At 42.2% G+C, this 60,948-nt stretch overlaps 8 protein-coding genes and 1 non-coding gene across 9 annotated transcripts in view; 4 read left to right on the top strand and 5 right to left on the bottom strand.

Annotated features, from left to right (window-relative positions):
• Window positions 1-298: 298 nt before the first annotated feature.
• Window positions 299-6,581, bottom strand: LOC118122625 (serine protease FAM111A). Its single transcript, XM_035179464.2, is given in 5 exon segments — window positions 299-1,706; window positions 1,708-3,117; window positions 3,560-3,622; window positions 3,761-3,836; window positions 6,506-6,581. Coding segments are annotated over 4 exon segments (1,941 nt in total). The 5' UTR covers window positions 3,800-3,836; window positions 6,506-6,581; the 3' UTR covers window positions 299-1,277.
• Window positions 6,582-8,530: 1,949 nt separating this feature from the next.
• On the top strand, window positions 8,531-14,884 carry asl (argininosuccinate lyase). The gene is made up of 16 exons (XM_035179170.2): window positions 8,531-8,690; window positions 8,795-8,989; window positions 10,480-10,563; window positions 11,352-11,408; window positions 11,530-11,627; window positions 11,718-11,795; window positions 11,921-11,998; window positions 12,079-12,131; window positions 12,406-12,468; window positions 12,572-12,686; window positions 13,305-13,389; window positions 13,582-13,641; window positions 13,731-13,814; window positions 14,100-14,180; window positions 14,276-14,382; window positions 14,497-14,884. The coding sequence occupies exons 1-16, from the start codon at window positions 8,676-8,678 to the stop codon at window positions 14,639-14,641; spliced, it is 1,398 nt and encodes a 465-aa protein (XP_035035061.2). The 5' UTR covers window positions 8,531-8,675; the 3' UTR covers window positions 14,642-14,884.
• An 81-nt stretch (window positions 14,885-14,965) lies between these two features.
• On the bottom strand, window positions 14,966-21,652 carry LOC118122454 (carbonic anhydrase 4). Its single transcript, XM_035179171.2, has 8 exons — window positions 21,519-21,652; window positions 19,091-19,138; window positions 18,719-18,883; window positions 18,124-18,269; window positions 17,476-17,568; window positions 17,313-17,379; window positions 17,035-17,198; window positions 14,966-16,597 (listed from the first exon to the last, which is right to left on the bottom strand). Exons 1-8 carry the CDS (start codon window positions 21,637-21,639, stop codon window positions 16,415-16,417), a joined length of 987 nt encoding a protein of 328 aa, XP_035035062.1. The 5' UTR covers window positions 21,640-21,652; the 3' UTR covers window positions 14,966-16,414.
• Window positions 21,653-23,259: 1,607 nt separating this feature from the next.
• Window positions 23,260-32,738, bottom strand: aldh3a2b (aldehyde dehydrogenase 3 family, member A2b). Its single transcript, XM_035179424.2, has 11 exons — window positions 32,583-32,738; window positions 31,300-31,462; window positions 30,268-30,499; window positions 27,631-27,716; window positions 26,953-27,161; window positions 26,749-26,866; window positions 25,926-26,067; window positions 25,650-25,816; window positions 25,408-25,507; window positions 24,853-25,091; window positions 23,260-24,171 (listed from the first exon to the last, which is right to left on the bottom strand). Exons 2-11 carry the CDS (start codon window positions 31,459-31,461, stop codon window positions 24,157-24,159), a joined length of 1,470 nt encoding a protein of 489 aa, XP_035035315.2. The 5' UTR covers window position 31,462; window positions 32,583-32,738; the 3' UTR covers window positions 23,260-24,156.
• Window positions 32,739-37,703: 4,965 nt separating this feature from the next.
• Window positions 37,704-39,168, top strand: LOC118122495 (homeobox protein prophet of Pit-1). Its single transcript, XM_035179214.2, has 3 exons — window positions 37,704-37,794; window positions 38,046-38,224; window positions 38,350-39,168. The coding sequence occupies exons 1-3, from the start codon at window positions 37,704-37,706 to the stop codon at window positions 39,166-39,168; spliced, it is 1,089 nt and encodes a 362-aa protein (XP_035035105.2).
• A 189-nt stretch (window positions 39,169-39,357) lies between these two features.
• trnat-agu lies at window positions 39,358-39,431 on the top strand. Its single transcript has one exon. It is a non-coding gene; the product is annotated as a tRNA-Thr (tRNA).
• Window positions 39,432-40,072: 641 nt separating this feature from the next.
• vtnb (vitronectin b) lies at window positions 40,073-44,397 on the bottom strand. Its single transcript, XM_035177826.2, has 8 exons — window positions 44,198-44,397; window positions 43,367-43,483; window positions 43,056-43,283; window positions 42,551-42,690; window positions 41,998-42,154; window positions 41,435-41,593; window positions 40,660-40,980; window positions 40,073-40,531 (listed from the first exon to the last, which is right to left on the bottom strand). Exons 1-8 carry the CDS (start codon window positions 44,259-44,261, stop codon window positions 40,395-40,397), a joined length of 1,323 nt encoding a protein of 440 aa, XP_035033717.1. The 5' UTR covers window positions 44,262-44,397; the 3' UTR covers window positions 40,073-40,394.
• A 4,589-nt stretch (window positions 44,398-48,986) lies between these two features.
• Window positions 48,987-58,313, top strand: slc13a2 (solute carrier family 13 member 2). The gene is made up of 12 exons (XM_035179329.2): window positions 48,987-49,130; window positions 50,861-50,989; window positions 51,655-51,791; window positions 52,208-52,464; window positions 52,545-52,722; window positions 52,822-52,944; window positions 53,774-53,983; window positions 54,777-54,877; window positions 55,325-55,440; window positions 55,627-55,788; window positions 55,872-56,009; window positions 56,378-58,313. The coding sequence occupies exons 1-12, from the start codon at window positions 49,029-49,031 to the stop codon at window positions 56,507-56,509; spliced, it is 1,785 nt and encodes a 594-aa protein (XP_035035220.1). The 5' UTR covers window positions 48,987-49,028; the 3' UTR covers window positions 56,510-58,313.
• Window positions 58,314-58,374: 61 nt separating this feature from the next.
• unc119b (unc-119 homolog b (C. elegans)) overlaps window positions 58,375-60,948 on the bottom strand; it is an 11,922-nt gene continuing 9,348 nt past the window's right edge. The window contains exon 5 of the mRNA XM_035179330.2: window positions 58,375-60,705. Within this exon, the coding sequence (XP_035035221.1) occupies window positions 60,593-60,705 (113 nt within the window). The 3' untranslated portion in view covers window positions 58,375-60,592. The remainder of the gene's footprint in view (window positions 60,706-60,948) is intronic.

Raw genomic sequence — 60,948 nt, 5'->3', positions numbered from 1 at the left:
TGTTTAATTCATAAAGTGTGTGTAAATATTCTCTTCTAGGCTTTATGATCTGATCGTGTTCACTGATAAATGCCATATTTGGTGTGTTAAGTATCTTTGTACACCTCAATAAAGTATTTTCTTCTTCTTTCAGTGGAATTTTCTTCGGCGTATTTTTTCGAAAATGTGGTTTATTCTAGGACGTGGACTTGTGAGAAAACCTCGTTGTGGATTCAGATCATAACAACTAAAGAACGAAGCTTCAAATTGTTGAATCTTTAACCTATTACACACAACAGGAACTGAAGAAACAATTCACTTAGGTATTTTAGGTTTTATTCAGCAAAGATTAAAAGAATACATAGAAAAATCACAACAAATACTACACAGTGCAGGGGAGGCAGAAACCCCAATGGGCTAGTTTTAAAGCCTCAACCCGAAATATTGTTAGAATATCACAAAATTAGAAAATACAAAAATAACCATGGAGAAAAATAATAACTATGATAGTCAGCAAAGAAATAATTACATTTATATCCCAGTTAAAAACAAACAAAAAACACACTAATATCAATACAAAAGATGTGTGCAGTGATGTGGACAAGTGTAGTTTCACCAACAGACATCAGTTGAGACAGAAAAGGTCAGATTGTGTTATTTAACTCAGATTTTGATCTTTGACCTTTCATTCATACATTTATATAGCTGATTAAAGAAAATACCTTTATTTCAAATGACAACCAAAACTCATACAAGAAAGAAAATAATTGAAGCCCCACCCGTCCATCATTGTCATTTTCTTACAGAGTAACTAAGTAAAGGAATCCCCCAGTTTGGACCAGGTAAGATCTTTCCAATTATCCGGTCAATGGACTTTTCCAAAACAGAAACATTTGAAATAGAACGACAAAATACAGCAAATGCACACAAAATGCTTTACATTTAAAAACAAATGGTTAAATCGAAAATCTAAAAGACACAAGGTTAAAAAACATGACAATGGATATTTGTAGCTCATACTATGATAGTTGAGTTTAAAAAAAAACACGTTTGTTTTTCACATGAACAAAATACAACCTCAACAAAAACAAGTATTTGCAATCAGGCTAAAAATCACCGCTCCCTTTATCCAAAAAGTGATTATTGTTACTTTATTATTATAAACCAGCATCAGTTTGATCCCTCTACAACTCCCGGCCTTTCCTTACGAGAGTCCTGATCTATGAAAACAGATTCGCTCACTTTTCACTGACTGTCTTTTGTCAGCAGTTAGCACTGTACTTGTCTGTGTACATTTATTAAGTTTCCATTGGGACAGGTTCCTCTTTTGGACAGAAGAATTCAAACAACTGCTTTAAAGTCTCGTCAGCCACTGGTCTGCGTACAACAGCTTTGAATGCTTTAAGGTTTCTGCTCTCAACCAGTTTCTTCACATTTCTCATCGTCTTTTTGAGGTTTGTTCGATCAGAAGCGAGGAATGCCTTCAACACCTCAAACCTTTCTCTTTCCACCAACTGGATAATGATGCGTTCAATGATGTCAGACAAAGAATAGCCAAACTCGATCACATTCTTTCTTGTATCTGTTTTTATGTCTCCGTACTTATACCCTCCTGTATGCATTGCCAAAACGTTGCAGTCCTTATCAAAGACAGGAGAGCCAGACGCCCCTTCATAAAAAGAAGTTTTGTAAGTTCGAACATTTTCGCTATAGAATAGATACTGCCATTTTTTCAAAGTAACGCTCAGTAATCAATATAGTGTTGTCTTTATTTTTGATGCGGCTCTTCTCCACAACCTGTTTTCGGTTTTCAGGTGCAATACACAAGCATGGATCTATTTTTTTCACTCCACCATCAGGGTGCCCGATGATGCAAACACCATGGCTTTGGTTAACGTATCCACATTTATTTAACAGGTCATTAGGCAAGTTCACACCGGCCTTGAGCTTTAACAAAGCCCAGTCATACATCTCCTCGATGTATTCAAAGCCAGCGACCTCCTCTACTTCTACTTCTGCAACCGAATCCTGTTCTCTCTCCGTCTGATTTAGACTCTCATAAGAGAAATGAACAATGACCTTATTATTAAGCTGCTTTTCACTCTCATTATAAACGCCTTTGACCACATGGGCATTTGTGAGGACAAACCTGTCAAATAGGAGAAAGCCACTCCCCATTGATCCATCGTTTATTCTAACCTGACAAACCGAATCACTGAAACCCATCAGTTTCTTCATTGTTTTCACTTCTGTGCACGTCTGAGCATTTTTTCCATACTCGACACGCAAGATTTTCTTCAAAGGAAGGGTCTTATCCCCAACCCGAAAGGGAACCGTTTTCTTCCCATTCATGAAATTTTCAAACTGTGAAGAGAGGTGAATCCTCATTTTTTCTGAGGTAGGCAGTGGGGTTTGTTCTGCTGCCGTGTTACCACTTGTGTCGGTATTGTCATTCACTGACTGCTCTGAAGGATCCTGGTTTTCTTCAGCGTCAGGTCTCTGAGACTCAGCTGACTGTACGTAATCATCTTCAAGACTGCTAGGCTGACTATCTGGTAGATTTTTGACCTGTTTGATTGTGTAAGTTTTGTCACCTAGGTCATCCACCAGATTGGACATGTTCACGTCGACTTCATCAGTAGAGAGCACGCACCTCTTTTTGAATACCATATCCAGAAATCGAGCATCTCTTGTTAGAGCTTGCTTTACTGTTTCCCCTTTGTACGCAAAAATTGTAATTTCGTCAACATCCTTTTTTAGGTTTGGGTTCTTCATGATGCGCTTTACACCCTCCCCCCCCTTCATCCGTACATGAAACAACACAACTTCATCAGATGAGCCCTTTCTTCTGACATGAGCAGAGCCAGCAGCTGTTTCCCCTGGCGTCTTTACAGCTTTGATAAACTTGACAGTTAAACACTCATCTTTAATTAAGCTGCATGGAAAGTGTGAACAAATAGGTTTCCCATTCCTGAGAAGAACAAGCTCTTTGCCTTTGTTCTTTTTTGCTATTACCTGAAACTGTGGGTTCCTTTTCAGTGAGTCCTCAACAGTTCCGGCTCTGTTGCAGGACACTAATGTGGTTTTCTGTTCCACTGATTTCCACTTGAAAGAATGGGTTGGATGTGGCTCTTTTTTCTATAGGAATGAAAAATAATCCATATTTAAGTGAATTCGCAGGAGAATATTTTCATCCGATTTAAGCAAGACCACTGTGTCTCAATTCAGGGGCTGCATCCTTCAGAGGCTGCATTTGAGGACCAGTTTCATCACAGGGGCGCGACGAGACTGTCTCATTTCAAAGTCTCCTTCAAATGCGGCCGACAAATGTTTCCTTCCATCCCTGAGGAATGACGGCTCCCACGGGTGGATCCTTCCTATCCCAGGACTCATTGTGCGTCAGTGACGATACTGTTTTTTCAAAGAGGCAATGGATGCACCCCCCTGACTTGAGACACAGCTATTGACTAATCATCCCAAAACATGGCTGAAGTGAGATGAAAGTGAGCACCAACACAGACTAAATCAAACGTTAAATGTTGCAGAAGAAGAAAACACGTGTGTATTTTACAAGACAAACCTTTTCAACAAGAGTTGGGTGACCAGATTGACTCCTTTCCTCTTTCAGGTCTTCTGATTTATTCTTGAGATAAGAGAGAGAGATATTATTAATGATATTATATGATGTAAATCAGTAATCAAAATATTCTTGTACAGGATATATACTTTTGAAACAACTTGAATTTGGTGTACTTTTCACTACACAGGACACAATCAGTACCTCAATACTTCTGTCCATTGGTTCCGACTTAGGTTCCATTTTTATCACGTGGTTTCCAGCTGAATTAGTATCTTATCTACAGGAAAGGAAAACAAGAATGATTGATTTCAAATGACTTAGAATATTTCAAATCATCTTCTCACTCTGCCACAAAGCAAAACTGGAATCAAATCTAAATAAATACTTACCATTGTAAATGAATAAAAAGATATTATAAAATATAATTTAATAAAAGTTAACACATATCTACACAGGAATTGTAGATGGTAATGAAATAGATAACTGTGATTCACATCTTGTTGGCAAAACTCATGTTCAAATTTTTTACACTAGCGCCACAAAACCAAACAGCCACATGCAGATTCCAGTAAGAAGCAGTGAACGACCCTAATTAAAGATTATTTTAAATGACGCAGGAGTCATTCAATTAAAAAATGTTAAAAAACAAGTTCAACAGCCTGGTTTGCTTCAGCAGATGAACAAACTGTGCACTCCCAGAAACTTTGGCTTGTCCTCTGAAGGCTGCACCGAAAACGAAACTTGTTTTTCCACCCGGGGATTGGGTGTGATCGATCTGTCCTTGTTATCAATCAATATTGGATAATTCGAATAAAGATCAATTTTAATCAGAGAATAGTTTTTTCAAACACAGCCCTGTGTCCAGCCACCAATTCAGAAATCAGGAAATTCTGTTGAGGCGAATTAAATAAACGTGATTTGCAGATTCAAATGGCACAGAATAAAGATGACCAGTTGGCTGGACATTGCCCACCCCGGCCCACTTCTAGATCCAGGTCAGATTGTTATGATTATTCTTATTATAGCAAGGCTTGGTTGAATTTCCTATTGTGACGTATTCTGGAAAAACTCTCAACTCTAAGTCCACTGTGTGAAAATGTTCCCACTCCAAATTTCTTAATCCCCCCGATCTAAGCAGTCTAGATCCAGGCCTGATCTGTACTTTCACAGTATTTTTAAATCTGAATAATTCATCGAAACAGCTACTTACAGTCTCTCCTGGTTCTTTGTGTTGAATCACCGAGGTGTGTACGTGTCAAACGACATCCGCGGTTAGATACTGATTTTAAATTGCTGAATCTTTCCTATTACACAAAACAGGAAATGAAGAAACAATACACTGAGAAGTTTTATTCCAGCAAGGACTAAAAATACACAGAAAATGACAAATAATAATACATAGTGTAGGGGAGGCAGAAAATCCTAAACAAAGTTAACTATTGAACGCAACTGGTCATCTCACTAGCTGGGAAGGTTCCAAAGCAAAATTAACTATTGAACGTAGCCGGGGTCATCTCACTCAGCTGGGAAGGTTCCAAGCAAAATGCAGAATTGGAACGTGTGAGTCCGGTCATCTCACTCCAGCTGGAAGGTTCTGCTAAAATGCAGAATTGAACGTAGCCCGGTCATTTCACTCCAGTTGGGAAGGTTCCTAAGCAAAATGTGAATTGGAACGCAGTCTGGCCGCCACCAGCTGGGAAGGTTCCTAAGCAAATGGAGTATTGGAACGCATCCCGGTCAGTGTCACTCAGCTGGGAAGGTTCGGGTTAAAAATGGAGTATTGAACGCAGTCTGGCCAATGCCACCAGCTGGGAAGGTTCCTACAATTTGGAGTATTGGAATGCAGCCCTGTCATGTCACTCCAGCTGGGAAGGTTCCTAAGCAAATGGAGCATTGAACGCAGCCGGCCATTTCCACCAGCTGGGAAGGGTTCTGCCGTAATGTGAGTATTGAACGCAGCCCGGTCATGTCACTCAGCTGGGAAGGTTCCACAAAATGGAGTATTGGAATGCAGCCCGGGTCATGTCACTCAGCTGGGAAGGTTCCTAAGCAAAATGAAGTATTGGAACGCAGCCCGGGTCATGTCACTCAGCTGGGAAGGTTCCTGAGCAAAATGCAGAATTGGAACGCAGCCCGGGTCATGTTCCATTTTTATCACGTGGTTTCCAGCTGAATTAGTATCTTATCTACAGGAAAGGAAAACAAGAATGATTGATTTCAAATAACTTAGAATATTTCAAATCATCTCCTCACTCTGCCACAAAGCAAAACTGGAATCAAATCTAAATAAATGCTTACCATTGTAAATGAATAAAAGGAAATTATAAAATATAATTTAATAAAAGTTAACACATATCTACACAGGAATTGTAGATGGTAATGAAATAGATAACTGTGATTCACATCTTGTTGGCAAAACTCATGTTCAAATTTTTTTTTACACTAGCGCCACCAAACACCAAACAGCCACACATGCAGGCGATGAGTTCCAGTAAGGAAGCAGTGAACGGACGACGCTTCAATTAAAAAGATTATTTTAAATGATGCAGAAGTCATTCATTTAAAAATGTTCAAAAATAAGCTCAACAGCCTGGTTTGCTTCAGCAGATGAACAAACTGTGCACTCCCAGAAACTTTGGCTTGTCCTCTGAAGGCTGCACCGAAAACGAAACTTGTTTTTCCACCCGGGGATTGGGTGTGATCGATCTGTCCTTGTTATCAATCGATATTGGATAATTCGAATAAAGATCAATTTTAATCAGAGAATAGTTATTGTGACGTATTCTGGAAAAACTCTGAACCCTAAGTCCACTGTGTGAAAAGTTTCCCACTCCAAATTTCTTAACCCCTCCCCCTCCCCCTGATCTAAGCAGTCTAGATCCGGGCCTGATCTGTACTTTCATAGTATTTTTAAATATGAATAATTCATCGAAAACCGCTACGTACAGTCTCTCCTGGTTCTTTGTGCTGAATCGCCAAGGTGGGTCCGTGTCAAACGACATCCGGTGGTCCAGTTTAACTGGTGATCATGGCAACTGGTGATATGTTTACATTATTCCAGATGCGGATGGTCGGTTGCAGAGCCGGTCGCAGATTCGGGCGGTGATCCACTCAGGGCCCTGGCAATGTTGGAGCCCCAGGCGAGATTTCAGTTCAAACTGCCATGGCACCATAGAGGTTATCTGGACATTAATGGGTCTCTACAGGGACCTTTGTAGTGCCATGGCAGTTCATACGTGCTTCACACCAACCAGGATATCAACGAGCACACGAAAACGCGCACTAATAGTCAGCACGCGAACTATTTGTGGCTTTTGCTTGGTCTGTGCGCAAGGATATAGCAGTTTTTCATGATGTCGTACGTGTGGTAAGCAAACGGGCGCAGCGATGTCCAAATGAAGTGTGAACGGTAATTCCGAGTTTACGGTTAAATTGTGACGGTCACAAGTTAACCTGGGCGTGTTCCCTGAAACAATAACACAAGGTGAGATGTTCACAGGCTTCACAGTCAGCGGAACATAGAGGAGACGCTCTACACCAGCACGTGCAGTGGAGTTGTGGGCGGTGCCATCGCCACCACGTTAGACGTGTTTATGTTTGACCACAGCGGTTCGATTCCCGAGGTGGGATTTCTTTCACATTTATATTTAGCCCCACAACTAAGTGGTTATGTCTGAAGATGATACTGACACATAAAGGCACTTTATTTTTAATGATGATGTTTCCTGAAGCGTCCGTAATTACCCGTATCACCACACCACACTGTTCGTGAAAATACAACAAAATATAGTTTTATTATTATTATTTATCACTATTATAATTTGCCAGAGTTGTCATAGTTACACAGGGAACTTTATTTACTCCTTCGACTTCCGCAGCTCCAACAAAGCACGTAGTCATCTGACAGAATCGTGAAGGGTTATTGTTTGATGTTTATTTCAACGAGACCTTCAGTAAATCACCGCACTTCACACACAGGCGCTTTGTGAACATGACGAATCTGCGACCGGCTCTGCAACCGACCATCAACATCTGGAATAATGTAAACATATCACCAGTTGCCATGATCACCAGTAAAACTGGAACACCGGGAATGAGACTTTCAACAGATCCTCCTCTCATTATTTGCCTTGTCGTGGATTCAGATCATAGTAACTAAAGAACAAAGCTCTCAAAATATGTCCACCTGTTGTTCAATCAGTGTCACTGCAGAAAAGCACAAACTAGGAACCGGCTCGTGGTGGATGAGACAGTGTTAGATACTGATTTTAAATTGTTGAATCTTTTCCTATTACACAAAACAGGAAATGAAGAAACAATACACTGAGAAGTTTTATTCAGCAAGGACTAAAAAAAATACACAGAAAAATGACAAATAATAATACATAGTGCAGGGGAGGCAGAAAACTCTAAGCAAAGTTAACTATTGGAACGCAGCCCGGGTCATCTCACTCAGCTGGGAAGGTTCCTAAGCTAAATTAACTATTGGAACGTAGCCGGGTCATGTCACTCAGCTGGGAAGGTTCCTAAGCAAAATGGAGTATTGGAACGCAGCCCGGGTCATTTCACTCAGCTGGGAATGTTCCTAAGCAAAATTAAGTATTGGAACGCAGCCCGGGTCATGTCACTCAGCTGGGAAGGTTCCTAAGCCAAATGGAGTATTGGGACGCAGCCTGGGTCATGTGACTCAGCTGGGAAGGTTCCTAAGCCAAATGGAGTATTGGAACGCAGCCCGGGTCATGTGACTCAGCTGGGAAGGTTCCTAAGCCAAATGGAGTATTGAACGCAGCCCGGTCATGTCACTCAGCTGGGAAGGTTCCTAAGCCAAATGGAGTATTGGAACGCAGCCCGGTCAGGTGACTCAGCTGGGAAGGTTCCTAAGCCAAATGGAGTATTGGAACGCAGCCCGGGTCAGGTGACTCAGCTGGGAAGGTTCCTAAGCCAAATGGAGTATTGGGACGCAGCCCGGGTCATGTGACTCAGCTGGGAAGGTTCCTAAGCCAAATGGAGTATTGGGACGCAGCCTCCGCTTCAGCGCGTCAGTCGGTGACGTCACGGCCGCGCGTGTTTACATCGGGCTCATGTTAAACAGCTCAACTCTCCACCGTCAGTGAACATGGCCGCCACAGAGGTAACGTCTGCCCGCCGCTACACGGGCGAAGCTAACAGTCAGTTAGCAGATAAACGTAAAGCGCTCAATGTTGAACGGGTCGTGTCGTGTCTCTGTGTCCGCAGGGAAGCAAGCTGTGGGGGGGTCGCTTCGTGGGAGACACCGACCCGGTCATGGAGAAGTTCAACGCGTCCATCGCTTACGACCAGAGGATGTGGGACGCTGATGTCCGAGGGAGCAAGGCGTACGCGAGGGCTCTGGAGAAGGCACAGCTGGTCACCGCCGACGAGGTGAAGCAGATCCTGCCCGGGCTGGAGCAGGTAAACTCCCCGGAGAAAACACACACACACCCCGCAGCAGGGCAGTCCGTCCCCGCTGGATGGATGGGGAGTGTGTCCCTGGCTGCCCCTCCAGTGTGGACTCATGTAGATGGACGACAGCTGAAAATGTGCTGCTGCTGAACAATATCATCATGTGATGGTTGGCAGCTGTGGAGGCTGACCATGGGGCCTGGACCATGGGGCCTGGACCATGGGGCCATGGGACCATGGGACCATGGGGCCTGGACCATGGGGCCATGGGGCCTGGACCATGGGGCCTGGACCATGGGACCATGGGGCCTGGACCATGGGGCCGGGGCCATGGGGCCTGGACCATGGACCATGGGGCCATGGGGCCTGGACCATGGGACCATGGGACCATGGGGTCTGGGACCATGGGGCCTGGGACCATGGGGTCTGGGACCAGGTTTACATATTTCACTCTATCCCTGATGTTGTGAATAGAGATGTGTCGATACCGTTCTCCATCCATCCATTACATACAGTTTGTCCTCATGAGGGTCGACATAACGACACACAGGGACAAACGACATAACATCATACAGGGACAAAGGACACACAGGGACAAACGACATAACAGCCTACAGGGACAAAGGACACACAGGGACAAACGACATAACAGCCTACAGGGACAAAGGACACACAGGGACAAACGACATAACAGCCTACAGGGACAAAGGACACACAGGGACAAACAACATAACGACACACAGGGACAAACGACACAAGGACAAACGACATAACGACACAGGGACAAACGAAACACAGGGACAAACAACACACAGGGACAAACAACATAACAACCTGCAGGGACAAAGGACACACAGGGACAAAGACTACTCACACTCACTCTAGACATTTTCAGACATGAACAATACAGCAGGAGATTTTCCACTCATTCACAACAACACAGAAATCTCTGGCGTGTTCAGGTGAGGTGGTCCAGCATGCAGAGGCAGGACCCAACCACCAGACGCTCTCCTGACATTTGAGTCTGTGTGTACGACACAGCTTGTTCATCCGGACGTATTTGTTTTCTTTTTGTTGTTTCATTTGTGCGTCTGTCGCGTGTTATGATCGTCGTCAACACACCCAGGATATCCTGCTGTTTTCTCACATAATCATAACAGTAGTTGCATTGTTTCCTGTGGGATTTCAAAAAAATATATAAACGTAAAAGCATTGTTTATTCCGTAAAATAAAAGGGTTTCTTAATGAAAGTTTTAATACATAAACGCCAATACAGATATGTCTGTGACGATAAAGTTAAAGGATTATTGTTGTAACAAGATGTTTTTTATTTTATAATCAAACAAATGTGGGTTATTTCTAAGTCTTTCTAACTAATAAGCATATTTAAATAATAGAGACCTGTATTTATATGTAAGAACATGTCCATATGATACAAATACTTGATACAAATTGATTTTTATATATAGAAGTACGTAAAAATGTTTTGTTCTTTTCAGATTTCTGAAGAGTGGTCTAAAGGTGTTTTTGTTATTAAACCTGGAGATGAAGACATTCATACGGCCAACGAGCGCAGACTCAAGGTGAGCGTCTCTGTAACGCTGCACGAGGGATTTCTAAGAACCGGGCCTCCCGTTTTAAAAGGACGCACACAATACACTGTTTTGCTGTGTTTGTTAGTCAGCTACATTAAATGATTATAATTTACGGCAACTGAGGTTGAAGAAGATCAGTTTTTTTTGTTATTGTAATATCGAAGTCAGACAATCAGGAACACATACAATCATATTGGTGATGCACCAGAGTAAGCAATAAGCTTTCAGAGTAAAACAATAACAAGTAAGAAGGACAGCCACAACTACAAAGTAAATAATGAAAATAGAATTGGATTCTGGCTGAGGAATTATATGTAAAAGTAAAATATCATAATCTTGGTTTTCAAACATGCCAGATTAAATTAAATCTACTGACATGTATTGTCTGTATTGCACCAGTACGGTATTTTATTTTGAGACAACAACATACATCAGACTACAGTGCATTTAGCCACTAGAGCACCCAGTTAGTGCACTGCTGCAAATGCAGTTTATTCCTGTTAGAATCACATAAGAACTACAATGCTCCACTTACATAAACAGTAAAAACTATAAAGCTATATTTTCAAACAAGGTACAAGATTCATTAATTGAATGTTTTAAATATGTGTGGGGTTTGGTAGAAACCTGTACCGGCCTTTATGAAAACCTCACCCGGATATAACAGGGGAAGTTGTAAACTTTAGGTCTTTTCATGGGAATTTACCTTGAAAACTTGAAAAACCTGATGGTTGTGATAAGAGATGTCATAGTTCTCTGATTGGTTGTTTTCTCAGGAGCTGATTGGTGCTCCGGCAGGGAAGCTGCACACTGGCAGGAGCAGAAATGACCAGGTTTGTCTTCACAGGGTTAGAATTCAACTGACTGAAAGATCATTCTGGGTTTCAGCCTGTGAGTTGTTTCAAAGGAAGGAGTAGCCCGTGAGGCCGTGCTCTGTGTGTTTTGGTTGATCAGGTGGTGACTGACATGAGGCTGTGGCTGCGAGACGCCATCTCAACCCTCACGGAAAACGCCCTCCAGATGATCTCTACCATGGTGGAGCGGGCTGCAGCGTAAGCTTAAAACACACTGTCACGTGCAACCACTCACTCCTGCTGGTACCTGTGCCCTCTTGAAGTTTGTCACCTCTTTCTGCCCCTTAGAGAAATCGACGTCCTGTTTCCCGGTTACACCCACATGCAAAGAGCTCAGCCAATCAGGTGGAGTCACTGGATTCTGAGGTGACCTTTACATAGAGAAACTTGCTGTGCAGTGCACGTCTCCTGCTTTTATACCAAATATATCATATTTGTTGTTCAACGCCGGCCTCCTTCTTCTGTCTCCCCACATTTGAACCGCTCCTCAGTCACGCTGTTGCTCTGAGCAGAGATGTCGACCGGCTTCAGGAGATCAAGAGAAGAGTTAATATTTTACCTCTTGGAAGGTACACAGTGAGCACACACTCATCTGACACTGACTTCCACACGCAGACATGATGGGTTAATAAGAATGCTTCTTTACTAGCGGTGCCATCGCTGGAACGCCATTTGACATCGACAGGGAGCTACTGCGGAAAGGTTAGGCCACTTTGCCAAAAACAATAACCACAGAGTTTAAGGCTTAAAAACTCTATAACTTATATTTTATACATCAAATGACAATGTGAAACTTCAAGTATCTTTATGGGAAGTATTGGATAATTATCAAACAGAAGAGACATGGCTCTTTAAAAGGTGATTACATGTCAATACTTGTTTGTTTCCTTTGCCTCTAAGTGGCCAAAAAACAAATCAATTGTTGCAGGTTAAAAAAAACCAAACCAACACGTGTTCTTCTTCTCTGAACCTGCAGAGTTGGAGTTTGAGGACATCAGTCTAAACAGTATGGACGCCACGGGCCAAAGAGACTTTGTTGGTACGTAAACCACAAGCCAGCCAGCCGAGTTTGACATGTTGAGATGACGTTACCTCTTCCTGAGTTGTCTAATGTTCGTGTTTCCATGTGTGTGTTTCTTTAGCGGAGTTCTTGTTCTGGGCTTCGTTATGTGTGACCCACCTCAGTAAGATGGCGGAGGACCTGCTGCTGTACAGCACAAAGGAGTTCTCCTTCATCACACTGTCTGACGCCTACAGGTCAGTTGGCTTTTTATTGCGCGATCCTTAAAGTACAGAAAGATATTACCTCCACCAACAGGGTTTATATTTTCATCGCTGTTTGTCTGTCTAGTGGAAGGATTACGCAAAAAACTACTAAACCGATTTTATTGAAACTTGGTCGGTGCATGGGGTCAAGGAAGAACCCATTTAATTTTGGATCAAATAAGAATTTTATATTGCGAGATAGAACGCTAACCTTGGCAGAGTTCGCCCACAAGTTATTCTGTGGTTTTGTTCAAAGCTCCTCATGTACTTTTAATTCACTGATGTCATATTTTTTTAAGTGATCAGGGCGTGTGTTTGTTTCAGGATTTGATATCTGATGGACTCAAGAATATTAATCAAACACATGAAACTAGTCTGATCTTGACATGAAAGTCAATTTATTGTAATATATTTTTTACATAGAAGTTTCTTCTATTGATTATTGCTGCTGTATGGATACTATACTTGATGATACAATTGTACATATATTCAGCAACTACCCTAAGTCTTATGTTCTGTCCAAACCTCATGTTATGTAATTTAAGTGAAAGATTGACTGTATTTGTCTTTTATGTGTGTGTGCACGTGTGTGTGTGCGTGCGTGTGTAGCACAGGCAGCAGTCTGATGCCCCAGAAGAAGAACGCCGACAGTCTGGAGCTGATCAGGAGCAAAGCAGGTCGTGTCTTTGGCCGAGTAAGACTAAAGATAGAAGGTTCTGAAGAGACCTTGTTACGAGGTCACGTTTTCATTAGCGTATGTTAGTTAGCAGGATTTCGCATAAACTCTCAACCAATTTCCATAATTACGTACTTAACTGCTTTCTCGTTAAATTTGTTTAACGTTTTGCATTTGTTGAACCAGGTTTCGTCTTTGTCTGTGTTTCAGTGTGCAGGGTTCATGATGACGCTGAAGGGCCTGCCCAGCACCTACAACAAAGACCTGCAGGTGGGAAAGTGTGTTTTTGTTCGTCTTTCACTTCATGGGAAAAAACTTTGTTTCTGGACATTGTCTTTGTGTTTGTTGTCCCTCTTCAGGAGGATAAGGAGGCCATGTTTGACTGCTATGATACTGTGCATGCTGTGCTGCAGGTGACGACTGGAGTCATGTCAACTCTCCAGGTCTGAGATTCACTGTTAATCATTTTGAAAACAACACTACACCAGGCATTGGCTTCTCAGTTTTACTGGCTCTTATACTCTGGAGTCTGCGTATCCGTAGCAGGGTTAATGTTTAAATGTAAACGTAGTACAATGGACTTGGATTAACACTCGGACTGTAACAGTGTTTTTAGTTTTTTTTAAGCCACGGTTCAAACCCTACGTTTTCTACAAAGATAATGCTGAAGATTTCTGAGACAAACTGACGATGATTTAGTTTCCACTGACGTTTCTTTCGTGTTTCAGATCAACCAGAGTGTGATGGAAGCGGCCCTCAGTCCTGACATGTTGGCTACAGATCTGGCCTACTACCTTGTGAGGAAGGGGGTGAGTACTTGAGAGATCTGTTGTGATGTTGTGTGATGATTTGTTTGTGTGTTACGGTGGAACTCTGTGTTACTCTGTGTTACTCTGTGTTGCAGATGCCATTCAGAGAGGCCCATGGTGTCTCTGGTAAAGCTGTGTTTATGGCTGAGTCCAAAAATATCGCACTGAACCAACTCACTGTGGAAGACCTGAGTACTCTTAGGTGATTGTCTCTCTTTTGTTACTCATACACACGTGCAACCTATAAGCATATAGATTTTTTCCCAGTGTTCTCCCTCTTCTTTTTCCTGATGTGTGTATCTGCTCTGTCATGTAGCCCGCTGTTTGGAAGCGATGTATCCTCTGTGTGGGACTACAGGAGCAGTGTGGAGCAGTACAGCGCCCCCGGAGGCACAGCCAAGAGTAGCGTCGCTGCACAGGTGGAACACCTGAGGAACTGGCTCAAGAAACCGAAACAGTGACCTCGGCCAAGTAACACCTTGAATATTTGAATCGGGTTTACTGATAATACGAAGATGAAATATCAGACTGAGGTCAGGAAGAATTAGAAACCACGTTGCCTTTCAAACACTCACCCTTCTTCTTTTCAAACAACCATATTGACAGAGGATTCAGTTGATCAAGCACAGACAACAAATGTTACAAAAGACCTGACTCGTGTAAACGTATTTGACAAATAAGGAATAAATGTTACTTGTGTTTTACAGCTTGATCCATCATTGGGTATCCATCAGATATTTTCCTGTGTAGATCCACAGAGAGACACACACACACACACACACATGCACATGATGGTGTCATTTAATGGTTCAGAAAGGATCTGTTTTTTTTTTACAGCAGAGAAATGGATATAAAATTATTCATTAAAGTTAAATAGTTTAACATTATGGGTCTGAACAAGGTACAACTACAAGGAGTGTTTTCACATGTAATCCGTTATTGGTTTTCCCCCGGTAACACCCAGTCACTGTTTTTTTTAAAATATATTCTCTAGGTTGTTCTGGCCATTTACAGTTTTTATAGTAAATCTGGTGACACATTTCTCTGCCGCACTCAAAGAAATGAAATCATAAGCAGGAGCAGAGAATACATTTTTTGTCTGGCAAAGCATCACAGATATTTATGCACGTTTAGAACGTATTCAGTTTTCTGACAAATAAACATAAAACAATGTACTCTGACTGGCTCGAGAGGAGATCAACATATCAAGTAGCTACAAGACCTGCAAACCGAGAAGCTGTATTTGCAGCACATATATATATATGTGCTGCAAAGCGAGAAGCTGTATTGTTATATTATCTAATTTAATTACTGACATTGTTGAGATATTTCGCTCAAAATCACCATGTGAACCTCGGGGTGGTGAGTGCCCGGAGGGAAAGTCGTGGAGTCCGGGCAGTAGGTTCATTGTCTAGGATGCACGACAGACAAAATTAACATTCTTTAAAAACATCTATAATGTAACTGCACATTAAGTGTTAGTTAATTTACCGCTACTAAATCAAACCATATTTATTCTTACTAGATAGTGAAAATTACGCCCCCCCCCTTTCATACACAGTCAGCAAATTTTTTGCTGGGAAAATAACAGCAAACAAAACATTAACTCTGCCTGATAATTTCTGTCGCTGCCTCAAACATGGACTGTAAATAAAGATGGACGACATGACGGCTCCACAAAAGTGAGGCCAAGGCGTCTTGTTTGGGCGCCTGAATGTTAGAAGATGGTAAATGGAACTTAGTAATTTGAGGGTTAAAGATAAAGGTGCAGGGTGTCGCACCTTGTACAGACTTCAAAGCTATTTATGTTGTTATCACATGTATGTTCAAGTGTTGATGTTTCTGATAAGTTACATTAACAGGGTTAAACATCATGATTGGCAGCTGAGACTGACTCATGATTGGTCGAGCGCAAAAATCCGCTGGACCTTGATACAGCGGCTCCGCCCCCTGATTACTGATCGATCTGGCTTCAAACGACAACATCAGTACAAGATGGTGGCGTACGTAACATGGATATTTTGGCTTCATTTCTGGATTTGAGAAAGTGGGGACATGTCGTCAATCTTTATTTACAATTTAGTAGCATGTAGATATTCAGTAGCATTCATTTAGTTTGATGAATAAACATGGACACTGACAGTTTGCTGTTACACTAACACACAGCTAAAAAGTTCCCTTTACACACATACTAACTTCTGCCGCTTAGATCATCAGGTGTTTAATGTGCTGAGTCAGAGTATCTGACCCGCTGTCATGAGCACAACTGAGAAGACACAGAACCACACGCTTGTCGGAGCGGCGGCGGCGGCCTTGGAGCGGTACACGACTCTGCCGTCCAGAGGCTGTGTGGGTCTGAAGATGTCAGTCATGGGCTGTCCGGTCCAGAACTGACACTGCTGAACTACTGCATCCAGCTGGAGAGAAGAATAGAAACAAGTTCAAAGCTGACACCTTCTGCTCATATTGAGGTGAGGTATTGTGATGTCATGTGACATCAGACGTTTTAGCCAGACTACTGACGAGGCGTTTCAGCAGCTTTAGTGTTTTTTTACTTTACTTCACCAGAGACTTTAGACTTTTTAACTTTGCAGAACGTTTGCATACAATCAGAACCTATAAAACAGATAAAACATAATTAATCTAATTTAATCTAATAAACCATTAGATCTAACAAGGCCAGATCCAACACTTACTTCTCCTGAGATAGAAAGATTTGTCTTATTTAGTGTATGTTGCCTGGTTTGAGTATCTATACTTCATATAGTCACTTTGTGAACACACACACACACACACACACACACACACACACACAGAGTTAACACTCTAACTGTACTAAGTGACTCTTGCTCACCTGACGGCTGCTGATGGACAGGGCCCTGTGAAACACCGACCAGGCAACTGCCTGTTCGCACCCTGGAGTTGTCATGGAGCCCACATAGCGATAGTAACTGTGCAGGTCCTTCGCAGGCGGGATAATGTCACTGAGGCGAAAGTTTGGAATCACTGTGCTGCTGCCTTAACACAGAGCGGACGTGTCAGATTAAGTCAAGTCAGGAATTTGGTCAAATTGTGCGATAGAGTGAAAAATTGATCAAGTTTCACACATTAAAGTGACTTTCCAGCTCATACCGTTGTGTTGCACTCGGCCCAGAGCAGCTATCACCGTGTTCAAACTAGGATGATCGTCTGTTGTTTCCTGTGAGGAGACCGTCAGCACTGTGACACAACCCTGAACCGTCTGAAAGTTAAAACATGTAGAAAGCAGAGTTTGACCCCATCCCAAGCCCATTACCTCAAACAGGAAGGCGAGCAGAGCGATACCCGCCATGTCGTGTTCTGCCTCTGCCAGAGAACCGTACGGCTCCTTGATGTGGACTATATGCAGCTGAACAGAGAGAGGAGGACAAGCCTGTAGTGTGCTGGTCTGTAGTACAGTCTGTAGTACAGTCTGTAGTTTTCATATTGTGTCAGATTAATTAATAATGAGCAGTTGTAGTATGAATACATTCAAAAGCTGTATTCCACCATCCATCCAGACTAATGTAACAATAGTGGTGAGTAGCTCCTACAGTAAAAGATATTGACTTTTCACTTTAATTATTTATAGCAAATCTATTTCATACTTTATCAATGCAGAGTTCTATATAATTCTCATGTTACACTTCAGGCTGCACACGCTGAAAATGAATTTGAATAACTTTATCAGATAAATGACACAAATGTAAAAAAAAAAAAAAGAATCCACTTTACTTAAAGGAAACTTTCCCATTGAAACACAGCTTAACCACCAGTCTGAGAAATGTCCTGATGATAAACATGTTTAATTCAATTCAACTCAAACAATAATACATGCCACTGTTAATGGCCTGCACTCGAGTACATCTCCTCTCACAGTTCCTGGTCCGTGTCACTGTCTGATGCTGTCTCGTGAGGGCTGTACCTCCATGGGGAATCTCTCTCCGTCGATGGTGTGCTCTGATCCAGGTCTGCCATTCCCCCCCCAGTGGAAGTGAAACTGGGCCGCTCTGTAGTGACCGGGAAGAGCGCCTCCGGTCAGCCGCACCGACTGTGGCAGGTGAAAGTGAGCTGCAGGGAGGAGACAAGTCTCTTCACGCAGAGGTCAAAGTTGAACAGGCACCTTTTCACAAACTCAGTTCCCCTCCCACGTGGCCAAATCCCACGTAATGGAATGATGGCACTTGGGTGATCCGCTGTTGTTTGCCAGATCTGGGCCACAAACAGGCCATAGCGATATATGTGAATTTGTTTTGTGCTATTCAGGCCACTGTAGGCTCACATCCAGATTACACCTTGCCTAGAGCACCATGTGTCTGCCAAAAAAGGACCCGCATTTGTTTTGGAATTTAGAATGTACTATTTTTATTTTATTTTATTTTTACGGTGGGCAACTTTAGGCTCCATCTTTTTGGGCCACAAGACCGGCCAGACGTGCCGGAGCATTGCCAGAAGTGTCCCACATCCGAATGCGGTCTGTTTTGTCTATTAAGGAGGATAAAGCAAACTTTTTTTATTACCTGAGTGCCCTTTGTTTTCCACTGTAATGTTGATTACGTCGGTGTGGCCAATGAAGTGGAAGGGTGGCAAGGCGCTGTTGACGTGCACCTTACTGGTCACGATGTTGATTGGTGACTGACGTAACCCTCCACAGCTGGGAAACTGAGCTGCCCAGTGGATGGGGTCTGAACAATACAAACAGAAGAGGCCACAAAATCAAATCTGGGACCGGACCACCTGAGTGTTACCTTAGCAGACTGGCTCATGGGTGGTTTTCCAGTGGAACCAGTCTGAGTTGAGCAGGAACGCACCCCCACTCTACATTCAGGGTTAAACTTAAAACGTTGCTCTTTGATGAAGCTCAGGTGAGCAGCACAATATCCAGGTCTTACCTCTGCATGTGTCATCACAGGAGTACTGGCTCTGGTAGCACCACTGAGCTGCAGAGAAAACACAGACAGACAGTGTATTCTTGAGGAGGCTCTCTGCACTTAATGAATGAGTATTAATCGTTTCTCACATTCACGCTCTATTGGCCACAATGGGTTTGTTTTCCCCAGTCAGCGATTTCAGCTGATCTGCTTATGTGTTTGTGCTGTGCAGTTGGACTTTGAGAAGGCCGAGCGGGCAAAGCACACACACACACACACACACACACACACACACACACACACACACACTCACACTCTCACACTCTCTCACACTCACACTCACATAATCCAAGATAATTATTATTTCTCGCATTACTAATCCTGCCCTTCAGTTGTCTTTTCATGCTCGATTATATAAACATGATCTGAAAGCAGCTTTATTAAGAAACCATGACCAAAAAATGTTTTACATTCAAAGTCAGTGGCAGCTTTATGTACACCTAAACCAGATGTTATACAAATACTGAAATATATAATAGTGGGACTAAGCATTTTCCACCATTGACTGTACATGACATAAGTGAAGCCAAATTATCTTGATCGCCCTCTGGTGGCTGGCTGCAGTTCAAGTCATTGTTGCAGATGGGACATGGACCTAACTAAACAGTTTGTTCAATAAATTTGTCTCAAAGATGGGTTTTGTTCAGTCCCCTCAACATGCTGTGTTCTTTTCCTCCACATCCATGAATTATTATCTGAGAAAACAGGATTATTCCGGGATCCTCTCCTTGATCTGGATCTGATTCTGCACCAGAATGTAATTTGTTCTTCCCTGACCCATATCACATCCTTCCACTACGTTTAGGTGTTGTTGTGTAATCTTGCTCACAAACTAACAAATCAGGGTGTAAAGAAAGAAGCCACACTGATTATTTGGGTCATTTCAGGCAATGATGCTGCAGTTCTGGCCTGAACAAAATGGATGCGAGCCTTAAGTGGCCCACGAGTAAAATAGCAAATGTCGCCCAAATATCCCAAAACAAATGTGGCCCTTTTGGGCAAACATGCGGTGCTCTCGGCAGGGTGTAATCTGGATGTGAACCTAAAGTGGCCCATGTTGTAACTGGTGAAAATGTCCCAAATAGCTCAAAACCAATGAATAAATGGAAATGTTTCACTTAATGGACGGACTTGGATCAAGTAAAAGCCATTATCCTTTATTGGTTCATATTAATAAGTCCACGCCTGTCACTATAAGCTGAAGAAACCCACAACAAGTCTCTTTGTTGTGTTGTGATTACTCTGATTGTTTTCAGTGGGAAGTGAATGTCTGGCTCAGAAATAAACAAAAAAAAAACACTTCACTGGCTTCACACTACTGAACACGTCCATGCAACAGGTGCTGGGGAAGTCTCTTGTGAGTCTTGGGCTGTGGTTGTGTATTGTATTCACTGATGTGAATGGAGCTCCGCTGTGTGACTCCACTGTGGGAATGAACAGTGCGACAGAGAACCATTTAGCTAATATAGGAACGCAGATTAACCCCACAATGCCGTGCTTTGAGAGGGGACATCAGTTCTCACCAGCTGAGAACAATGCACATCAGGTGGAGGTTGGCTCTACTCCACCTGGCTCCCGCACCTGTGCCAAACCCAGTTGTGCGGAAAAAGGCACGAATACACAAACGTTACTCTTTTATTTTAAATCATCCCCTCTTCTTTTCTTTATATTTCCTCGTTGATTTTCCAATGAGCCAAAATCTGAAAGAATTTCACCCCTTGAATGATTCCGTATATATTTCTCCTCAGAAGCTGTAAAAGCTCTGTGGATGAATTTAACTCTATTTTAGCAAACGTTAGATAGATATTGCTGCATAACTGCAATTAGTGAGTCAAGGTGTTACTATGTCCACTTGAAATTAGCAGCGGCGATCAATACATTTACAGATTAATCGATCAACAGAAAACCAGTTGATCTATTTTAATAAAACATTTCAACCTCTCAATTGGGAGAATTTGCTGATTTTTGTTGTTTTACCATCACAGTAAAAATTGATGTTATGTTTTCACATATTTTCGACAGTTTATTTTTGTTGACAAACCACTTGATAGATTTACTGAGAAATTCACCAGCAGAAAAATAAATGTCAGTTCAAACATGTTCTTGTTGAATAATCCCACAATTGTCCAGAAGCAAACATGAGAAAATGTGCATATCTTTGTGCTGCAGATATATATTTCTCTTCTTTTCTACTCTGTTAATTATCTTGTTCAAGTCTCTTCTGCATTTTCACGTTATGTTCTCCAGCTGAACGGCGTTTCAAGCTTAACAAGTCACACTCACAAAGACCTAACTGAACGAAATGCTGCAACAATCTCTTGATTATTGATCATTTTAAGTTTAAAACCTGAAATAAGTAGCAGGGTGTGTGTGTGTGTGTGTATCCTACCTGTGGACTGAGAGAGGAGAGAAAGCAGAGCCAGGAGGTAGAAAGTAAAACCCATGATCATGAGCAGCACAATGACCAGAGACTGAATTTCAACTGCCTTCACATTCTGACTCTTCAGCATTTGAAGGTGGGAGGGAAACTTCTATGAAGAGTTGTGTGTGTGTGTGTGTGTGTGTGTGTGTGTGTGTGTGTGTGTGTGTGTGTGTGTGTGTGTGTGTGTGTGTGTGTGTGTGTGTGTGTGTGTGTGTGTGTGTGTGTGTGTGTGTGTGTGTGTGTGCGTGTGTGTGTGCTTGTGACGTCTGCGTCTTTGTGAGACCAATTTGAGCAGATGCGGAGCGAGAACTTCACCTTTTTGTTTAAGGGCAAAGACTCAGTTTTGTGGTTTGGGGTAAAATCCGGTTTATATTAGATTAAGTTTAAGGATCTGGGTCAGGCAGGGTTAGAAGTACAAGGTTGAGTGTGTGTGGTCCAGGTATTACGTTGTGGGGACATAATACTGTTTTGCCAGTCACATTATGGGGACTTGTCTTCCTTATGGGACTTAATTGTTGTCCCCATAAGGAAGACAAGTCCCCATAATGTGAACCATTTTATGGTTAGGTAAAGGGTGAGGCTTAGTTTAAAGTTAGGTTAAGGTTAGGTTAAGTTTAGGGTTAAACAAGTAGTAACAATGTCTAAGGTTAGAGTGTCCTTGAAATCTCTGTGTGTGTGTGTGTGTGTGTGTGTGTGTGTGTGTGTGTGTGTGTGTGTGTGTGTGTGTGTGTGTGTGTGTGTGTGTGTGTGTGTGTGTGTGTGTGTGTGTGTGTGTGTGTGTGTGTGTGTGTGTGTGTGTGTGTCAGCCTTGAAGAAACAAAAAGTGATGGAGCAAACATCCTCACCTGGCGACACCTGGTGGCCACACCAGGAACCGTGATCTTATTTCCAGATCACGCCCGTCAAACTAAAAACTGTGATTATCCCATAAACGTTGTTCAAACCTGGTTTTGAATGTGTTGAAAGGTGCCACAGTTTAATGGTTTAACGGGATCGTCACTGGTTTGACACATCCCAGTGTGTTTACAGCTACATATGTAAAAACACTGATATATATCGCCTCAAGTGGTGTCACAAAATCAAAACTGGCATCACGCACAAAAATCTTCTTTCAAATCTGTTGTTTCCTGTTAGTATGAAACACAAAAGTTTATTAATATTGTGCATATAAACTAACATTATGATGCATCATGAAGATTAGTACATTATGTAGATATGTAGGTTAAGGTTAGGTGAAAATAGAATTATGTTTAGATTAGGTTTAGGTTAGTTTAAATCTACATAATATATAATCTACATTATAGATATTATTATGAAGATTAGAACATTATGTAAATGTTCAATATAATTATTTATTATTTAGATGCCAATCTTTTCCTGCAGGTTAGGTTAACTGGATTCTCTAAATGGTTTGTCTCTGTATGTGATGGACTAACGACCAATGCCAGCAGGGATTGGCTCCTGCTGTCCAAACCCAAGCGTGACCCTCAGAGCCTGAGCAGGATAGATCAATAAATAGACCGATCATTTATTTGTGACATGTATGAACACAGCATCTTAATCACCAGTCGTCGCATGCAACACGTCCACCACTGTGGTCTTGTTCCATGAAACAATTGGTTCAGCCGTATTCTTACCATGTAGATTAATGAGTGGAAGCCATGACACAGAAAATTAGGAAACACACCTGAATAACTTCACAAGCTGATGCCATTAGAAATATATTTATTTCAATATTTATCCAATATAATTGTAAATTCATTTAACTGTTAATTAAAAACCCTCCACGATTAATGGTGTGATTAAAAAAACATTTAGCAACTTATTGTTGTCAACCATTCAAACAAGTTGTTAGAGGCATTTGGTGTTTTAAAAAAAAAAAAGAAGAAATTAAAATGTCCTTCATAAGATTCAGTCTGGTTTGGACACAACTCAAAAGCCGGTGGTGGAACAGACGCACACGGAGACAACACGTACAAACCAAACCTACACCCGGCAGAAATGATCAAGTGCCTTAAGGCTCAATGTCAAGTTGACGGCTGATCCGACATTGAAATGAAACAACAAAATGAACAACTTAATGTAAAATCCTTCACTAGAATACACGTTCATTAACATAAACAAAATCTCAGGTTAGTTTAATTTGAGAAACGATGAGCATTGATGGTGCCGTTAGTAAAAGCTACAGCTCCTGTTCATAGCACAGGGATGTGGGAAAAACCCTAAAATCAGACTGAGATTTACTTTAGCTTAAGGCAGTGTCGCTTGAGCATGTCTTTTGATGTATAATATCAAAAAGAATATTTACTTAACATAAGTATCCAAACCTGATCTGACAGGTTTAAATATAACACAGTGATTCTGAGCAGAGATTTAAGAGCCTTAGGTGGTTAAACAACAATCACCTTCATGAAATTAAAAGCTTCTCTCCACAGTGATTTACATGACACGTCTGGTCCTGAAATGTGAAATACATATTAGGGCAACACCCAAAATATTCTCAAATTTGTTGCAGATCTGATTTGATTCATGCAGAAACTCCTCTCTGGTCCACGGGGGTCAACGGAAACAACAGATTTGTCATCACGACACCGACAGGATGTCTTCAAAGAAGATAACTCTGGAAAAAAAAAAACACACATTCTCCAGTTAGAGGCTCATGAATGTATCTGTGTGCACTGCCGCCGCCGCCAAGTTTCAATGAAAACACACAAATACGACATTAAAGGTAAATGTCTTGCATTCAAAGTTTTACTACGACCACGCATTGACAATATCAAAAGTAAAAGTACTAGTTATTTAAAATGGCGATGAGGTTTGTTGGCTTTTAAAGATATATGAAAATCTGTAATGTATAAAATCTGTTTCTTTACAATGACATTTAATTAGCACAAGCTGTATATACCCAAATCCGGCAACGCTAACTTCTTTACATCATGACCTGAGTGATACCATGTGACGACAGATGATTGGTTAAAATGAAAAGCAGTAGGTTCGGTCTCTAGTGCTGCAAAAGTTAATGTTTTACTCCACTATATACATCTTTTTCAGGCTTTATTGTGACTATATGATCAAAATGTATTTTTCATTGTATATAAGGTTTAGGTCATGTCTAAAGTCAAATAGGATGCAGAGATAAATGGGAAAATGTGGTTTTAAAACTACGGCGTTTACATTTTCAGACTTATTTGTGACTTCTTCATGAATTCTCTCTGTTGTTTGTGGAAATATCTTGAAAAATGTGACCATATTTGGGTGAAATTATTAGCGCGAAGCATCTCTCTTGACCTTCATAACCCACCTTGAACACGACAGCAGCCATCACAGCCAGAGTGGCCAAGAGCGCCATCTGCCCCATCCAGCCCAGGTCTAGATTCTTCAGAAGGAAGAAGCGCACCCAGCCGAGCTTCTCCTGCGTGTGAGGTGGATAGCGCATGCTGTTCATCCCCTCCATCTTCAGCTGTTTGATGAGACAACCACGCAGGTGGCTCAGCTGGTCGAAGCTGAATTTGCCGTGATAGCAGCCCATACCACTGTTCCCTGTACATGACAAACAGGAGAGTTTAACTAGTGTTAGTTTCCGGGGTGATGGCAGTAAATTGGTGCATATGACAAATCTTGATCATATTGTTGCATTGGAACAAAAAGACAGACACGGAAAAATCTTTTGACATGAGATGGTAAAGTGTAAGTGGCCAAAAAGTACAAGTCAGACTGAAACGCCCGTCCAGACTAAAGCGTTACCGTGACATTTTCAAACTGAAACGGGACCAGCAGTGTGTCGAGACTTCTCTGTTTCAGTGGCTCTAAAACTCTAAAGCCATTTCTGTGAGGATTTGTCCTCTTGTGAACTCACCCACTCCTCCAAAAGGCAGAGAGTTGACAGAATAGTGTACGAGGCAGTCGTTGGCCAGCAGTCCTCCACTGGACGTCTCATCCACCATTCTCTTTATCACCTTGTAGAGTAGAGCAAAAAAAACATTACCTTCAATCATGAGTCTAGAACGACAGACTGCACACGTAGGGGTCTCAGGTCTCCATCCGCTAACTACTTTCGCTGAGTGTCAGAATACGTCCTTTGTCTATCAGGTTAAATACCTTGTCATCTGCTGTGAAGACGTAGAGGGCCAGGGGTTTCTCTCTCTTATTGATAAACTTGATGGCTTCATCCAGGCCGCTGACGGGCAAGATGGGAAGCAGAGGTCCAAATATCTCCTCCTGCATTACCTTCGCCTCTGGCTTCACGTCACGCAAAACTGTGGGGGCTAAACACAACACAGAAACACTCTTCATTATTTATTCATCTTCTAGATGCTTTTGAGTCACATATGTCAGGCAGATGCGTCCAGATTGATTTTGTGTCTTGTGTTTTACCTATGTAGCAGTCTGACTCGTCGTTGTCTCCTCCTGCAGCAACGGTGCTGTCGTCCAACATGGCCATTATCCTCTTGAAGTGTCGCTGGTTGATGATGCGTCCATAGTCGGGGCAGGTCTTTGGGTTTTCTGTGTAGAAATCCTACCAGAGAAAACAATGTAAAAATTAAATAAATATTCTTGTGAACGTGGGAGCAAAGAAAACTCTATAAACGAAATGAACAACCCTTAATTGTTTTGCTTCGCTTCCTACATCCGTGCCAAATAATCTCTGTTCACACAAGCACTTTATCTCCGTAACAGCAATAATCCCTGTCTATACAAACACACCTGAAAACGTGTATCACATGACCATTCACTACACTGTGCGTGTGTAAACAAACAGGAGACAGATACTACAAAGGAGGAACATGAGGGATGAGGGATTTCTTGGACCGACAACAAGGCGGAACTCCTGCTGGTAGTTGGCTTGTGATAAGAATCAGTCAGGAAGCTAATAGGAGTGTAAACGTCTCTGTTTCTACTACAACGCAACCCAGAAGCTTGCAAACTAAAAGTGGACCAGCCGTGTTTGAGTCCCTTAAAAACTCTGGAATAGTGTCGATGGCTGTGATAAACGTAGCAAAAGAATGTAGGAGTGACGTTGTTGCTTTCGGTTTTAAAACTCTATTGTTTCTTTACAGTAAAATGCTATTTTCGATTATTACAGATTCCTGCTTGTTTGGTGGTGTGGGCAGCATCGCCTGGTTTTGAAGTTTAGATTGAAATAAATAGATCATTACTTTTCCCTCAGTGCTAAGAGTTGTGTTTTCAGCTTCAGTACCTTGATGGACTTCTTGACCTCTTCGATGACCCGGTCCTGGATGCTCGGCTCACAAAGGATGTAGTCCGGGGCGATGCAGGTCTGACCACAGTTAGTGTACTTTCCCCAGGTGACACGCCTGGAGTCAAAACACGTGTCAGGGCTGACCGTTTACGAGAGACTGGATTCATTTATATGTTATTCAAATATAAAACTTGTTCTGACCGGCAGGCGATGCTTATGTCACAATCCTTGTCGATGTAGCAGGGGCTCTTTCCACCGAGCTCCAGAGTGACAGGGGTCAGATGTTTGGCGGCGGCCTCCATGATCAGTTTGCCCACCATAGAGTTCCCGGTGTAGAAAATGTGATCGAAGCGCTGGCGCAGCAGCTCCTGGGTTTCTGGCACTCCTCCCGATACGACCGGGTACAGCTCCTGACACACGGGCAGAAAGACACAGTCAGGTGTCACGAAGCTGCAAGTGCTAGAAGAAGCACGTTGAATGTCTTCGTGGCGTGTGGGCAGTTTTTACAAAGTCTTAAGTTGTGCATTTTATAGTAAACTAGTTTCATTAGGGCTCTAACCCCAGTGTGGTTACAGATTTACTTTTTTGCAACTGAGGAGCTGTCTTCTATTTCTGCTTTTTAGATGTGTTTATTTGAACAATATATAAGCTAAATAAATGTTGTCTTTGTACAGTATGCATCACTGCCAATATACCATGTAAATACTGAGTCAGCAGAGTATATACTCAGAGAGAGATATTTCTGATAAGTACTCCTGATTATCATGATCATCAACCTTTTTACCCGATCTGATCTTCTTAAGAAACAACAACAGTGCCTTGCTTCACTAGAATGACTGTGGGTGCTTGTTACCCTGACGTTACGGGATCCGTCCTTACTTTGTCGATGTAAAGTGGCAGCAGGTCCTCCATGACCTTTGCGGTGTGAACACAGACCTCAGAGGGCTTAATTACGGCTGCATTTCCTGCACAGGAAAATGACAAACACAACAGATGAGACAAGCAGCTCACACAAAATTAGCTTTTTGCGCAACAATTTGTCTTTGACCATGTGAGTCTGCACAAATTCAATATGAAATATGTTTATGGGCAAGCAAAGTAGTCAAGGAAACCACCTTGACCCAACTCTTGGGATGTTGCAAGGAAACCCCTGCAGCCGACCTCCACAGGGCACTGCCTCAAATATCACCCAGGGTACTGTCAATTCACCGAAGTACACAACGTGCAGGGTGTTGGCCCAGTATAATTGTGAAACTGGCTTGACGATTAACCACTTGATGCTTGAATAAACTTCTAGAGGTGTTTGCTTATGAGTGGGCTGATAAATCAAACATTAGATATAGATTAACCACAGTGTTCACAAATGCTGAAGGAAACCATTGCCTGATATCATGTTGAGAGTTAAAGAGAGGTCTTAGAAGTTAGTCACAAACACAGTCAAACACTTGTGTTGCTTAAGTCTCCTCCTTAAGTTCAGTTCTTCCTGTGTTTGATGTTATTCGGGTAAAACATTACGCCCGTCCCGGTGACTGTTCAACAATGAGTCAGTACTTGCTTAGGTTTTGCCTATTTTTTGTGATGTTTGTCTTCCTTTCTGTTTTAGGTTAGCTGGCTCGACACATTCTTGGAAGCAAGTTAATTAAACTTGAAGACATTTTGATTAATGGAATAATAGTCACCGTTGATGATGACTAATCAATAATTAATACACATGTGAGTTCTGAATACTAGACTACAAATATTGAAATCTACTTTTCCTCTTTTCCCGACTTTCTCCGAAGGGGATGTATGTGAAAACGCAAAAGTCCGAGTGAGAGGCTCCAGACGTTCTGCAGAGTTTCTCAAGGCAGCACCCTAGTGAAACCTTAAAAGCATCAAATGTAAATTTCATATAAATTTAAACATGTTAGATTATGGAAAGCTTATTTTTTTGTGTGGTGGTATATGTAACTCCTGCTTATTACACAGACTACAGTACTTTTGGGCTTTCTGCTTTGTTGGCATCTGTTAGTGGTTGGTTTTGCGTAAAATCCTTTAATTGAAAATAGAACCGCAATTCATTACAGATCAGATGAGGTTTCCATATGTTTCATTATTTCTATTTTACTGCTATTCTAGACTCTCTGATAAAAAATGGTTTACTGTTGAAGACAAAAAAGTAACTGGACTCTTAGTCCTGTTGGTGCTTGGTTAACAAACTTTACAAAAATTCACTCTGGTGGAACACAATCAGTTAAATTCTGCTCATTGTGCAACCTGGAGAAACTCACCTTTAGTAAACAATACTGGACCTGACAGTGTATTTGCATGTTTAAGAATATCTAAATTAAACAACTTCAAAATGTGCAGAATCTAACTAATAAGTCTGGTGATAGCGGCATGATCTTTAACCTGCGTTTGTCAACAAATCAAGGGAAATGACTTATCATCTACTGAGCAGATATTATCCTTCGTGTTAGATCTGATTATGCAGTGGAGCAAAGAGCAAAGTCTGTGCTTTGCAAACACGCGCTGGATATGTTAGAGTTCATTCTCATTCTCTCAAATTTAACCCAAATCAAGAACAAATGAACCATCTACCTGCAGCAGCTCTCTTTATCACTATTATGTAGAACGGTCACTACGGACAAGCAACACACAAGACATTGGAGCCAATAAAGAATGAGACTAAAGACTGTTAGGATACTGCAGTGTCATGCTAAACTGTAGCAAGCAAACACTCAGCGCTCAGGTTTGCATCACAAAGTGCTCGGGGCTGAGCCAAGTCACTTGATTCAGAGGTCGGCCTCTGAGACAATCAGGAATTATTCACGGGCTCACTCATTATCTGGGAGCGGGGCGATTCACTCAGAGATTAACGTCGCCCTTTGAGATGTTCACACATGCAATCACACCGTAACCTGCACTCATGACGACACACACCCACAAAATACATAACTCACACCTCTATCATGCGTAGAGTGGAGAAGAGTTCACAGAGTGACCTTTGACCCACTCTAATCAGAGGCAAAAGGGAAAAGAAAGACGGTTGCGAAATGCCAGGATTAAAAAAAAGGAACTTGAGTGGTTGTGATCACAAGATGAGGAAAATGAACAGGACTGACAAATTAGTGTTATAACAAATAATTGAGGTTATGTTTTCATCCCTGTCTGTTGGTTTGTTTGAGTGTTAGCAGGATTATGAAAAAACTAGACACAAAACTTGTTGGAAGGATTTGACAAAGAAAAGAACCAATTAAATCAGCTCCAGAGGGATTGGTCTAGTAGCTTGACCTCTTGTGCTATTCGGGGTAATTAGGAAAATGTTGGCGTTTGCAAATCTTGCATCAGAGTTTCAAAATGAAACTGCGACACTGTGCATCATGGCTGCACAAACAAGTCCCCTCACAAAGTCCATCACAGGGGGAAACGACGATATCAGATAGAAATGTGAACGCTGCCCTTGATACATCACACACCCGCTGCCCTTTCACCCACCCCACAAACACACACACACACACACACACGCAACAGTACCAGCAGCAATGGCTCCAATGAGCGGTTGGATGGTGACAGCCCAGGGGTAGTTCCAGGCCCCAATGATCAGCACCACCCCCAGCGGCTCCGGCTTGATGTAGACTGTGTCGGAGATGGTCAACAGGTTCTTCTCCACTTTTCGAGGGGCTGCCCACTCCTTCAGCTTCCCGATGACCAGGTTGATCTCCCCTTCCAGACCCACGGTCTCATACAGCTGCGTCCCCACCTCACTCTGATGGGATGAAAGCAGCAACATGTCGTTTGTGGACTCGGAGAAAGTCTTTGAATTTGAAACCGCATCTGGATATCTTCCCAAATGTCTGAGCTTAACTCTTACCTCATGATCAAAGTTTCTGTTAAATCCCTTGCGGATATTTTAACCTTTAACTGCACGTTTAGCTTGTTTTGCACTCTTCCTCTGATACCTTCTTTGTTCGCATTCATAGATTCTTCTTTTTTTTATAGCTCTTATTTTAACATATCTTAAAGTCAAACATTGGAGGACTCACGCCTTCATTTGAGTTGGTGAACTGTGTAAACAACAGAAACACCAGTGGAAATAAATGTGGGACTACACTAGGGGGCTCAGTTATTTCCACATGTAACTGTTTAACAGATACATTCGGTTCCTTCTCTTTTGGTTTCTCCTGAATCTAGAATGCCTGGAGGAGAAATGTTCACATGTCACAGCATGGTTCTGTTGTTGCAAAGTAGAGGAATTCTCCCGGCAGAGAGAGAGAGACCCTGTTACCCCCTTTTCAATGTGCACTAGCTACAGCATGCCTGGTCATTCCTTGCGGCTGCTGTGTCAGTATAGCATCTTGCTGGTCAATTAGGCTCCAAGGCCAAACCCCTCCCAACCCCCACTACAGCATGTGGCATCAAAACATTTTGACCGAACAGCCCTGAAGCTATTTCAAACCAAAAACATCTAAAAGTCTAAAACAACAGACTCAAAACCTACTTATTAGGTTTATTCCAAAGCTTTCCCAGAGATACAAAATAGTTGATTATACTGTAATCCCGGCTCACCTTATTGAGATCTTTCTTGACGGCATCTAAAATCTCCTGCTGTCTCTCTGTGAATAACCGCCGTAGGTTCTTCAGCTGGCGGATGCGATGCTCTAAACATTTGGACCTGCCTGTTTCGAAGGCCTTCCTGGCACAAGCCACCGCCTGCTGCTCCCTGGACATCCTGCCAACAAAATAAAAAAGACAAGATAGTTTTATTTCAGCCGTTCTAACAGGCGCTATAAAGGGGGGGGGGGGTCTCATTAATAATAGACATCATTGACATAGAGTCCATTAAACATCCATTAACTGCGTATGAGTACTTTAAGTGTAGCACTATCAGACCAGGTACTTTATCTTTATTTATACTGAGTGAGCGCTGATATACTGCAGGTAGCCGTGCTTGCTAGCTATTTATCTAATAGATTAAACAACTACCAGCGACCACACCTGTTTACCACGACTCTTTGCAGTCCGGCCCCGAGGCTCTGGACCAACCAGCCTGAGGAGATCAGGTCAGCTGACTCACTGAAGTATTTTAAGTCTCTTCTTGAAACATACTTTCATCAGAGATGCCTTTCCTGAGTCTTAACTTTCTTTTATAACTTTCGTTTAATTTATTTTACCTGCTTTCTTCTAAACCTGATGTTTCGTGACCTGTCTGCTTTTAACTTGCAGCCTTTGTAACATATATTTTTGAAAAGTGCTCTATAAATAAAGACTGTTATTATTATTATTACCCCTGAACCTCCAGAAAGTGTTTAGTGGACTCGAACCCTTCACCCACCTCCTCCAGCGGCAGTGGTGAGGAGATAATGAGTGAATTCTCATTCTTGGGAGACCTCTCCCTTTAAATTGGAGTTTTTCTCTCCCAGTGCAAATCAAACTGCAATGTGTTGAAATGAGCCCTGTGCATGAGACACTGGTTCCACTCGGTGAATACAGACAGTGAAGGACAGCGGGTCACCTGAAGCCTGTTTTCACGGAGCTGCAGAGAACTGTAAAATGAAACCACCATTACAATCACTGGTTCCCAGTTAAATGTCCACACAGACAAACACAGGCTGCATGATAATGGAAGTTTATCACACTGTATTTACAGCGTCACTGTTCCGCACTGGTCTTAAATATCGTCCTGGTCTCGTTTATCGGCTGATTTAAGTTGTTATTGGTCTCTGTCCCCCTCGTAGACACTGTTCATCGCTTCTCTTCGGGACATTTGTCCGGATCCTTCTCGCCTTTCAGCCGAATGCTCTGAAACAACAGAGAAATCAGCTGCAGTGCTTTTATGATTTTATTCCTACCTGAGTAGTTGGAGCTTCTGGAGAGTCCTCTGGGTTTTAGACGGGGAGATGGTCCGTAGCACAGGAGCCGAACTGTGACAGTTACCCAGGAAAGGAGCTCCGCTTTCCCCGTTAGGTCACTCCCCCTCTGGGGAGGAGGGCGGGGCCCACCCGGATGCAGCTAGCCGCTAGCCTTCTGCCATGCTATGATATGGAGGAGACAAAATAAACATAAATATATGATAAATAACAATATAAAACACCAAACATCCACATATAGATGATAAATAACCATATAAACTCCAAACATCCACATATAGATGATAAATAACCATATAAAACTCCAAACATCCACATATAGATGATAAATAACCATATAAAACTCCAAACATCCACATATAGATGATAAATAACCATATAAACTCCAAACATCCACATATAGATGATAAATAACCATATAAAACTCCAAACACCCACATATAGATGATAAATAACCATATAAACTCCAAACATCCACATATAGATGATAAATAACCATATAAAACACCAAATATCACAAAGAAATAGAAAACGACATTAAAACACACAAATCTACCTAAATAGATGAAAGAGGTATAAAGAGATAACAATGACCATAACAAACACAAAATTACGACATTAAGATGAAAATAATGACAATGAAAGACGCAAAGACACATAAACACACAAAAAAGACAAAATGCCCACAAAGAGATGAAAAATGAACATAAAAATACAAAATAACCACAAAGAAATACAAATATTAGATCAGAAAATATCACACATACAAGAATAATCAACACAGAGGGAGGAAAATTACAATAAAGATTCAACCATATTGACGCAAGACAACAACCGGAACAACCAAAACAAAAGTGGCCACAAATAGAAGAGACCTCACTGTCACATAGAAAACCAAAAATGTGCCAATAAATAAAAGCAATATCTTAATATCTTTGCAACAGTTTCATGAAAACGATGTTATCATGTGTAATAACTTCTCTGTTGTGGATGTGGAAGTCTTTTATCCAATGCCAGTAGTCACACTCGAGCTTTAGATCTCCGCACCATGTGACCTAATGATCCAGTCTGACCTTCCTGATATCCCGTCACCCATCCGGCCTGATCCAAGTCCCAGAGAAGCAGTAAAGTAAAGTCCAGTTTATTTATCTATTAATAAATACTATAGTAAGAAACTGCAGGTTTTATTACTTTCCATAGAAAATATACACATCAAATAATAATAATAATTTTATAATAATAAACAAACATTATACACTATACTCATATCTCATTTTTCGGAACGGGATGTTTACATAATCATACCAGTTTCAGCTGATAGTTAAACCATATCAGTTCCCAAATTGCTGGGTGTTCTGCTCTGCACGCCTGCTTCCTGTCGACCACTGTCTCCCAAAGTCAAGCTCAAACTACCCAACTGATCCCAGTGCTGTGAACAGTGCTCAGAGAATCTACATGTACTTCAGAGCATTAATATCCAGTTGTTTTTCGTAACTTTAAAGCAGCAGCAACTCATCCTCTCCTGCAGGCCCTTCTTTCCCAGCAGAGGTTGATGTACTCTCATCCGCTGCCAAACTGGAATCACACTCAGCTTCTATTTTCCAGATCCAGAAAGGCTTTTTTTTTTACGACACAGCACATAGGCCATGGAGTAAACCCGTCTGCTCAGCCATGCAGCGCGTGGATCGGGCCCAAAAATCTCACGGGTTGACAGGAAATGTGGATGGAGTCTCCACATCAAACAGTGGGTTGAGGAGCGGTGTTTGTGTATTGTGAAGGAGGGAGCGAGGATGTCGGTGAGGGAGAGGAGGCCAGAGCGTCATTCACACCTGAGTGTCGATCCTGATCTCTTAGAGAGGAGTGTGGACACAGGAGAGCAGCGTTCCTCTGTGTGCACACCTGGGTTTGTGAGGTATAAACCGAAGCATTCAGGCACGGAGAGGACAGTTTGTGTATTGTGTGTGTGTGTGTGTGTGTGTGTGTGTGTGTGTGTGTGTGTGTGTGTGTGTGTGTGTGTGTGGTGTGTGTGTGTGTGTGTGTGTGTGTGTGTTGTGGTTTTATGGAAAGGTCAGGAATATTTGGGTTGAAGAGGAAGCATGAACAGGGAATGAGGAAATATGAAATGTCTAATAAACGTCCATTTCTGATTTGACCTTTGCTGTTTTAGCTAAATTAATTTATATTAAAATATACCGACTCTAAATCAAACAAAATCTTTTCAGAAAACCAAATAGTGAGTCTGACATGGCAAAGAAATGCATTTTCACTCTTAAGCAAACAGTAAGTGAAAATTGTTTTTCTCTCACACATAAATACACGAGTGAAGAATTAAAGGAAAAATAGAGGAATGATTAACAATATAACCAGGAAGAGAGAAACACTAACCATAACAGATAGATAGATAGATAGATAGATAGATAGATAGATAGATAGATAGATAGATAGATAGATAGATAGAGAGAGAGAGAGAGAGAGAGAGAGAGAGAGAGAGAGAGAGAGAGAGAGAGAGAGAGAGAGAGAGAGATAGATAGATAGATAGATAGATAGATAGATAGATAGATATTTGTGTATTCTCATTATTTCTGAACACAGGTGCCACACATTTGAAAAGTTAAGGAGTATAATTTGACAGTAAAAATGTTTGTAAAATGTTTGTCTTACACTGAAGTGCAGGGTTGTATGTTAAAAACTTAAATCTATGTGTGTTATTGAATTATGAATTAACAAACAGCCTTGATAATGTTACTTCCTGTATCTTAAACAGTGGAGCCAGTCATAATGTCTCAAGAACTTTTAACATAAAATAATTCATTGATTAATTAAAATATAGATATATACAATACTGCACAATGGTGTGTGTTTGAGACTTTAAATTAACAAACGGTCAAATTCTGCCACCTAGTGACAATGTTTATTATCTTGAACTCTCATTGTGTCTCCACAGTAACAAATGCAGATGTGACGTGTGACCTTCCCGATAATTTTGCGTCCATCAAGGCTATAATACTAATACTAATTTAACTTTAACATGTAGACTCACTCCGATTTCAACCTGGATCCCAAACTTTCACATCGTTAGTGTGTGTGTGTGTGTGTGTGTGTGTGTGTGTGTGTGTGTGTGTGTGTGTGTGTGTGTGTGTGTGTGTGTGTGTGTGTGTGTGTGTGTGTGTGTGTGTGTGTGTGTGTGTGTGAGAGGTCACAGTGGAAGCATGTGACCTGGTTTCTGTCTGCGGTATCGACATATTGTCATCTTAATGGGAGTCATGTGACAGCAGCAGCAGTGGTTTGTGATCTTGATGGTCCTCTGTTGGTGTGAATGTGCAGCACTTCACTGCTTCAATGTGTGAGTCCATCATCAGGGTTATTGTGTCTTCTCCTTATTCCTCTCACATCACGTGCTCTCCATGTGACCGTGTGAATATTTAATGACAACATGTAGATTATAGCATCACACAGGAAATATCAATTAAAATAAAAGTGTAGTGTAGGACAGCGTTTTATGCAAATGTTCAATTATTAGCTTTCTGAGTCATGTCTCGTGTTAGGACCCCCATTAGTCACTTTATTTGTCAGTTTGAATAAATACAAAAATAGAAATAAAAATAATATCTTTATTTATATGGTGCTTCTCAAAACATAGTTACAAAGTGCTTCACAAATAAAAAAAACTAGTAAAAATACTTACAAAATAAACATAAAATCAAATAACAACAACAAATAGATAAATGCTAATAAATAAACTCAATTCTAAACGATACAAATTAAACAATAAACGCATAACAGAAATTTAAGCATGACCTCCCAATACAATTATAATAACTGGAATCAGGAAAAAATCATCAAAAAACAGTTGTTGTTCAGATGAAGTCAGAACATTATGGTCTAGCTTTGATCCGGGGGTCACAGGAAATAGGTTTTTAGTTAATGTTTGCATGTAAAAAATAAATTCAGTCATAAACGCATTAAAGTTTGGAGATGATTTACAAAACCTTGCTTTATACACGTGACATTTACCAACTATGATCTTAAAGTTAATCATGTAAGACAAATACTTATAACGTTTGAATCTAGTGATGTCTTTATGTACTTTTTAGAGAATGACTAGTCTTGTTATGAACAAAACTTTCTCCGTCTCCCTAAAACATAGACAACGCAGGCAAGTAAGAGCAAAATTGTTTCTGGCCTCGTGTTTGTAAATTCAAATCCAGCTCCTGAGTCTGGCACCGAGCGTCTGGATCTGCCCGTGCGTGGGGCTGTGCGCTATCCGGTGTTTTGATGTCTCGATCGGTGGAAGCGCAAGCGACAAGGAAGAGGAGTAAAAAGTTTGTCACCTCGACACATTACAGTTGACTGAAGCCTCACACTCCAACAACCGCTTCAATACACTCCCACCGTCCACAGAGTGTGCTTTCTTCCCCTAAGTGCGCACCAGGAGGCAGCGCGCTGTGGAGGGGAGGATGTCTCACAGACTGAAAGTGTTGCTTTTTAACTGACGTGTTATTATTATAGGGTTGTGTGAGTCCAAATAGCTTATTCTACTTTAAGAACCGTGCAGATAACAGAAAGCAACTGTGTAAATTACTTTTATTATTGTTACCATTCCCCCAAGGACTCAGTGCGTAACCATTTCCACTTGTAAGCCTACATCCAACGGGCCTAAGTGTTGACTTATAGCCCTTATGATATGTTTCCTTCTGTTTATTTTTAGTGTTGTGGAGATTTTAAGCGACATATCAGTTCAGATTACCTGGAGGATGTCAGAGTTGTGACCTGGCACCACATGCTGCACGCCAGGACAAGCTCCCTCCAGGTTCAATTGGCACATTAACGGGTCTTCGGGGATCGCACAGACACCTATTAGCCGTGCTGCCACTAATAGGTGAAATGACACATCAAAGACACGCGCTAGGGTGCGGTTCGGTGCGGGGTGGGGGTGCGGGGGGTCGTGTTTGTCTGTCAAGCAAAGTATAAAACGCTTTAAAGCCCTATGCGTCTTCACCAGTGCCAAGGAGACCTGCGGGGACATACTGCTGCTGCTTCAGCCCCAGAGAAGAAACAAAAATGGCATTTGGATTGGATTTTACCTGCACGAATGCTTCTGAGATGCACTCGTTTTACCCGGGACACTATTGGCCCACTTCAGGCCTGGATGTAAACAACATCGACGACGATTACGCACAGGAGCCAGAGCGAGGTGAGTGATTCAAAACCTAATTTCAAAACTGGTTCAGGCACCAGAGGTCATAAGAATACACTGCATGTGTTGTGCTTTAATAATATACATGTTACAGTTTGTAACGTTGAGTCTAATCCACTATCCTTGTGTGCCAAGTTGTGCCAATTCACCTTTCTACATCCTAAATCTGTGTTTAATCCTAATTTAGAAAAATTAAAAGCCATTCAATACAATAACCGTTAGCTAACATGTTTGTTATCTCCCTGTAGTCCGTCACGAGGCTGCCCACAGGCCGTGCTCGGACACCCAGCGCCGCCGGAAGCGCACGACTTTCAGCAAGGCGCAGGTGAGCGAGCTGGAGAGGGCCTTCTCCGTCACACACTACCCGGACATCAGAATGAAGGAGTCCCTCGCCTCTGTCACTGGACTACCAGAGTCCAAAATCCAGGTATGACTAATGCGCCACACCTCATATGCGTGATTTTTGGATAAGCACTTCCCCTGCGTAACTTTGGATGAGCCCCATTGTTGCATTAGAAGTAACCTCAAGTCTCTCTCTCTCTCTCTCAACAGGTCTGGTTTCAAAATAGACGCGCACGCTATTTCAAGAGCAAGAAGCCATCCAGAGAGGCCCCCACGGGCACCACCGGACCGGGAACCTTCCGTCCCCACTTCACGCACATCCCGGCCCCCAACACATCGCTGCCTCCTGCTTTCTCCCCCACACCGAGCCTCCCGTCTCCAGGGTACCATGCTCAAAGTTTACCGAGCCTCCCGTCTCCTCCAGGGTACCCTGCTCAAAGTGTACCCAGCCTCCCGTCTCCTCCAGGGTACCCTGCTCAAAGTGTACCCAGCCTCCCGTCTCCTCCAGGGTACCCTGCTCAAAGTGTACCCAGCCTCCCGTCTCCTCCAGGGTACCATGCTCAAAGTGTACCCAGCCTCCCGTCTCCTCCAGGGTACCCTGCTCCAAGTCTACCCCAGTCCACCCGGCTCTCCACCATCCTGGGGAGTCAGGCCATGTCCCTGCGCGGCCCCACATCTCCCGTCGCCGCGGACCAAGTTCCTCAGGACCATTACTACCAGACCCCGGACTTCACAGACTCCAGCCTCTTCGCGTTCCCACACGGTGGTGTCGCTGAGTGGGACTTCACCGAGGAGGCTTTTCCTGGAGGGGCACAGGGCTCCCAGCCCGCGGGCAGCCGCTGCGGTGCAGCCGCTCATCCACGACCCAGGCACAGCGTCCAGAGTCAGCGGCTCCAGCACCGCCGGAGCTCCTGCAGCACCGAGCAGTCCCCGGACGACCTGTCCGACCTGTGCCTCCAGGACCTGGGCGACTTCAATCTGTCCGATCTGGAGATTTCTGCAGCAATGATCGATTATCTCCTGGGGTGATTGTTCGAATATTTAAGATGGCACTGTAATTAGAGTATTTATAATGGAAAGGAGTAGAAGAATACATGTAAAGTAGAACTATGCAGATGAGTGTATTATAAGGAAATTACAAATAAAATATATATTTTGGACCCATCATACATGTGTGGCTTTGTATATAACGAGTAATAACGCCTGGTGTCGTCACGTGGTGCCGTGGCTTAGTTGGTTAAAGCGCCTGTCTAGTAAACAGGAGATCCTGGGTTCAAATCCCAGCGGTGCCTTTTTATTTTTTAAATTTTTTTATTTCTCCATAATTTTCAACGAATCGCGTGAGCAGCAACATTTCCACCCTGAAAATGTGTAACCCGAGTATTTCAAAAATACTTACTGAGAGTACTGCAGTAACACATAGGAGCTTTTACACTGGAAACCTGAGGCCATCACTCCAGCTGTGACAGTATAATCCGTATATAGTTACATAGTTTATGGTTAATACTCTGTATATGGGCAGTTAGCAGCGGTGGAAGTATTCACATCCATTACTTCAATCTCAAATACAGCAACACCATGAAAATCAGATACGAAATCAGATACGTTTTTGCACAGACAATTCAGGGGCAGTTGTTCAAAGCTGCTTGCAGACATTGAGGGGCTGCCCTTCGGCGATACGGGTCAACGCCACTGTCTATGTGCTCTCAACAAAAACATGTGATCTCTGAATTTATGCGTTACAAACCTGCCTCTGCCTGCTGCGCCACCCGTCGCCCGAACGCCCGGGAGATTTCTGAGTCGTTGTGAACGTGTCTGAGGCGAGAATCTCCTGCTGCGTTGTTCATGTGTGAAAGGCAAACTCTGCAGACCCAAATTTAAAATTCATTCATTTTACCCCTCTCATAATTATGCATGAAAATAAAGCTGCATGTTGTAGTACATCTTTTAATTACACGTTTATTCAAGTAACCACACATGAGGATGTTTAATACTTAATTACATCACAAAAAAATCTCTTGCCGTCTTTTGTCCAGCAGCAAATTACTTATTACTGAGGAGGTTTTGTCAACACAGGACCTCAGGGGACATTAGAGGGGTATTGTGAACAAAATGCTTTAACATCAACAATAATTCACCTAATCATAAATTCATACTATAATTACTTTAAGACGAACTTGTATTTGAACAAACCAGGTGTGCACACAGAGGAACGCTTGTATTTGAGTGGATTTCTATTCATTTCCTCAGGCAGCCTATTTCTTCTCTGCCCTTGATTCATCCGGTGTCTCCTCGTACTTGCAGCCCAGCCAGTATTTCGCAATGGATCGTGGGTATGGCGGGTTGGCGGCGTCCACACGTTTCGTCTGCTGACTCACTCTGTAGTATTTATCTGCCATTAAAAAAAAGAGGAAGGAAACACACAGACAAAAAAGCTGTTAAAGGGAGAAACTTCTTTTATGCCTGTTCTGTGGAAATAAAGTCTGATTTAGCGATTAAAATAACTCCATGTGTTCTTACCTCCCTTGAAAAAATACACATTTTGAACAGGAGCGCTCCGGTACGCCTCTGTGGGGTTCTCATCGACGATGTCGCTGTAGTCGGCGTAATCAGACCAATCATCATAACCCCAGAAATCATCGAACAGCACATGGCGACTCTGCCGTCTTCGCTGTTTACGCTTCTTGCTGGGCTTCTTCTTCCGCCTCCTCACTGCTGGAGTGGGCGATGGCGTGGGCTTGGGGCTGAGGTAGACTCGTCCGACCATGGCAGCATCTACAGGAGACCTGAGGCCCTGCCAGTCCCGGCTGATGATCCGAGGGCCAGTGTGGGGATTGCTGACTGAAGGTAGAAGAAACAAGGTCGGAGTCTTTTACCGTGAAGTGATGTTATTCATGCATGAACATAAGACATGAATAATGTGCACTAACACTAGTGTATTCTAAGTATGGTTTAAAACTATTTACATCCATTACAGTTTGAATTTTTCAAAATCTTTTTTTTAACCTCTAAAGGGGTTGGGGATTCAAAAAAAGTAATTTGACACATTTATGTTGGCATTTATAAACTTTCCAAATATAATTTCTCTAATAATACTTCAACAATTGCCGGGATGGGTCATGTGGTCATTAGTGATCTGGTGGTTTAATGCATCCGTGTGTGTTTTGTGTTCTCTATGTAATTTAATTGTGGGGCTATCAATGCTGTGGTAAATGATTTTGGTTTATTGTCATTTACTTGCTCCTACAAACAAATAAACATTATATATAAAGAAGAAAACACAGATGAGTCTTACAGGAGTCTCCAAAGAGCTGCGTGAAGAAATCCTCCCACGTCTGATCGCAGAAGAGGTCCGTGTATCTCGTGAACAGCACAGACGGCGAGGACCTGCTCATGCGGACACACTCCTCGTGGGAAGGCTGGTGCTTGAACTCATACTCGTAATAGTTTTGCCCTGGAGAGAGAAACACGCACATGAGATATGATCAACTGAGGACATGTTGAAATGTCACAGCATTATTTGCCCCAACAATATGTCAAGATGTATAAAATAGCATAAAATGTTCATCAAAAATGTAATTTAATTGAGAGGTAGATATATAAATGGTTACTTTCCACCTCTGGAAGTTCAGGACCCCCAAGAGGTTGCAAAATAAAGGTTGGTAAAAAACCAACTAACTAACTATAAAAATGAAAAAGCCAGAATTTGTTAAAAAGTTGAGATGCTTAAATTTAATGGGTCATGAGCACAAGCAACATCTTCACAATACTTTATTTCTTTGGGGACCATCACAGTTGACACTGGTGACAATGCACTTCTAAAAAACTGAAAAATACCAGACATCTCTTCATGAATACCTTTGAAAAAGTAAACTTTCTCTTTGCCACGGTGGCTTGGTGCCGGGACGGCAAACGCAGCGTCAGTGTTGTCTGGTATGCCGTCAAATCCGACCGAAATGAGCCGTGGATATTCCGGATCCAAGACGTCGCCGTTAAACCTCCAGTACTTGTTGCCCTGAGACACAATAGATTCGAAGCCCCAAAAACTGAGGTTTGAGGCTGCTGCGGAAAAGCTCAGAATACAATAAATACCTGAAATAATTACTGCACCCATTGTATCTGCAGACCTAATACCTAATAAAGAAGAACAATGCTAAAATATGTCCACCGAGGTCAAATAGTCCCATTAGATTCAATTAAACTGCACCAAATTATACACATACAACTTTAACTTTTAGCTCCAGGCCCCAGTGTAAGATTCAGCTGATTGTTCTGTTTGTCTTTACAGATTCAAACCTTTTCTAAACCATCACACAAATGAGTAATACTCCTTTTAGAATTTGTATGAGTTCCCATGTTCATAATAATAATAATATTACACATACTATTACACACTCTTCACAGTTTCTACCTTAAAGATGTAGGATTTCCCCTGACAGTTGATGCGTGTGAACGCAGCGTCGATGGGTCCTGCTATTCCCCACACGTCCTGGATGAGTCTGGGGTAACCAGGAAGAACAGACTTGTCGTCCAACTCGAAAAAATATTCACCTACAGGAGAAGAAGCATGGATGGGAAGCCGGGAAGTAGTTATCATCATCACTATCATCTGACATCAGACGCCTGACCAAAGAGAAGCAGTTCCAGCCGTCGCTTTAGAGTTTGATGTCTGGATTGTAATTCATAATTTCTACGGAGTTAATCAATAAATTAAAACATTTTTGCAAGCCTGTTACTTTTGGCGTTACTTTTATTCCAAAGGTCTGGATCCTAAGAAAATAAACTCTTTTTTCAAACACTGCTGGATAAACTCGGGGCCCATGATGATTATCTGAAACGTTTTTGGGGGGTTTTGGGAAACCTCACATTTGGGGACTGTGGAGAAAGTGCTCTCCACAACCAAAAGGTAGGTTTACCTCTGAAAGCATAGATGGAGCCATTCTTCAGCTGCAGAAAAGCATCAAAAGGTCGCCCGCTGCAGGGCACTGCGTCAGGGTCTGCAGCTGGGGTGGGGCCTGGTGTGGTGATGGGTGGGAGAGAGACAACCGCTGGAGCTGTGTGGAAAGTTGGTGCAACAGTCGTAGCCACGGGCGTCACAGTTTCTGTGGTGTCCTCTTCTGCATCGAAGGTGTCACCCCGAGCGACTGAGGGTGGAGGAAAGTTTCATCAAATGAGAAATAAAACATTTGACCATTTATTTATGGTAACATGCTGCAGCTCCACTGACTCTTTTTGGGGCACACGGAGTCAAAGTCTCCGCAGCAGCTTCCATAGTACACACACATGGAGTCGCACTGGCATTTCCTCTGTGGATCGAAGGAGCCACACTGACCCACACAGGACTCTGTGGAGACATTGTACGACAGTGATACCGTGAAGTAGTACTCAGATACTAAAGGTAAGTAAAAGTAACATGGCTACATAAAGTACAGGGTTTTTTCTGACCTCCGACTAGATGCTACTTATTTATAATATAATATCTATATTTGATGTGTTAATCATATTTTTCTTTATTGTAAAAAGTAATTTAGCCAGTAAAAACATTTAAAACTGATTTTAAAATGCTGTTGTTTTCAATCAGGGATTAATACATACACATAGTTTTTATATGCTCAGATATACTGTATGGTAAACAGGGGAGTATACATAATAAATGTATTTAAAGGTAATGCATTTTTATAATAGTACAACACTTCACTGATTATAATAATAACAATAATTATTATAATAATTATAATTATAAATCTATTTGAGTCCAACTGATATGGATTATTTTGGGGCCAATGCTGATAAAAGTTAGTTTAAGACTTCTGATAGCGATATACTCCTCCATACATATTAAAAAATGGCAATTATTCCTCGATATTAATAACAGACCTAATATATACATTTATACATTTAATTCCTGTGTGATGTAGCCACATAAACATGCTCAAAATGTTTTTATTGTCACATAACTATATTATATATACATTTTGATTAGTAGTATATTCCCTAACCTGTGGTGACAGAACACAATCTCTAAATAAGAAAGTATTTATTTTTCTAAGAGACTTACTTTCTGCAGCCAAGGTGACGTCCAGCAGGACGACGAGGCCCAGCAGAGTCACTGCTGGCTTCATGTCGCCTCACAGAAAATACTCCACCTTCAAACGCAACAAAGTAAAGAAGTGGAATTTAAATTCAGCAGAGAACAGTGCACTTTTCACTGTAGTGCAGCCAGATGAGTGTGAACTGACTGTCCCACTTCGGGGAGCAGCGTTGTGTGCAGATGGCGATCGATTGGTATTTTTCAGGAGTTGATGACCCCGGGCCGTCAACACTTTGATAATCATTAAACTGTGATGGCTGATCTCTGTCCTGTTTGTCCCAGATACATCAACATGATTACTCTGAGGCACAGAATAAACCCACTGACTAGACGGTTACAGCCAATGTCAGCTTCCTGGTTATTTAACAACAATGAGACTGATAATGGAGAATAAATGTTGTATTGTTTTTCTGTTTAGTCGAATGTTTCTTAATAGGGAAGATGCTTCAAATGCAAAATAACTAATAAACTTTGGACATGTACTATTCTAATGATAAACTGCAGACTGTAGGGAGCCTGAGGGAGTGAGTGTCAGAGCTCAATCATTGTGTAACTGGGCCAGTAGTTTTTCTCTATTGATCCCTGGTAAAAAAAACAAACATAGACAACCCTAAAGCAAACACACAGATTCTTCCAAATGCAGCCCTGGTAACTACACTGACATATAAAGCGACACAGTAAGAAAATATAGGACAATTTGTAGGTCTGGCAGTGAGCCCTCGCCTCACCCTCCCCTTTCCATGTGTGTAGGGGAGACTGTACAGTGGCCTTCAGGTAACTTCTGTCTGTCGACCCTTTGTTTGCTTTGCTTTGTCTGTCTGCTTTGCTGCATCATTGCTAGAAGTGGCCCACACGTGTGAGCTATCAGGGCAGGAATGCTCCTTTTATCCCTGCCACAAGGTGGAGCACTTGTCCATCAGGTGCTTCTCTCGATGGCTGACGGTGTTTGTTACCAAGAAAAAAGTTTAATATTTTTTAAATTGCCATAATAAAAGACATAATCAAAACATACTCATGTAATCATTGATAATGTAACTATGATATAGATATGAAAATTTCAAATATAATATAATCAGTCATTCATTTTTGTGGTGTGATTGTGAAATCACAAATTAAACACTCAAGAGACTCAAAATTAGCTTAATCACACACAAAAGAGAGACACAAACAGGTTCTGTCTCTTTCAGGGGGTTCGGGGGGGGATTGTGGGACATTTCTGGGCCAGGGGACCATTTTCTCATGATCCGTCCATGGGCCACAAAAATCTTTCAGCTGCCGAATGCTCCTGACCTTTAGTGAACCCTGACAGAGCTGAACTCCTTCACACTATGAATCCGTCTTTTGTTTGTCTGTCTCCTCTCCTCTCCTCTCTTTCACAACGCTCCATCTTCCTCTGTGCCAAGATCAAAGCGTTTATTGTCATATATACAGTCCCGTGCAATGAAATGATTTCTTTGCCTTCCACGACGAATACCGAGCTTTTGAGAGTTGTAAGGGCCAGTGAAGGGCCAGTGAGTATTTAACAGTCTGATGGCTGTTGGATAGAAGCTGTTCCTCAGTCTGGACGTCCTGCATCTCACACTTCTGTACCTTCTGCCTGAGGTGTGAACATTCCGCTTTGGGGGAGGCTGGAGTCCTTGACAATGGAGCAGGCTCTTCTGGGGACTACTGGAGAGGGTAGTGATGTCCTGACTCTCAGCAGTCTTATTGCAGTGGTGCACCCACACCACACGGTGATGGTCAAGATGCTCTTAATGATGCAGCTGTAGAAGCTGCTGAGGATCTTTGGTGACATGCCGCATTTCCTCAGCCTGCTCAGGAAGTACAGCCGCTGTTGTGCTTTCTTGACCAGTGTTTAGTGTCCAGGTGAGGTCATCACTGATGTAAACGCCCAGGAATTTGAAGCTGTAGTTGGGCCATGGTTTTTTGTGAAACCACACTTCAGCCTACATGTGCCATCAAAGCCTGAAGCCGCATGTTCCTCCAAGACTCAGTCTCCCAGGGGCCATAAAAAACCAGAGCAAGGAACTCAGTCTCCCAGGGAGCATCAGAGGTGTGAAAACCCCCCCAGGGACACAGGTTTCAACTCCCATTGGTCACTCTGGACCCCATGACCTGTGAGGTCATCGAGCCAATATAAGACCAGGTCTGAGCCTCTTCTGCCTCTTCCTACGATCCTTCCACAGGAGGGAAGGCTGTCGAGCTTCTTCTCCAGCTCACATCTTCTCTTCCCATCCAACTCTTCGAGAGGAGCACAAAGGTGCAGCTTCCAGCTCATCTCACCAAGGAAACCTCCTCGCCCTCCAAGCTCTACCAACGTCCTAGCAGCGATGCGATGTCCTGCAGGAAAACTTCAGCCAGCGACTGAGCTACACAGCTCAACAGAAACCAGCAAGACGACACAAAACTTCGAACTGCACAGCAACTTCCTTTTTCCCCTTTCCACGGACTGGTAACACAACTGGGCTTAATAATTATACTAGGCTAAGCAATACTGTTTATTCGATTCTGTGTGAGGTTTATAGGTTTGATTTGTGGTGTTGTGATATTTTGGGTACAAGTTATTGAGAAAGTAATGTTACGCTGGGTTCACACAGGACGCGGAAGCACAGCGCCACGGCGCGCCGCGCCAAGGAAAGCCAGGCGCCTCCTTTCCGCCCCCGTTACTCAATTGTGCCTCGCGCCCTGCACCGATGGTTTCCGCGTCGAGTGTATTTTTTCCGCTTGCCGCGAGCGTATCGCGCCAGGAAACACACTGAAAAATGATTTTAAACGATATAAATGACATATTTTATATGACATAAATTATCAAATATGCATTCCCATACTTTGTATTCCCCTTCTGTTGTCCTGGAGTTTAAATTTTCCCAATTTTCACAATCACATAATTAAATGTCCCCCTCTGCCCATCCACTACAGTCATATAGATAGAAAGAGAGAGACAGAGAGAGAGACAGAGAGAGGGGGTGGGGTGGGGGTGGCTATAGGGTTACGTAGTCACTTGTGACTACCTCATTTACCCCCGACACCCGACATTGCACGGAGCAAACACCGGACCCTAACCCACATTCTTCTCCGCCGTCGGATCCTTCGGAGCAAGAGAAAAAGAGCAAGGGCTCTCCTCCTTTCTACAAATCGCACTAGGGAAATAAAACAAACACATTACTACGGTTGTAATATCTCTTCTGTAAAGAAGTGGACATACATTTACTCTAGTGGTTATCCAGGAAGAGATACAACGTTTTACGTTATAAAGTACAAAGTTATTACTTACCCATGACAAATATCAGCTGTATGTGTGATCACGGAGAGGAATCGCAGGATGACCGGCGTGGAGAAATGCGCGTCCTGTGTGAACTGCCAGGCGGCTGCGCGCAGCGCCACGGCGTTTTTATACTTTATTATATTCATAATAAATGTTTTTCTTTCACAAATGTTTTTTCATTAATGTTGCATAAGTGAATTTTGCCAACCTCTACACTGTCAAGAACTCCATATCCTTCAACTTAGCTAACTATCTATATGGTAATTTTGGTTATAGTTATTAATTTAATTGTTAATCAGAGTTCCAAATTTGTAGTTAGTACTTTTATGAGACTTAATCAATAAATTGGCTATCTTTTCCCTTCCTTTGAAGGGTGGTGCCCCGAGGTAACTTTAATCAATTAAAGTTATTATTTAATATTAATAATTAAATATTAATATTTAATATTTTATTTTGATAACCAAATTTATTGAATGCCGAAAGGCACACCATTTCATGGTATCACGTTTGATGCATTATGGCACAACACTGCTCACCCCAAGCCCCGGGATGAACAGCGACAGATGAGTTCTCCTCTATTTACTCATGTCCATGATAATTTTTCTCGGCCTTGTCTGTGTTGAGGGTGAGATTGTTCTCCTCACACCGTGTCAACCAGACTTGCCACCTCACGTCTATATGCTGTTTCGACGCCGCCAGTAATAAATCCAATGACTGGTGTCGTAGACAATGTCCTGATGGTGTTGTCCTTGTGAGAGGTGACGCAGTCACATGTGAACAGTGTGTAGAGCATGGGGCTGAGAACACATCCTTGTGGGGCACCCGTGTTCATCACAAGGCTGTTTGACGTTATATTTCCAATTCTGCCGTGAGGAAATCTGACAGCCAGTCACAGAGTGTGGGGTTGAGTCCAAGGTTTGGCCGTTTGTTAGTGAGCTTGTAAGGGACGACTGTGTTAAAAGCGGAGCTGTGGTCTATGAAGAGCATCCTGATGTTTTGCAGGTGGGAGGGGGCTATGTGAAGGGCTGCAGATGATGGTGTCCGAGGTGCTTCTACTGGGCGGTAGACGTACTGCAAGGGGTCCAGAGTCTCATGTATACTGCTCTGAATGGGGGCCAGAACCACTTTCTCAAAACACTTCATGATGATCGGAGTGAGTGCAACTGGCCTGTAGTCATTCAGCCAACTCACTGGGAGGATGGTGGTGGTTTTGAAACAGGTGGGTGTGGCCTGTGAGGGCGACAGGTTGAAGATGGAGGTGAGAACCTCAGCCAGCTCTGTAGCACATGCCCTGAGGCCCCACCCAGGGATGTTATCTAAGGAGTGTGATCTCCTCTGTGTCGAGTTAATGTTTGATATGCTGAAAGAGATAAAAAGAATAAATTGCGGTTCATGTCACCGTCTTCACTCTGCAGTTCTCCCTGCTCCTGAGTCTTGTCTTCTCTCTACTCAGCAGGTGTCTGCTCTGAGCGACCAGGAAAACATCTGGATAGTTAACCTCTGGGTTACTGCTTGTTTTTTGCCAGCAGAGTCATGGGTGTCTGGCTGAAGTGGCTGTGGTACCATAGGAACTACTTCATCATCTCCATCACTCCGCTGATACTACTTCCCCTGCCGCTCATCAGCCCTACGCCGGTAAGTGTTTGTGTGATTATACATGTTTAGCAACATTGATAGAGGCTTAATCGGCAAATTCTTGTCAGTGTCAGTCAAACAAAACAGGAAAGGAGAAGGGGTTGCAGCCACTGTGACCTTTGACCAAAATTAGAAGACAAAACTTGAGCGATCACAATCAAGAGGCCAAAACATGTTTTGTGACGTCACTGTGATGGTGACTTTTCACCTTTGACCAACAAAATCTAATTTAGTCGATTTTTTGAGTCGAAGTGGACATTTGTTACAAATTTGAGGAAATTCCTTGAAGGTGTTCCTGTGATATTGTGCTCAGAAGAATGGGGCATACGTACAGACAACCTGCAGACATAACGCCTCAACTATTATGCACACTGGAGGAGTATCATATATCTTTCTAACATTTACTGCCTTTGTGGAGGGAGTTTTGTGTCATAAAGACGCACGTGCCTTTCTTTTTCTATTCTTACACATTCACAAGCATTGACCGTATCTGAGGTTGAAGGAACTGAATGACCTTGTCTCAACCTATTTCTTAAGGAGTCATGTACATGAACTTCATCCAGGTCGAGATCATATAAATCCTTTTTTTTTTTTTTCATGTGTGTAGTACTTATTGTGTTTTTATGTTTTATGTTCCTTGTATGCACCTATATACCAAGGCAAATTCCAGGTAGGTGTAAACCTACTTGGCAATAAATAAATACTTCTGATTCTGATTCTGATTTACTCAGCAAAGCGCATACCTCCATCCACGTCTAACAGTCCACATTGAAGCTTTTAAATCCAGATTTAAAACTTTTTTATTCACAAATGCCTTTAACTAAATTATTTAAAAAAAAGCTATGGTCATACCATCTTTTTATTATATTTTATTATTTTACACATTTCTATCTGTTTTATTTGTATTATTTTACTCTTTTAACTTAATTTCATATTTGTATTTTATTTCTTTTACCCTTTTTAATCTCAACGCCTAATTTATTCTATTCTTTATCGTTTTTTATTACTTGAAAATGGTTTTAATCTGTGCTGTCATGATTTCTTTTCTTTTCTTTTTGTCTTTTTGTGTTGTTTTATATCCATGTACAGAACCTTGAATCTGTATGAAATGTGCTTTATAACAAAAACAGCCTTACCTTATGTTACTACATCTAAATTCACTAGATCTGGATCGATATCAAATTGAAGGAATAATTATCAGTCTCCTAAACACCAAACGTCAGGTTTTTTCATCAAGGCCAATAAATTCTCTGGATATCTTCAACGGAAGTTGAAATAAAAATCCTGGACCCTGAATGGCTTCTTCCTTGGGTCATGTCCCACCCCTCCACAAATTTATATGTAAATCGATTCAGTCGTTTTTGTGTAATCCTGCTAAATCCGGCTGTTTCTATGAATCTGTGATCTATTGAGTTGAGCGCAGTCTCGTGTGAGCGGCAGTGGAAATTTTTGTGCCGCGTGGTTTAAACGGGTCCTGGAGGAAAAGCAATTTTAATCAGGACTCATTAACTGGACTCTGAGGAGAAAAGAGCATGACCAAATGTTTGTTTTATGATATGAAGGGTTAATCTCTCTGAGTGTGTAAAGTCTTATTATTGCCTTTTAAACAGTCCCAGGTAGGTCAGAGGATGTGACAGCTGGAAGACGTGTAGAAACGTGCCTGTGTTTACGTGTTTTTACTTCTGCTGTTTCCTGCCACTTCTGACCCCAGGGTGTGTCTTTGTTTACAGCAAGCACGATGTGGTTACGCCATCATCCTCATGGCTCTGTTCTGGTGCACAGAGTGCATGCCTCTGGCTGTGACCGCCCTGCTGCCAGTCGTCCTCTTTCCTATGATGGGCATCATGACGGCCGGAGAGGTACAGCTCTCATATACACGTTTGTGCTTTATTCATATGCACTTGTACATTTTTTTCATTAGGAGTTTCTCTTCTCGGAAAAACACACAAATATTTCCAAGGCTTTGTTTCAGTTCTTTTGTTGTTGTCATCCTTTCATGATTGAACACGACTATGTCCCAACATGCAATCAAAGGAAGGAAAACTCATTTCTCCTCATATGATCTGCTCCAATATTTTGAATAGACTTTCAAAATCAGCAAATTAGCAAAACCACATGAAGCAAACATAAAACAAACAAATATAAATGTGTAGTCAGGGTCTAAGTTTGCAGGCACTCACCTCAGCAATACCTGAGGATATGTGAGATGATTAAAGTTCGGCACAAGCTTACATTATTATTATTATTATAATAACTAGGCCCTAACTAGGCTCTGTGCCCTCAAAGTGTTAATTTGACCTTCCGGTTAGTTATTTCCAGGACGTATTCTAGTTATACAGACGAGTTCCAATCTGCCGATGCCAGTGTTTGACTTTTATTGCTCGTAAAACAATCTGGATGTTACATTACCTCAGCATGTTCACAGGTTACTTCAGCCGCTCAGGAGCTAGCTGTTGGTTTGTTGCACACGTTTGGACTTTAGCTTCTTCCGCTGATGATTGTGTCTGTGTGTGATGTGTTTCAGGTCAGTATTGAATACCTGAAAGACTCTAACATGTTGTTCATTGGCGGCCTGTTGGTGGCCATTGCAGTGGAGCAGTGGAACCTCCATAAGCGCATCGCCCTGCGAGTTTTGCTGGTGGTTGGCGCTCGTCCGGCCCTGTAAGAAACGATACCGCTCATCTGTGCACGCTACAACACACAGAAAAACTAAGCTTCGACTGTGGGGTCATCGCTGCCTATAAAGAACTTCATAGTGGATATCATAGACTGTATATAAAGATGGTTGATGCCACAACTCCCAAAAGTGAAGTAAAATCTGCTGGATCGCCCCCTGGTGGTTGTCTCCAGTATAGGTCATAAACCCTGCTTCCTATATATGAGCAGATGGGCAAAAATAGATACCTTATCATAAATTATTGACCTTGATAATATTACCAAGCAACAAAATGAATTCCATGTAGTTGACAGCATAAAACCTTCCTCTCACAATTTATTGGATGATATCAAATATGTTAAATATGAAAATGATGCTCCATCATTTCATAGTCATTTCCTCTCACTGCCATGTATCACAGGTTGATGATGGGCTTCATGATCGTCTCGGCCTTCCTCTCCATGTGGATCAGCAACACGGCCACCACGGCCATGATGCTGCCCATCGCCGAAGCTATTCTGCAGCAGCTGAAAGCCATCGAGATCCAGGCGGATGAGCGAGATTTACAGGCTGCGGTTGAGGCCAACCACGGGTTTGAGATGGAGCCCACATCCACTAAGCAGGAAATAAGCAACGACAAACAGCCAGACACCAACACTCAGCAGGAGGACAGAGTGTGTAAGTAAAAACAGGATGACCATTTTCTAGAGAGTATAACCTCCCACTGATTTGAACCCTCTGGACGTGTCGGGCTACAGGTAAACGTGAGGTGAGTCCAGAGTCGTGTAAGGAGTCCAGCAAACAAGCGATGGAGGACAGGTACCTACTCTTGACCAAGGGGATGAGTCTGAGCGTGTGCTACTCTGCCAGCATCGGAGGCACGGCCACGCTCACCGGCTCGACCACCAACATCATCCTCAAGGGCCAAATCGACAAGTAAGACCTTGATATATCACTCAACAAGTACAGGAGAATACTGTGCTTGCTGGTTTTCCTCCTCTCATCTGTCCATCTTTCTTGTCTGTTTTTGTGAAGGATGTTTCCTGAAAATGGTGACGTGATCAACTTCGCCAGCTGGTTCGCCTTCTCTTTCCCCAACATGGTTCTCATGCTTGTGTTTTCCTGGATCTGGCTTCAGTTCATGTTCCTGGGCTTCAAGTAAGGCCACTTCAGACTCGTACAGTCGGCCGCAGATGATTCTGTGACCACTGGTAACTTCATTGCATGGTTGCGTGCTCTGAGCAAATCAAACAAACGTCACACAACACGTTCATAAGCAAGCATAAGAAGGCAGATTTGTTTTCAGTCTTTATGCTAAGCTAAGCTAACCGGCTGTAGAGTTTCACCGGGTCACCAGCGTTGGAAAAAGTACTTGAACATTAGAGCTAAGTAATAGCACAAATAAGTAAAATAAAAAGTGTACTCAAGTAAAAGTACATTCACTTTTCTACTTGATTAAAAGTAAGTACTTGCTTTTAGGTATGCTAAATATTAAAGTAAAGGAACCCCATTCCCTAATAGGACAATTTATGGCACCATTAAGGCGGAGTCTTGGCGGTGACCTCTCGCTTTGCTCTTGTTGAAGGAGGCGGGGTCTAATGTTACCTGCCCACTCTGATTGGATAAGTGGACCAGGTTTCACTCTCGTTATTGATTACTTTAATGAATGTAACATGTTTTATTATAAAATAGTAGTGGAGTAGAAAGTACAGATTGTTGCTGGTATATGCAGTGAATTAAAAGTGAAATGTACCCAAACATAAATCTACTTGAGTAAAATACAGATACGTGAAAAATGATATAAGTACATTAATGAAGTAAATGTACTTTGTTACAGCCCTCCACTGCAGGTCACTGAGGAGTATTTAATAAAGTTTGTCACAATTATGTGAATTAATGGTTCACTTTAACTTCCTCAGTCTTCAGACGTTTCCATGATTTTCTGATCAGTCTAAGTCATCGTTGCACTTTGTACTTTCCTCCGCAGCATGAAGAAGTCATTTGGCTGTGGCATGAAGAGCAGCAGAGATCAGGAGGCGCGCGAGGTGATGAGGGAGGAGTACCTCAAGCTGGGCCGCTTGACGTTTGCTGAGGTGGCGGTGCTCGTCATCTTCACCACGCTGGTGCTCCTGTGGTTCACCAGGGAGCCGGGCTTCATTGACGGCTGGGCCACGGTGCTCTTCAACAAGGAAAAGGCGTGAGTCTCCCGCATTGGTGAAGTTTTTATATTTTTTCCGATGAAAGTGTAGCCAAAGCCAAATATTTCTTATTCCTTTTAAAGGTTCAGTGTGTAGAATTCAGTGACATCTGGTGGTGAAGTTGCATGTTGCAGCTGAATACCCCTCACCTCACCCTCCCCTTCCAAACATGGAAGAGAACCTGTGGCATCTTCAGTTGTCAGAAAAACTCAAAAGGTTTAGTTTGTCCAGTCTGGGCTACCGTAAAAAACATGGCTGCCTCCGTAGAGAGGATCCGCTCCTGATGTAAATATAAAGTATTTAAATATGAAGGGCCCATTCCAGGGTAAAGAAAACAACAATTTGGATGAAACACACCAGTGAAACATCACTGGGATTATTTTATATTCATTTTCCTTTTTTTACAGCTTGAGTCTTTTTACTGTCAGTCCAAAATATCAACACCGGTTTTAGAAAATAATCAGATGAGACTTGAACTACAATTCCCAGCTTGCATTTCAGCCAGAAACATGCAGTCGTCAAGCTGAGAAATCTGTCACATGACACGTAGAAGCTGAAAACGAGAAACATCCTTCAAACTTCTCTCCGTCCTCTCATTTTACTCTTTTACCTTATTTACTCTCTCTGAGTCCCTCAAAGTTTGCAAATGGATAGAAACACCTTTGCTCTTAGCTCCATCGTTTTCTCTGCAGACGTTGCACTGTGACCACACTGAAATGGAGCCGGAAGCACGGCAGCAGCACAAATAAAGTTAATACAATATGTTGGATGTTGTTATTTTGTGTTTGTCAGGTTTGTGTCTGATGGAACCATCGCCATCTTAATGTCAATGCTTTTCTTCGCCATCCCCTCCCAGCTGCCTAAGTTCGGAGGCTACGGTTACGACGAAGCAGGTGAAATGTTTATTTTGACCCCACTAAAAAACCCCTATTGCACTGGGATTTTTGAATTCGAGCCTCACGGATTATTAGGCCAGTGGGAGACATATCGGTTTCAGCCTTTATGTTTATCTGTGCTTTTATGTTTGTGTTTTTGATTCAAGTTGTTATATTGATACTTATATATAGTAAAGTTTCTAGTTTAACTGTAAAATATCAAACCTAAATTAAATTTCTTTGTCATTAGGGTTTCATAATGACGTCTTAGGAGTCAAGGCTGATTATTTTTTATAAATATAATAATTGGCAATGACTCCTAAGATATCAGCCGATATGATATATATTTCATCAGTGGGTCAGGCTCTGGTTTGTGGGATTTAAACATCAGCTCATGAGAGATGCAGCGAGAGAGATTTCAAACCAATCACTGTTTCATGTTCAAACCTCGTCTGGGTCTCGCAGGTAAGAAGATTAATTCCCCCCCCAATCTGCTGAACTGGCAGAAGGTTCATGAGCGAATGCCCTGGAACATCATCCTGCTGCTGGGAGGAGGCTTTGCTCTGGCGGCCGGCAGTGAGGTAAAAACCCAACGAGCTTTTACTCGATTTTTTTGGTAATCAATTAAATTGTGCAGAGGTCCTGCTTTTCTCTATTTCATATCATTACAGATAAAAAATTGGTCTTTTGGTCGTTGCATGTCTATGAGTCACGTGCATGACCGATAACTACATGAAGATCAACCCTCCTCGTATGTTTGCTCACAGAGATCCGGTCTGTCCACGTGGTTGGGAGAACGCCTGACCCCTCTGGAGAAAATTCCCCCCTACGCCATCTCGCTGCTGCTCTCCCTGCTGGTGGCCACATTCACCGAGTGCGCCAGCAACACCGCCACCACCACCCTGTTCCTGCCAATCCTGGCCTCAATGGTAAACTCAACACAATAAATGTCCACATGCACACGCGGCTGTGCACACACTCCATGTGTCAAACTGCTCTATGTTTCTTATAGGCCATAGCGATAAAGATACACCCGCTGTACGTGATGCTGCCCTGCACCCTCGCTGCCAATCTGGCCTTCATGCTGCCGGTGGCCACACCACCCAACGCCGTCGCCTTCTCCTTTGGAGGACTCAGAGTCATTGACATGGTGAGATTCATACACATCTGTCGTTCATAACACACAAATCTTCTCATTCACATCAATAAGGCTCAGAAGGGGTTGAGCCCATGATTCTCGGATCTAATTTAAAAGAGTCAAAACGTTGTTAGAGGGAGATAACCGTCCTTTACATGGATGTATACAAAGATGGACGGCATGACAGCTCCCCAAATGTGAAGCCGGTTCTTGAATCCTACAGTCCTGGTTGTGTATTGATTGAGAATAAGGCTCTGCCCACACTGATGCAGCTATTTTGTAAGACAACCCTTTCCCTCTGTTTGGGCCTCTCGTTCAGGAGACGACCTTTAAGTCACTAAAACTGAGCCTGTGCTGATCTGATGTGTTTGGTTCTCCAGGTGAAAGCTGGCTTCATGCTGAACATCTTAGGGATTTTGACCATAAACTTGGGCATCAACACCTGGGGATACGCCATGTTTGACCTGGGCACCATCCCCGCTTGGGTCAACGCTACACAGGGCCAACCCTGAGTGAGAACGGACACAATGGAGGACAGGATAGTTTTTTTTAAAGCTGCTGAAGATTCATGAGATGTTTCATAAAATCAGATAAGCAACTAAATTAAATAATAAAATCAGAATTGTATATATTTTTTAATCCAGAGGTTAATAGTCTAAAGATCTCAGGAATACATTTCCTGAAATAAATGGTAAATGTTTGGTATTTATTTGGAGCTTTCCGAGTCTTGATGACCACTCAAAGCGCTTTAAAGCACAGTTTTGCCATCCACCCATCAGGGGGGAATTTGAGTTTTATTATCTTGCCCAAGGACACTTTGGCATGAAGAATGAGGGAGACTGAGATCGAACCGATGACCCTCTGGTTAATGGACAACCCGCTCTATCTCCTGAACCACGGCTGCCCCAGTAATATAACCCTTAAGTTTGGTCAAAAACAATAAATATGGCGCTTCTTGTAGGATTCCTTTGTTCGTAGAGAAGCTGGAGAGAAATGAAAGTTTTCAGGACTTAATCTTAAGAGCTGTAGCTGAAAGGGTGATTCTTTTAAATCGTGAAAAAGAAAGAAATTTTAAAGTTAAAAGATGAATCATGTAAAAATATAACCATTTAGACCCAGCTCCCCTTATCCGTGGCGTTCTGCTGACACGTCACCCTGACCGTTTCCTTGACACTTTCTCCTCTGACTGGGACGTGATCTCATCAACGTGTTCATCATTGACAGATCACGTGAAACTGCAGTGAACTGTTTGTTTGACTGGTTATTTACCATAACGTGGCCGTGCTGTGTTCACAGGCATCACGTACATGAGCTAAAACTGAATTGTATCAGTTGATTTAAATTAATACTGTGGTCACTTATTTTTTTTTTTTTTGCACGTGTTATTGTTTCACTGTGGTGTTTTGGTCACACTGGTTGTTTTTCGAAGAACGAGCACTGACTTTATATTTCTGCACTTGTGATTTGTAAAAACCAAAGTGGCAGATTTAGTTGTGTATTTATTTGTATATTATAGAAGGCATTAAAGGAACAGTTTGACATTTTTTGGAGAACACACTCTTTCTTGTCAAGTGTTGGCTGATTAACACGTTTTTGTACAGATAAACAAAAAAACAACAAGATTTAACACTGAGCTTTTGAGATTAATTACCTCTGCCAACTGGTTTTCGCTCCTGTACCTATGCTGGTTTGTCTGTCAACTGGATTACGCAACAACTACTCACTGGATTTCCACGGTGGACGGATGGGACAAGGGCCAAGAAGGAAGCCATTAAATACAGGATTCTTTTTTTACTTTTACATTGTATATTCTGACAATTTCTTTAATTTCCTTGGGACTAATTCATGGATAGTGGACTGATGTCCATGAGTGTGTGCTGAATTTTTAAAAACTGTTGAGCCTTGGCTGAGGAATGCACTCTACTCTAATTTATGTATATATTTCTTTAACTTCACTTTCTATCATAGAAAAATCGACTGGTGAATACTCTTGAGCCTGACTCCAAAAATGTTGACTTATTCCTTTAACAGAGCCGCTCCAGTTGTTATCAGGACTTGCACACAAAGTCGAGCCGACACTGATTAAGTGTCTTTGCGCAATGAGGAAGCGAAGTGTGCAAATCAATAGCAGGAAGGTGTCACTGGTTAAAGGACAACTGGGAGATAAGAAGCTGCCAGTAAGTTATGAAGGTCACTGAGGTCCGTTTCTGTTGTGATTTATCTCAGGGGAACGTAATAAACTGAAGATGTGGAGCGAGTCCTGAGTTATGTTTTTTATTGACCTGAAACGTTTCCTTTCTGAGAATAAAGCATCATCGTGTCAGCAACGTGTCTTCACTCTCTCCACACCCACAACATTAACAGTCAGACAACGGGATATTTCAAAAAAGACCCATAAATCTTTGTTTATTTTTTAATTCATCTCACCAACGTTTGATTCGTCAAAAACTTGACCTCGACTCAAAATCAAAGTAGGTCATAAATACATCTGCTGTACATTCAAGTGGACTCGAGCCAACCTGAGTTCCCTCCTGCGATGTTTCACTACTTTTTGCTGCTAATGTGTCTCCAACCCTTGGTTAGATTTTATTAACTTTGGACCAATGAATGAATCAAACAGGCGCATTCAAGTAATTTCCTCTCGGCCACGTCTGTAAGAGGGAAAAGATATTTTTTTTGTAAGCTACTTGCAATGTCGGTGCAATGGGTTTGGTAGTTTAGTTACTGATTTTCTTTGTGATGTGAAGGTGATTATTAAATAACTGCCCTCAAATAACAGCAGATCAAAACACTCCGGTAAAAAAGTATCAGGAACGATTCCGGACCAAAAATAACGTATGAGATTCAGAAACAACACAAAAAATGAGAAAATGGACAAATGAAACAAGAATTAAAGTAGAGACAAACTTTACATCACACACAATATATATATATATATATATGTGAGATTTCTGGGGGTGATTTGTTCTCTGAGAGTCTTCTGCTACATTCCACAGGCCTTTCCTTCATGACTTAGACATACCAAACATTTATAATCATTTTCTTTACCTATGAAGTTCCTGAAAGGCGAGACGTTAACCTGGACGATGAGGATGCAACAATGTGACTGGAAAAGTACAGCGGGTGCACGGACGACAACGCTCAAGCTCAAATCAGTTCACTGTTTCCTCAGTGTCGCCTCCAGAGAGTCGCTGTGCTTTGAACAGTGACAGTAAACACAAACAGCTGGTCCCCACACGGTCAACACAGGGCCCGCGACTTGAGAAATAAGAAATAAAGAACAGACGTAAAAAGGAAACATTAACTAAGAGCTAACTACTGTCTGCTGAAGAAAATGTGCTAACAGATTGAAATCTATTTAGACCTTTTTAAACCTGATGGCCACACAACTGACATTTAAATTCATATATTTCTACCACACACAGTAATCATACTTCAAACGCACACACACAGACACACACACACACACACACACACACACACACACACACACTGTGCAGTAGGGTTGGGCCGGTGTAAAAAACCAAACAAACCGATTTGACTCTATAAGCCAAATTCACACCAGACTGGTATAACGACTTTTACCATTAGGTGTCGCACTTGATCCAGCAGATGCTACTTGGAGCACAAAGATTCCAACATGGTCAAAAACTGATAATAGACACTAGATGGAAAGATGAATCCCAAATAAGTTTCCTCACTTCCACTTCCCTCGTCCACACATGTTATGAGTTTTTCATCGGAGGCCTCTCATTTTACATTATAACATAACTATAATACAGTCGTTAAAAAGCAGTTAAATGAGTCTGAATCATGAGAACTAATCTTCTCACTACTCTGCCTTTACGTCCTGGATGTGTTTATACTTCTCACTTTCTGATATTTATGAGTGTGTGACATCTGGTGCTAGAGAATCTAAATGTGGTTTCATAAGGGGACTAATTGGCGGAGGTGTGCCCTCCACCATTCAAGTGTTATTTATTATGTTGTCCTACTTTTCATGATGAACGGTGGTTACTGGTTAATGGTTGGATTTTGCGACATGACACTGTCTGCACAGTTTGCTGGTGTAGGTTACTTTTTAATTTGCCAGAACCTGTCATTATCACAAATGTCGCCTCAGGGTTAAGCTCCCAAACCAAAACCAGAAATCGACCCAGCGCTAGTACAGAAACACACACACACACACACACACACACACACTCGTTGAATCTAAGTCCTAAAAACACACGTTTTTGGATGATTTGTTTCTAACATGTACATCTATGAAAAAAAATAATTTCTATCAATATTTCAAGATACAGAGTTTTTCCAGTTTTTTGCTTCATGACGTTTCTCACTTTGTTACAAACACACACGTCACACCGAGCTGTGAACTATGTGTGTGTTTGTGCGGACGTCTTTTTAGGCCTCAGACAAACTCAACTCACAATTCAACTGACACATTTGAACGGGTGTTTCCTCTGTGGAATTCTCTCAGAGGGAGACAGAGATGGAGCAGGAGAGACGATTGGAGCAACAGTCAGTTTTCTCTGATCCTCGCTCACGACCGCCCGTGCGTCCATCTGTCTCGTGTCGGTGTGTGTGTGTCGCCTCTACGTCCCACCGTTGTACGAGTAGTCTGCCTTGTTGTGCATCACCAGCTTATTGTCCACAAAGTAGAAGCTGTCGGACTGCGTCTCGTACGGGTGCAGGATCATCTCCCTGACTGGCACAGAAACACACAAACAAATCACAGCGGTCAGAAGAATGGACGCCGGCGTCTACCGACGGCGTCCTAGGCTAAATCTGAGGAGGGTTTCAATGTAGGAACAAGAAAGAAAAACTTCTCTTATATTATTCGATGCAGGACTTAGGTTCAGGAGGTTCCTCCTTCCCTCATTCCTTCACCCTACATCCTTCTTCCCTTATCCCTATCCTCATCCCTTCATCCTCATTCTCTCATCCCTAC

The sequence above is a fragment of the Hippoglossus stenolepis genome, chromosome 15 (genome assembly GCF_022539355.2).
Source record: "Hippoglossus stenolepis isolate QCI-W04-F060 chromosome 15, HSTE1.2, whole genome shotgun sequence".
NCBI classification, from domain to species: Eukaryota; Metazoa; Chordata; class Actinopteri; order Pleuronectiformes; family Pleuronectidae; genus Hippoglossus; species Hippoglossus stenolepis.
Note: the sequence above shows the minus strand (reverse complement) of the source record. Positions and strands in the feature narration are given on the sequence as shown.

What these genes read in the sequence shown, in the direction of transcription:
- asl (XM_035179170.2), top strand. An exon ending in ACTACCTTGTGAGGAAGGGG is followed by an intron (nt 14,181 to 14,275) that starts GTGAGTACTTGA and finishes TCTGTGTTGCAG; the next exon opens with ATGCCATTCAGAGAGGCCCA. An exon ending in GAAGACCTGAGTACTCTTAG is followed by an intron (nt 14,383 to 14,496) that starts GTGATTGTCTCT and finishes TCTGTCATGTAG; the next exon opens with CCCGCTGTTTGGAAGCGATG.
- LOC118122454 (XM_035179171.2), bottom strand. Translation starts at nt 21,639, where the DNA reads ATGCTGAAGAGTCAGAATGTGAAGGCAGTTGAAATTCAGTCTCTGGTC. An exon ending in GGGCCGAGTGCAACACAACG is followed by an intron (nt 17,199 to 17,312) that starts GTATGAGCTGGA and finishes CTCTGTGTTAAG; the next exon opens with GCAGCAGCACAGTGATTCCA. An exon ending in TGTCCATCAGCAGCCGTCAG is followed by an intron (nt 16,598 to 17,034) that starts GTGAGCAAGAGT and finishes TCTTCTCTCCAG; the next exon opens with CTGGATGCAGTAGTTCAGCA.
- aldh3a2b (XM_035179424.2), bottom strand. Translation starts at nt 31,461, where the DNA reads ATGTCCAGGGAGCAGCAGGCGGTGGCTTGTGCCAGGAAGGCCTTCGAA. An exon ending in TGCCACTTTACATCGACAAA is followed by an intron (nt 27,162 to 27,630) that starts GTAAGGACGGAT and finishes CCCGTGTGTCAG; the next exon opens with GAGCTGTACCCGGTCGTATC. An exon ending in TCTGCCTTTTGGAGGAGTGG is followed by an intron (nt 25,092 to 25,407) that starts GTGAGTTCACAA and finishes TGTCATGTACAG; the next exon opens with GGAACAGTGGTATGGGCTGC.
- LOC118122495 (XM_035179214.2), top strand. Translation starts at nt 37,704, where the DNA reads ATGCACTCGTTTTACCCGGGACACTATTGGCCCACTTCAGGCCTGGAT. An exon ending in CGCACAGGAGCCAGAGCGAG is followed by an intron (nt 37,795 to 38,045) that starts GTGAGTGATTCA and finishes ATCTCCCTGTAG; the next exon opens with TCCGTCACGAGGCTGCCCAC. An exon ending in TACCAGAGTCCAAAATCCAG is followed by an intron (nt 38,225 to 38,349) that starts GTATGACTAATG and finishes CTCTCTCAACAG; the next exon opens with GTCTGGTTTCAAAATAGACG.
- vtnb (XM_035177826.2), bottom strand. Translation starts at nt 44,261, where the DNA reads ATGAAGCCAGCAGTGACTCTGCTGGGCCTCGTCGTCCTGCTGGACGTC. An exon ending in CTCCGTGTGCCCCAAAAAGA is followed by an intron (nt 43,284 to 43,366) that starts GTCAGTGGAGCT and finishes CTCCACCCTCAG; the next exon opens with TCGCTCGGGGTGACACCTTC. An exon ending in GAAAGTTTACTTTTTCAAAG is followed by an intron (nt 41,594 to 41,997) that starts GTATTCATGAAG and finishes TTCTCTCTCCAG; the next exon opens with GGCAAAACTATTACGAGTAT.
- slc13a2 (XM_035179329.2), top strand. Translation starts at nt 49,029, where the DNA reads ATGGGTGTCTGGCTGAAGTGGCTGTGGTACCATAGGAACTACTTCATC. An exon ending in GCATCATGACGGCCGGAGAG is followed by an intron (nt 50,990 to 51,654) that starts GTACAGCTCTCA and finishes GATGTGTTTCAG; the next exon opens with GTCAGTATTGAATACCTGAA. An exon ending in GTTGGCGCTCGTCCGGCCCT is followed by an intron (nt 51,792 to 52,207) that starts GTAAGAAACGAT and finishes CATGTATCACAG; the next exon opens with GTTGATGATGGGCTTCATGA.